A 58,870-nucleotide genomic window follows, 5' to 3' on the forward strand; every position below is an offset into this window, starting at 1 on the left:
CACAGGTGGCCGGAACGGACAATTCCTTCGGTGGGTGTGGATCCCACAGAGGAAGAAAAAATCACCACACATTTTTTCCGGTTAAATTTATGTAAAAAGACCTGGGAAAAATAAACTACCGTTTTCATCCCTACTATTTCATCCATAAGTTGCATACACTTCAAAGAAAGACAAGTTTCAAAGCGGTTTATTCAAATGGCATGATAATAGCGGAAGTGGTCCCATACTCCCATTACTTGCTGGAGTTGCAGAGGCAGCGAAAGCACCAGAAATTTTGGTCATTTCTCTCTGGTTTTATGGTCCCAAATATGATTAGCTCACATACCTCATCCCCTCCTTATTGCACACCTTTTTGTCATATCCCCAATAATATGTTCTCACATAAAATCTCTCCACTGTCTCACACTCCTGACGATACCCAATCCAATCTGTACCATAAACCATATAATATGACAAAGATACCCCTGTACCAAATCCCATACGTCCCTTTCCCTGTTCTCTAATGTATATGTATGCATGACTGACTGTATATATGTCTCCCCTGCTAATACTGAAGGGCGGCTATAGAGGAGTCACTTTCTGGTAGATTTGGGAGGATATATACCCTATAACAGCTGGTATTTTTCTCTCATATATCTTTCACATTTATTAGCACAATTGGTTGTATATGAGCATCATATAATAATCTAAGTCATATATATCGATAACAAAAATAATCTAAGTCTATTTTAGCAAGCAAGTCTCATTGCTTGTGCGACAGTGAATCACTAATTCCTCATCCTCAAATCATTCCTTCCCATGGGTTATGTTCCCAACGAATAAAAGTAATTGTAGTAGTTAACTCTTGATATTAATTCATAAATTGTTAAAACTTCCTTAAAAGCATACTAAGCAATAGTCCCTCGAGATGAGGTTTATTATTTATAAATTTATGATAAGGTAATAATAATTTTTTAATAACTAACTTTTTTTTGGAAAAGATAAACAAAGACTCCGTTTGATAGAGCATTCTAAAGTAACATTTGTAGCATATATACTACATTTCAACCGCATACAATAGTTGCAATAGCATTTAAACAAACATTTTTGGGATCATTTTAAAATACTACTTGAATGTAGCATTTTGATAGCATTTCATGATTTTAATCCTCAAATACTCATAATATCCAACCCTTTTTTTATGATATTCCAAATATACCCATCCCTCACTCTTCACTATCTCCAATTTTTATGATTCGAAATATGTCCACATATCATATTTAGAACATTGGAGATCAATTTTTTTTTTATTGTTACAGAGAAGGGATGGAGAGACTCGAACTCGAGACCTATATGAGATACCACACACATGAGTGTCATGTGATCAGCTATTCAAAGTTTTCAAGGAGACCAAAAATTTGGGATGCGTATATTTTTTATGCCAATGCTATAAGGACAAAACTGTTAATGTGTCTTTGTATTAGTACTTTAGGAGTGCTAGTCATGTGGAATACGTGATTTTAAGTAGGTTTTAAATGCACTCCTCCGCCTCCTATCATGCTCTCCCCTCTCAATTTTAGTTGTGTTCAAACTTCAAAGATGACGTATTTTCATCAATAGTGGGGGATTCACATTCACATACCAATTACCAACCCTATGTTATCACACACGTCTCGAGTTCGAGTCTCTTCTATCTCCTTCCCCTATAATTTTTTTAAAAAAAAGCCTATGTTGCTATTCACTCACAGTAATTGGTCTTGTATATTCGAGATTTTTATCATCCAACATGTAACTTATACCAAGATTTGTGGCATAACTAATATATATAGGTTTTAAATTTCTACTAAAATTCATAACATTTATAATTTTCTATACAACTAAGCCTAAGTAATCCATCATACTAATTAAATTCAATCATAGAAGTTATACTTCACTCTTAGAGGGACGAAATCTATTATATTGTCACACTAATTAAACGCTCATATTGAGGTAGACCAATCTATAAAAAATGTCTAATTTAATTTTTTTTCATATATTTTTACAAGATGTAAGGTTCAATTCTTTATCTTTCCAAGACTACAATTATAATCATATTAAATTATAAAGAAAAACGAGTCAAATTTACTTTACAATGCTCTCACCACCATTTTAATCATGATTATTAGTTTATACGTATTGTGGATGCAAAAACTTGATGATCCACACGTCAGCTGTTGAGAGGGCATAACGTCATGGTGAGCCTCCATGAATTCTACAAAAATAAAGGGACAAGGCGGCCTTGGAGGCGTATTTGTGCTCCGACACTCAACTCAGTATCAAACTCAAGGAGTTTAGTAATCAAGTGAATCGGAAATGTGTTGCATATCTTAGGTCGACCTCAACCTTTATATAAGGATCGACAAGCGATGAGATGAGGCCTTTCCTTGCCTATTGATATTATCATTCCTAGGGTGTCGTTGTAATATCAAATGTCTTGATCATGATTCCCCGGTGTCCTTGGACGACTAAGAATTATTTCTCCTAACTCTTTATTCTCTCTAGTGTCACTTGTCATGCTTACTTGGCATGACTCATTTTATTTATCCACACACACATATATATATATATATATATATATATATATATATATATATTAATGTATTAATGGGTAAGCCATAATATTTTAACATTAGGAAGTCATATTTTGTTCCGATTACATTAACACTTGGATTTTTAATGTAATTAATACTTGCAAAAAACTTTGCCTATTTTTTTTTCAAAAAGCGTAGAGAAAAGAATATTTGATTGGCATTTGCCTTAATTTTGCTCCACAAAAATCAGAATCAAAATGCATATTCATTTTAAGGGACGTGGCAAAAGAGTCCAAAGACCCTACAAATCAGTTAGAAAAGAACACCCAACACACACCCCAGAAGATCGTCTTTGCAATTCTCTCCAGCAATACAATCAATCATGGCCGTACATGTCATCATCTCAGAAATCGTAAATTAACGATTTCTTCGTCCATCACTTCGCTCAGTACGAGTGTGCCGTTTGGTCCCCGCAAAGATCCAGCTCGGCGATCACTGTTTCCTGGGTACGGTTCTGATTTGTGGTCCCCAGTGTTGATTTTTACTTACTGAGCTGATTTGGATTTTGGACCCTCCATTTTGGATAAGGGTCGAACGTAAACAGTAATGGCCCATTCGAAGGTGGGCTTTTTCTTCGTTGTTCTTATGTGGCCGAAATTGATAGCAACCTAACAAACACAAACATGATTGCTCCGGTGGATGATTAACGATCAGTGTCAGCCTTTTGTTGTGGCACAAACGGGGATTACTTCATTGACGTTGAAATCAAACGTCATTTGACGACTTGTTATTAAAATTGCTGATTGATAATACTAAAATCACCTCTCCACTAAAATGGTGACACGTAATGATAGGGTGCAACATGAAGTGCCGACTTGGCAAATGGACCAAGGTCTCGAGGTGGCATCCACCAAGCTATCAACCTAGGAACAACCGAAGAGTCAAGCCGAGCAAATGGTATCTGAAGTGCCACCAGTCAATACAACTAAAATAATGTGACTAACAAGGAGCATCTCTACAAGACCGAGATGCCATCTCGGGACGATCAAGTAAAGCCACCTCAAAAATCCTAGATGACTGAACACCAAAGGGGACCGGGACTGAGAGGCAAGAGGGAATTAGGAGAAGATTAACCCTCTAGAAAATCATATTGATACTTGTCTAAAAAGATTTCAGTCATCGCGTATCAAAAGGGAACCTCCACCACCATGTAAAGTATTTCGAATTCTGCACTTTGATTGCTAATCTAGAGAGAGCTTTGAGTACTCCCAATTAATAGTATCACTCATTTAAATGTCAGAGCATTCCCCTGAGGATTCAACTCAGGGACCCTATAACTCATGTTTTCTACTGTGTGCAATGACTCTTAGCTTATCCGAGTAAACACTTCTTGACTAGTTCAACCAATTGATAAGTCAACAAAAACAAGCCAGTTTTGTACGTTATCACATTTTTTTTTAATTTTTTTTTATTGAAAATCCTTACTGATTGTTTTTTTTAAAATAATACTGATTTAGAAAGAGAAAAAATTAAAGTAAATACTGATATTGTATTCAATAGATGAGTGATCTGGTGACATTTGACCAGAACGTCGTCGTAGACAAACCCCACGCAAACTAAATTGAATTAAAGTTTAATTTCTATCAAACTAGTAATGTACTAATTTGTGTGAGTGAGGCGGTCACGTGAAAAGTGTGTGGCAGATTATTTGCATAGAAACAAACCTAATGTTCCCTTTATGCATCCAAGCTTACTAGTTTGGGAATATATCACTCTTGATGAGGCTGAACAGTGAACAGTATTGGGGCTCAATACTAAGCAAGTAGGGCCCAATATTAGGGGTCAAGTTCATGCATCGACAGCCAGATTTACTGCCCACACATGTTTACAGATGCTAGTGATTATATATATATATATACATATCTCTGTAGGGTAAAGTAACCAGACAAGAACACAAGAACAATCAACAATCAACACAAGCTATCTAACAAGGTCAATGATAGACAGCAAGCTAGGGTTTTTACTTGATTTCTCTCAAAAGGATTTCTATTCTTCTTGGACTCTTCTTTGAGAGTCCAGATACCAAATACAGATAAGATAACACAAAGACCAGAATACCCTTGGTCATTAGGACATAACAATAGGTACATAAAGATGATAATGAAAAACATAATCATACTTAATTAAATACAATGCAAGTCATTCAACACTCCTCCTGGCTTGCATTTTTGGATCACCCCAATAAGAGATCTTAGATAACAGAATTTGACCCTTGGCAAAGCTTTAGTAAATAAGTCTGCCCACTGCTCTTCACTTCTGTAGAACACCAAGCTGATAACTCCTTCAACCGCATCTTTAACAAACTGATATCTGAGAGCAATGTGCTTGGTCAAATTATGATCAACTAGATTATAGGCAATAGCAATGACAGATTTACTATCACTTGAGCTGTTGCTTTAGAGGCAGCAACATACTCTGCTTCAATTGAAGACAGAGCAATACTTTTCTGTTTCTTAGATGCTCAAGTGCAAACCCCTGAGCCCAAATCAAACACCATTCCAGAAGTGCTCCTGAAATCCTCCTAGCTTCCACCCCAGTCACTGTCATAGAAACCCCTCAATTTAATTTTCCTTCCCCCTTCATATTAGATGCCATAATCCAAAGTTCCATGAAGATACCTTAGGACCCTCTTTGTTATGCGAAGGTGAATCTGACTGGGTTTTTGCATGAATCTAGAAAGAAAACTAGCAGCGTACATTATATCAGGCTTGGTGGTAGTCAAATGCAGTAAACTTCCCACCAAGCTTCTATATGCACTGGCAGCGGCAGCATAAACTTCTTCCACACCATCTTCCTTTTCATCTTCTGCACAATCTGAGTAGTATTTTCCATTTACAATCAGTGGAATAACCACTAAATTACAGTCAAGCATGTTATGCCTTTTCAGAACAGACTTTGCATAACTAGTTTGGGATATAAAAATGCCATCTGAACATTGATCCACCTCAATTCCTAGAAAATATTTCAGCATCCCCAAATCGTTCATCTCATATGCCTCCATCATGCCCCTTTTAAAATTCAGAATCAGCTTCTCATTGTTTCCTATAATGATCAAGTCATTAACATATATGTACACAATTAAAATAGACTTGCCCTCCTTCAAAGTGTACAATGTCCCCTTATTTTTGCTTTTCTGAAGACCTTTGGACTAAAAAAAACCCATCCACCTCTGAATACCTGGCTCTTGGTGATTGTCTTAGCCCATAAAGTGCCTTCTTGAGCCTATACACTTTGTCTTCCTCCCCAGCCACAAGAAAACCTTCAGGTTGAGCTACATATACCTTTTCCTCCAAGGTGTCATTCATAAAGGTAGATTTTACATCTAATTGATGAACTTTCCACTTGTTTTGAGTTGCAATAGACAGAATGAGCCTCACTGTTTCTAATCTTGCTACAGGAGCAAAGGCCTCGTGAAAATCCACACTAGGCCTTTTAGAAAAACCCCTTGCAACAAGCCTAGCCTTGTATTTTTTAATACGACTACCATCTGCATTCAACTTTACTTTGTATATCTATTTAACCCCAACTATGGCCCTGTCAGCAGGTCTAGCTACCAGATCCCATGTGTTATTCTTGACAATCATCTTGATCTCTTCCTACATAGCTTTACACCACAAAGGGTCAGTCTTTGCTACATTGAAATTCTCAGGCTCAACCACAACTAGGTTGCAGCTTTCATACACATATGATAAGTTTCTTATTCTTCTAGGAGCAGAATCAGGATCACCCTCCTCCCCGCTATCAACTTCAATATTTACAAAATCAGTGATATTGTTAGTATCTGGAACTTCAGCTTGCTGAATAGTTTCTTTTGTAGGTGCCAAAAAATCTCCCTCCATTCTAAAAGAAATACTACTGGAGTTTGATATCAAGTCATTGAAATTGGACTTAGATTCTTCATCAAATACCACATCCCTATTAATGATCAGCTTCAATGTCTCAACCTCAAGAACTCTGTAAGCTTTGGAACAACTACTATAGCCAACAAAAATACATTTTCTACTCTTTCTATCAAGCTTAGATCTCTTCTCAGTAGGTATATGAGCATAAGACAAACTACCAAAAACTCTAAGATGACTTACAGAAGTTTTCTTACTAGACCAAGCTTTTGAGGGAGTCATATCCTTAACTGCCTTGGTTGGACACAAGTTCAAGATATACACAACTGTATTTACAGCCTCTGCCTAGTATTCTTTTGGTATATTTTTCTCAGCTAATATAGCCCTTGCCATCTCCATTATTTTTCTGTTCTTCCTCTCCGCAACTCTATTTTGTTGGTGACTAAAACCTGCAGTAAGCTGTTTTGCTATCCCTTCATCAAGACAAAACTACTCAAATTTGTCAGAGGTGTACTCTCCTCCCCTATCAGTTCTGATATTCTTTTTCTACTTACCACTCTCCTTCTCCACAAGAGTTTTAAGTCTCTGAAATACAGAAAATGTCTCAGATTTTTCTCTTAGAAAATAAACTCAGATCATCCTTAAAAAATCATTTATGAAAGTCAGAAAATATCTACAATGATTTGTTGTGAGGACTTGCATTGGTCCACATAAATCTCTGTGGATCAGTTCCAGGACAGTTGCTGCTCTCCAAGTTCCTAGTTTTGGGAAAGAATTTCTATGCTGCTTTCCCATAAGACAGCTCTCACACACTCCTTCCAAATCTACAATAACTGAAAGATCACTAACCAACCCTTTTTGATACAACAATTTTATATCAGCACTATTTAGATGACAAAATCTTTTATGCCACAGCTGAGTTTTATTCTCCTTTTCAGTTTCTGTCTTAAAAGCAACCAACTCATCAAGTTTGAGATCCACCATGAAATTTCTGTGATTTTTCATTGGCACAAACATCAATTCCTTTTATGGATTCTCCTTGTCAAAGATCATACATCCTCCATTTTCAAACAACAACCTATACCCATTTTCCATCATTTGCCCCACACTGAGCAAATTACTACGCATATCTGGAACGCACAGAACATCATTGATAAATTTTACTCCCCCATTAGTTGTTATCTTCACTCTCCCTTTTCCCTTAGACATCACAACCTGACCATTCCCTAAGGTTATTTTAACTGGTGCACGGGACAAAATGTAGTCAAATAATTCTTCATTACATGACATGTGGTTGCTACAATCACTGTTTAAGTACCAGGCAGTGGCTTTAGACACCACTGTAGATTGAGTAGCATAAAATAAGTATTCTTCTTGAGCAGAACTCACATAAGCAAAATTAGCCTTGTTTTATGTTTTAAAATGATAATGTTTTTGAATATGGCGAAACCTCTTACAGTGATGACACTGTGGTTTGCCTTTGTGCCAACATTCATCAGCTATATGGCCCACCCTCTTACAGATATCATATACTTTTCCACTACTAGAATAATGTGGCTCATTTGTAGAATTTGAACTACTTGAACAAGTACCTTTTTCAGTGCCCTTCCAGTGAGGTGGCTTTCCCCTTTTTGAATCATCTCTGAAAGTAAGTTTTGCTTGGAAAGCTGACTCCACAGATTGATTATGGTCTCCATGCCTCTGTCTCCTTTGTTGATGAGTTTCCAAGGAACCCACTAGTTCCTCAGGCTTCAACGTAGTCAAATCCTTAGATTCCTCAAGTGCAACTACCATAATGTCATACCTCTCAGGTAGACTGATAAGCATCTTCTAAACGACCTTCTCATTTGTGACCTCCTCTCCCAAGGTCCGCATCTAATTCACTGTATCTATCACTTTGTCATAAAAATCCTTCACCACCTCTTTCTCTTGCATTTGCAGATTTTCAAATTCTCGTCTCAAGTTTTGTAGCTTGATAACAATGGTGCGATTGTCCTCTTCAAATTCCTTAGCAAGGATATCCCAAGCCTCTTTAGCTTTTAAAGCCCTAATAATACGAGAGAAGATCGTGCCTCCTACACCATTCTGAAGCCTAGTCAAGGCCTTGGCATGAGCCATTATGGTATTGTCAACTTCTTTCTTTTCATCAGTCTTCAATGCGCTCTGATCAGTGGGTTTTGTATACCCATTCGTCACAATGTGCCACAAACCTTCCGACATGAGAAACGTTTTCATCTTTACCTTCCATGAGGTGTAGTCGACGCTGGTGAAGACATGAATCAACGATCGGTCACTCGAAGATGCCATTTTTTCACACTGAATCACAGTCCATGCTTATGTCCCGCTCGAATACCACTGTAGGATAAAGTAACCGGACAAGAACACAAGAACAATAAACCCAAGCTGTCTAACAAGATCAATGATAGATAGCAAGCTAGGGTTTGTACTTGATTTCTCTCAAAAAGATTTCTATTCTTCTTGAACTCTTATTTTGAGAGTCCAAATACCAAATACAAATAAGATAACACAAAGACTAGAATACCCTTGGTCATAAGGACATAACAATAAGTACACAAAGATGATAATGCAAAAATAACCATACTTAATTAAATACAATGCAAGTCATTCAATAATCTCATGGATTGTGCTCTTGACATTAATGCACTGTCCACGCACTTCTTGTGCCTTTTAACACCTTCAAGAACCCATAACCTGAAATTGACCATCACTTAATTTTTCAGCCAAAAAAAATGTTTGAAAAAGGCTTGAAATGGGCGCAGAAGCAAAGTGGGCTTATGATAGTCTAGAACTTGGTTGGTCGTTAAACCAATGTAGTGGGCCGATTTGCGCAGTTTAAGAATGAGGAGCTTTAGTCACACTCCACTTTTTACTAAACACACCCCTTGTTAATAGCAATCCAAATTTTTTAAAATTTGACTAATGAGACCAAAAGTATATAAAATATCAAACATTTTAGAAATGCACCCCATGCCCAAAAAAAGGGAGAATTTAGTAGCAGATAAATACCAAAAACAAAGCACAACATCCACATCAATAATCACCAAAACAAAGCAACATGCCCAACATCACAAACATATATAGCCCGACCTTTCCTTAATCAATGATCTCAATATTAGTCGTGATTGTCATCCCCGTAGCCATTAGAAACAAGAACTCCAACTGCTACCCGCACTCACCAACACCACCTATCATGTACACAATTGTCCCTTCCATTTACGAGTACAAAAACAAGGAAAAGAGCTAGAGGGGAGGCACTAGTGGTAGCTCTAATGCTAGAGGGGAGGCACAATTGGCATTGATAGAAAGAGATTGGATGGCTTAAGTTCAACAAGTGAGAGCAATATGACTTTCTTACTCTTACCGATATCCCTATGTCTGTCTTTCCTACCCTATCTTACTAAGGTCACTCATGATTAGCCTCAATTCTTGGCCTCTTAACACTTTATGTTGCAATTAACTCCAAATCAAATGTTTCTGGGCTTCAAACTCTCATGTGCGATGCCAGCTGACGGCAAAAATTTTAACAAAAAGAACTCAAGGTGGGGTTCTTGGTGAACACGGATTAAGAGGCCGTCCGATCCTCTATTTACCATACTAATGTCCGGTATTAAATATACACCATTGGATTGGTTTTTAGCCAATCTAAGGGTCCATGTTTTTGTCACAATTTTCTCTTTTTCGTTTCTCTCTCTTCAACCAAATGAAGTCTCAAAAATTATTCACACTCTCCCTCCTCTCTTCCCCTCAATGTTGAGTCGCCAAAGACGTCTATCTTTATTCTTGCTACTCACCACCATTGGATCTGGCACACCGACCATGGAAACACCGCCATCCCCTTCGGGGTCCTCACCCTCCCCCTTCGTCAGAGAATTTGCCATATTATATGCCAAAACCTCTTGAGCCAATCTTGCGCTACTTCCAGTTTATGGCCATTATGCCTCTTGCTGCTCTTTTGACAACTTCTTCTTTTCATGGCCGTTGAAGAACTGGTTTAATCTAAGATTTAATGTTAATTTTATTTATATTAAATTATTCTGTAGCTAATTAATTGAGTAGAAGACATTAATAAGATCAAGAGCTTTCTTTTATTGTCACTGTGGTATTAGAGAAGGATCCCTTCGGATTGAGGAGGTCGTCGGGGTGCCGGATCCGATGCAAGGGTAGAAGTGGTGAACCTGACAATTGAGGGGAGAGGAAGAAGAAGAGGGCAGAGAATAGTTTTGGGGATGTACGTTTGGGTGAAGAGAGGGGAGCGAAGTAAGAAATTGGGTGTAAAAGGTGGACCATTGGATTTGCTTTTAGCCAATCCAATGGTGTATATTTAATACCGGATATTAGTAAGGTAAACAGAGGACTGGACGACCCCTCGATCTGGTGAACATAACCCAAATGACAAGAAGCTGAAAGCTCGAGAGGACCAATAGTACAACCAGTAGAGGCAAAGATCGACACAACAACGTTAGGGCAAAGATTGGCACAACTGTATGAACGAACAAGTTTTGTAGGCCCACTTTAGCAACGGCCGACCACCAAAAATTATTCTGATCATGAATAGCTGCAAACCAACCATACCTAGATCTAAAACACCCAAGTCGACTCTTTTATGAAGGTTCAAGAGACAAACCCATCTAAAAACTTGCCAATAGACTAAAAGGGAGCTTCAAAGTGGAGAGGTTTCATACTACCAGAGGCGTTCTACACTTCGCCCTCTCTACCGTTGCAATCCTCTAGATCGTCGCAATGCGTTGTTTTGTTCTTTGAATGGTTGTAGTGGCTGGAGTGCTATAAGTGTTGCCCTAAAAAATGACACAGTCAATACAAAGTCAAAGGAAGTCGGGGTATAGTTAGTAAAAACTGGGGTGTGACTAAAGCTTCCCTTAAGAATGGGCCCAAAAATTTGCATTTTATTATGGGAGCCGATATTTGCTCATGGATTTGGAGTTTGGACTCAATGCACACATATTTTTTAAAAAAATATTTTAGTTTACCAAATTATCCTTAAATAAGATTACTTTAAAACCTATTTACTTTTTGCACTCATATTTTTTTCCCAATACAATTAAATTAAATTTAACTTTGTAACGCTAATTCTTTTAATTAAATTTATATAAAGGATCGTTCTCAAAAAAATTTCTTCCTTGATTGGTAAATAGGAATTGATTTTCAAATAAATATTAAAAATATTTTTATTATAGGCAATAGATCACGATCTATATATATATATATATATATATATATATATGAATTCTCTTATGAGATTTTGAAGTGAGGTCCTAACTTTTAGGGATCAAATTTTTTTTTTAAATTTGGAAAAAATATATTTATATTTTGATTAATCTTATGAACCCAACGATGTATTTTTATTCGAAACAAAAATCAAATTCAATATGAAAAGTGCATCCAAAGATAGCCTAGGAACAGTACAAATGAAGGCAAGAAAGCTAACAAGAACAAAACCTAGCAAAATGAAATTGAGGAAAAAAGAGAATGAAACAATAGCAGATCTTGAAATCATGAAAATTGATTTCGATGTTGTTCCATTGTTTTAGTAGAAACTATTCCTACTCTTGAGATCATAATTGGTACTGATGATGTGTAGTAGATGACTCCACGAGATGACATTTGATAATGATGAATGAACAGAGACGCCTTTGTCAATCAACCTTGCAAAATTGTTCTTCCCCTTGTATTCAGTAATGTTACTGGTGATAAGTTATATGAGTAGGGGAAATGGTTGTTTAGGATATTTAATATCTATATAACTAGTATGTATGAAAGGGTTTTTTTAGGAAACTTAATGTGTGTATTAAAAAATAATTATGAGTTTATTAAGTAATTATGTGCATTGACCTCAAACTCGTGTGCAAATATCGACTCCCTTTTATTATTTGTGATTGTCCAATTTATTTCCCCCCCTAAAAGAATCAATGAATACAGAAAGAAATCATATCCAAAAAAAAATTTTTTTTGAAAAAGGCCTGAAATGGGCCCATGAAGCAAAGTGAGCGCAGTTCAAGAATGAACTAAATGGGCCCAGAAATTTGCAGTTCAAGAATGAACTAAATGGGCCCAGAAATTTGCATTTCATTATTTGTGATGGTACATGATCAAACTGGTTATGTTTCCCTCCCATTATTTTCCCCACAAAAAAATCCATGAATACATAAAGAAATCATATCCAACAAAACAGTTAATAGATAAATTTGGGTATTTTAATCTCAATTAGTGACAGTAATGTGGAGCTTTTGGCCAACCTCACAGTGCAACCCAATGCTACTATAGAAGTAGTAATCCCCAGGAGCTTTCAGATCAATAAGGGCTGGGCCGTCAGCGTGCATACGGATGGTTGCGCCTTGGGAGCATTTCTCGTATTCGCTCTTGCTAACCTCTGCCACATTGTTCGCACCCGTCTTGTGTGGGAATCCTACACGTGGTTCCTTATTTGTTACATTTTCAATTCAACCCAATAAACTAATTTTAGAGCAAATTACGTGCTAATCCCATGTCACACATGATCATAAAAAAATGTAACCAAGAAATGAAATTCATGCAGGCTCTAGGACCCAAAGCGTACAATACTTTCGTTAGACAAAATGTAAGAGGAGAAAGAGGACATGGAACTCACTGAGTTTATCACCAACTTTGAAGGTTCTATTCTTCGCCCAATCCTCATAAAAAGTCTTGTTTGGGGGCACAAACCAACCAAAATCTCCTCCAACAACGTGAGTTTCTGCTACTGCTATTCCAACCATGAAGCAAGCAATTGTTGCCAGGGCTAACAAGGTTATAAGGTGCACCTTGGCCATTTATCTGACTGTTTGTCTCTATTTGTTCTTCTTCAAACCTGGAGAGCCACAAAGAAAAGAATATGGTTTTGGTTCATTTTGCTTAGAAAATTGAAGGCTTTTTGTATTGGTTTGGTATTGGAGGGGCTTGACTAAGTCAAGCCAACCGTTTTTGTTATTAATGGAATGACTTTGTAGCTTCCTTTTATATTTAGGTGCGTAAAATCCGGTCTCTACAAATATAGAATGTATGTATAGGTCTTGTGGTTGTTGGCACTTGGCTTGGCATGGTAAGATAAGCTATATTCGGAATCTAATTCGGCATGGCACATTTGTGAAAACAACAACCACAATATAATAAAATAGAGTCATAAATATAACAACAAAGAAATTTTTTGCAAAATTGTAGAAAAAAGCTAAATAAGAAAATTATAGATAGGTTACGGCGCGGGTGGATCTAGAAAATGTTATGATAGGGGGCTTGGTCTGTAGGTGAGGACAAAAAGGTTGGCGGGGCTTCGTTGCCCCGAATTTTTTTAGAGTTATTTACAAATATCCAACAAAAAGTAGTCAATATATATCCATATATTAATACGATGATGAAGAGCCACAAAGCTAAATAAATTTTTTTAGAGCTATTTACAGATATCCAACAAAAAATAGTCAATATATATCCATATATTAATACGATGATGAAGTCTTACAATTTTAATTTTCAACTCCAAGAGGCCAAGTTTCTAAGACCAACTATACATACAAAAAAAGGGCTTAATAAAGTCTTTACAATCGACCCCGTCGAATTTTCATCTTTTGAAAATTTTCTATGATAGTTTCACTGTCAATTTCATTAAAAATTCCTCTCTCAATAAAGATAACCAAGCTATCACTCCATCATTCATCACTTATTCGATTGCGCAATCTATTCTTGATAATATTCATAGCTGAAAATGCTCTCTCAACAAAAGCAATAGCAACTGACAAAATCAATGCCATTGTCAAAAGCCGTTTAGAGGAAAGAAATGGGCTTATTAAAGCTTGTGGAGAGTTGGTCTTATTATGACTTGTGGAGAGTTGGGCTTAAAAGATATGGACTTATATTAATATTTAAGTATATTTAACAATTTTTTTCAAAAATTGAGGTTGGGCTTGAGCCCACCCTGGGCTCAAGTTGCATCCGCCCCTGGGTTACGAAAAACATAAGAATAAATACAAATATGGTTAGAGCATCCACAGTGGGCACATTTATGCCCACACTCCAAACACCTCAATTCTCATGTAACTATCCATTTAACAAGTGTTACATTCCAATACATCCACAGTAGGCACATTTGAGCCAACACTTAATACTCTTTTTCGCCCTCTTCTCTCTCTTATTTTCCATCGTCTCTCACTTCACTATTCATCAATTAATAGCTACTTCAAATGTGGAGTGACTCTAAGTTTTGCTTGATTTTTGGAGTGTCCAAAACTTGCCATTGTAGAAATATAGCACTAGATACATGGAGAAAGTGAGTTTTGCAGCACTTGAAACAAGTCTCATTGTGGATGCTTTAATGAGGTGTTGTGTAGGGCTCACCATTTGGCCCGCGGGTCTAGGCCCGGCCCCAGCCCGCGGGCCAAAGCCCGGCCCGGCCCGAAAGTAGACCGGGCCTGGGCAGCCCGGCCCGACCCCTTGGGAGGGCCTGGGCTCTGTTTTTTGGGCCGGGCCCGCCCCAAGCCCGACACCTCGGGCCAATTTTGGCCAGGCCCGAGCCCGACCCAAACCCGACATTATTTATTTATATATATATATATATATATATATATATATATATATATATATATATATATATACACATACACACACATACATATATATATACATACACAGACAGTGCACACTGTCTGTGTATGTATATATATATACATATGCAGACAGTGCATGCACTGTCTGCATATATATATATATACATACATATATATATGTAATATATACATACATACATATATAGATATAGATATGTATATATAATATATAATATATATGTGTATATATATATTATTGCAATGTATGTGTGTGTGTGTATATATATATATATAGATATATGTATGTATATATAATATATAATATATATGTGTGTATATATATATTATTGTAATGTATGTGTATATATATATACACATAATACGTATATATTTCACCCTCTATAAAATATTGTTCAATTGTATAAAAATTAAAGTACAATTATGTCATTAATCAATTGTAAGCAGGGCTGACAATTTGTCTCCGATCCGATCCGACCCGACCTGTGCGGATTTAATCTCCAAAACCCTAAAGGCCCTAAACTCTAAACCCCAAAACCCTAAACCCCTAAACCCTAAAGGCCCTAAACCCTAAACCCTAAACCCTTAACCCTAAAGACCCTAAACCCTAAATGCCCTAAACCTAAAGATCTTAAATCCTAAAGGACCTAAACCCCAAACCTAAGCACTAACCCTAAAGCCATAATATGACCATTTACTCATAAATGTTGATAAAATCTTAAGACCATAAGATTTAATAAAATAAGTATAAAATTAAACTATTTAAAACTATAGATGTGTATATTATAAAATTTAAAATCAATACTGATTAAGTAAAACTAAAATTATTTAATTGTGTTAAAAATATAACAGGTGGTATGTAAAGATAATAATTTAATTAGTTGACAGGTATAACATGAAAGTAGTTTTGGCTTGGTGGTCAGTTCATTACTCTCCTATTTAAAAGTCTCAAGTTTGAATCCTATGATGAACAACTTAATTTTATAATTTTCAAAGAGGATGAATAGTGACGGGCCGTGGGAGCCCGGCCAGAGGCCCGAGCCCGAAGCCCGAGCTCTATGGGCCCGGCCCGGGCCTGGGCCTCATGTTCTTAGTTGGCCCGGCCCGAGGCCCGAAGCCCGAGCCCTAGTGTTGTGCTTGCATAATCATAAAAGACTATTAGGAGTATTACATAATTATCATATATTTTATTGTCACATTCAAAAACTCAACTAATATTAGGATTTCACTTGAATTAAGGAACAATCCATCCCAAGTCTACATGGCTTCTATGTGACATGTCCATGTCAACAAGTCAAGCTGAAAAAATTTTAAATTTGAAAACTTCACACTAGCTCTCAAATTTAGGGTTTTGTGCGACATATACTGCACGTAGATCGTATCTTCTCTCAAATGTTGAATTGACATTCTTAGTTACGTGCCACTATTAATTGCAAGGAAGTTGTTTGAAGTCGGTTGTTGTCGTCCATATACTTTTCTCACAATCGGACGCTAATAGAGAGGTTAGTGTGAAAATTTGTATGGATTATAATTTTTTTATCTTGATTTTGTTTGTTTGGGTTCTGGAATGGGTAAATCGATTTGTTGAGGTTTATGATTTGAGTTATGTTCATTTCGTTGTTGTTTTTACTCGAATGAGTTAGTTTTGTAATTGCATTGAAAGTTTGAACATGTTAAACACAAGGAAAAGCCTGAATTCAATGACATTATGGAATGCCAAGTTTATTTGTGAAGTCCATTTTTTAAAAAACAATGGAATTATTGATTATTCCATTTATATAAAACAATGTTTATGTTATTAATTTGTTTTTAATGTCATTGATTTTAGTGTCAGACAAATAGTTATTCCATTAATTTTAATGTCATTTCAATGATTTTGGTGTCAGACCTCTGGTTATTTCATTGATTTTGGTTTCATACTTCTGGTTATTCCATTGGTTTAAACAATACTTTAGTTTTTTCTTTATTTTTTAATTTTGTTCCATATATTTTGGTGTTAGACATTTCGTTATTCCATTGATTTTAAATTCAAACAATTTTGATATTCCATTTAATTTAAACTAAATCCATTTATTTAGAAACAACGGTTTTTATAATGATTACATAGAATAATAAATTTCATACTATAGGTATAATGACAACACCAACACTAGGAATTGATGATCTAATAGTGTATAAATCTATAAACTATATAATTCAACTTTTTTTCTTAAATATATTATCATAAATGTCATTCGACTTGTTGATTTTGTAAATTTCTTTAGTTCTTGAAGGAATCAAGTCAATTTAGCTAAAAGGATGCATAACATGTAGTTAATTGATATATTTTGGATGTTATATCAGTGTTATTAATATTTTGGTGGATGACATTTAATTGTTTTTTGATAGGATTCCATTGTTTTCGAATGAAATTTCATTGTTTTATATTGGTATTCCATTGTTATTGATCAGACAGATTATGATTCCACTGATTTACTGGAGCGGCCCCTCGGTTGAATATATATAAATATGAGGGGCTCTTGCCTCAAAAAATAGGTTAAAAAATGGGAGGTACTAAGTCAATATCATTATTCTCTCTCAAAAGTCCTCAATTTCCCTCTCCGTACATATTCTTCGAAATCCTAATTTAATCATCAAAGGTTCATCACCCGGCACCACAATGGTGTAACCAACATCATGATCTCTCTTATGCTTGATTTTATAGGTTATCGGTGGTCGTCTTTGTAATTTTCGTGCATAAGAATTTTATCGTCTAAGGTCATTAGAGAGTTCCAGTTATTCCGTACCTCTACGATCATCCTTCAAGGGAGCCAATTTGAAGGGGGATGCGCGACTATGGATTACAGTTGTCAATGGTCTGGAACACCGTCACCACCACGACAAACTTCATGAATCCTCCAGAAAGGTGATGTTACATAATGTCATTGATGAAACTCCCAATTCAGAATTCGTGCACATATTAGCAGAAATGGAGGCCAAGATAGGCAGGATCTCAGAAGTACTAACCCTAATAAAAAACCCTTCCTAGAAGCTTTGTCGACTTGCCATTTGTTGACTCTATCGCCCTAGTGGACATGCCAAATAAGGTCACTTGTCTAAAGTGGAAACTGTTCGACGGTACCATTGATTTGGAAGATCATGTTGCTAAGTGCAAACTGGGAAGTTCTTGATATCGATCTTGCACAAACTCCATGAGGCATGTATGTGCAAGGGATTTGAGTGTAGCCTAGTCAATCATGTGTTACAATGGTTCATTAGGTTGCCAAACAATTTTGTCACCTCGTTCACATAGTTTATAGATATATTCATAGAACATTTGTTAGTCGCTGAAAATTATAAAAAAAATGTCACATGACCTCTACAACTTTCATCACAATACAAATCAAATCTACAATTAGTAATACGAGAGATCAAAAGAATAAAATACCGAGAATAGCATATGATCCTTCTAAAGAAAAATCCTTTCTTGAATCATATGAAAAGCATCATGAAAGACAATCTAGATAGCAAAATAATACAGAAAGTTTGATGACATCATTCCTGATATGATATTTTTATTCAATGTCAAATCAGGAGAATTTTATATCAATAGGAAGAAGTTGCAATTGAGTCACAATGACATCATGTTGATATTTACAATTACTGATGGATGGAGAAGAAGAAATTGCTTTTAGGAAAAGGGAGAGGAAGATGACAACAAAATTTGTTGAACAAAGGAACAAATGCAATCGCATTATTAAGACAAAAATATTTGTAGCTTTGAATAATGCAATCAGAGGAAGAAAAAATGTTGACATTGAAGATATAACTAGGTTAGTTACTCTTTTCTTCCTTGTATCACTTTGCGTTCCAATAAAAGCAGTCACTTGGATGGGCATACATTTAATATGTTGATGATATAAGCCGAATGACTACATATGATTGGTCTTCCCAAATTCTTGATGGCCTGTACAAGACTATATGCGCACAATGGACACTCCATTAAATGTCGCCACCTATGTTATGGCCTTACTAGTAAGTTATTGCTTTATAAATCATCATGCGTCTATATCTTGCACAAATAATAAATATATAGTTGTACAAAATTTTATTGACATTTATTTTTCTTCCATGTGTGATAACAATATTTGTTGTGTGAACATGTTGAAATCATTGGTCTTGAAGATTGAAGGGAAGAAAGTAAGTTAATCTAGTTGTTTGTCTTACAAGTATTTTTTATAATACATTGTTAATGCTCCAAAACAATAACAATGATAAAATGATATTGTTTCTAAATGGTAATAATAGGTCTAATGATATTGCTTATGTTTTTTATGTTCATTGACATTGTGTCGATACAGATAAATACAAGTGAATTAATAGCAACAAAATCAAAAGAAAAGAAGATGATGATAGATGCGATTGATGAGGAAGACGTACAATAAACAAAATCAGAAGAAGATGAAGAAATTGAAGAAGATTCAGAACGGGAAGAAAATAGAGATTCAAAAAAAGAGATAGATTTAGAAGTAGAAAGCATATGAGAAGATATAGAAGAATAATAAAATGTTGAGGGAGAAAATAGGGAAGAGGAGCCATCACAAGAAGAAGATTTAGTTTTTGAAGAATTAAAAAATAGGAGAAGAACAAGAAGAGGACTCATCACAAATAGAGGGGGAGAAAGTAGAAGGTGGAGAAGTGGAATTATCAGAAAAAGAAGAAGGAAGAAAAAACAAGAAACAGGAGGAAGGAGAATGGAAGAACTAAGAAAGATGAGTCGTCACAAAAAGATATTGTAGTTTATAAAGAAAATGATGTCCCACCTAAGACTGAGGTAAAAACTAAAATTGAAGATTTGGAAAGACAAATAAAAGACTCAAAATCTAGAGAGCAATAACTATATGAATAACTAAATGAAGCCTTACGAAAATTGGCCACGATAAAACTTAATTTGGAGAAGCTTGAATCTGAAAATGAATCTCTTGCTAAACAAGTGATTATGCTGCAAGTACACAACATTACACAACAAAATGCATTGACACAATAGGTACACTAGCTAGTCCAAAATGTGCAAACATCAATGGTACGTGGACTAAAGGGCAAATAGAGGAAAACAAAGACTGATCTAGAGTTCACATACCCAGGTTTAAAAAAGAAGACAAAAGTTCCTTCTCAGAAAAATGTTGGGATTATTGATCTTGAGGAATATCCAAATATTCCTCAAAAGAAAAGAACAAGGAAGGAGATAGTGAGAATGGCAATGAGTTGGCCAATGGTTAAACTAGTTGCTAACATATGGAATCGATTTGTCATATTTGACAATCTTTTTAATGTGAAATATTTCTTAATGTTATTGATGTAAGTGATATAAAAGTATTGTTTCCATTTAAATGATGTTATAGTTTCTTTGAATGTTCCTAATGAACCCCAAAACAAAACCGATAACATAAAGATAAGACACCCATAAAAGCCATAATGAAATTAGTGTCAAAAAGTTTAGAGCTTAAACTAAAAGAAAATTGCCCCAACCAAAAATGACACCCCATAACCATCACATAAAGAACTTTAGAGAGGATGAGATCAGAACCCTTCACAGCCACAACCATAAGAAACACACAAAACCTATAGCATAAAGATAAGACACCCATAAAAGCCAAAATGAAACCAGTGTCAAAAAGTTTAGAGCTTAAACTAAAAGAAAATTGCCCCACCCAAAAAGGACACCCCACAACCATCACATAAAGAACTTTAGAGAGGATGAGATCAGACCCCCCCACATCCACAACCAGAAGAAACACCGAGCTGGAAAAAAAAAGAAACCATAACTTAGGCTTCCAAGTATTGGTAGTAACCTTAAAAATTGGTAAAAAGTGCATGTAATCACTAATCTCCAAGTGGCTTAGTTAGATATAGTGGTGAGGTGGTAGTAATTGAGAAAATTTAAGCAGGAGATGGTTAAAAGATATTAGGTGACAAAAATATATTTCACTTTTTTAGATTTTAGCTGCTAATGATAATATAAATTTTGTCATTTAAAAATGACTCAACTGTGTACATGAGGAAAAGCAGAAAATATGAATTATTTATCAAAATAAAGGGAACCCCATTTTAAAATGACACCTTAAGACCCTAATGCCTCCTTACATGTTTTCTAGTTATGACTACCTAGTTTGTCATATTGACAAGGATCAAGGTCGCAGACTCAAGAATGCTTACAACCAGGCTTGTCGCTATAAGATAAAGATGGATTGAGCCCAGTCGAGTCGGTCTGGTCAGGGGCCAGTTAGCCAACAAGCTAGGAAGAACGAAGACTTAGGCAGCACAACAGATGATGAAGTATTGCAAAGTGGCTAGTATTGTGATAGTGGGAATTCTATTACTAATATAGTCAGAATAGTTAGTTAGTTTCCTATTTGATATTAATAGCTGAGTATAATGCTGATTATTAGAAAGTAGTTGTTTCAATTATGTAAGTATTAGGAGTTGCTTATGACTATATATACCAGTTTTATTGTCAATAGTAGGTTACGAAATTATTAATAACAAAATTGAGAATTCTTTCTCAACTCTTTCATGTGTTTTACGCAAGTTTGGTTTGGAAAACCCTTTTGGTTTCTTAGGTTTCATCACACACCTAGAACATCGTATCCTCTTAACAAGCTCCCACTTGATATGAATATTCTCTTTTTAGGCCTCCCAGATTGTCTTTTCGTAAGCGATGCAAGAATATCATTCTCATAAGATATTCCTAATCTTGGTCTTGAAAATGTTGGAATGTGATATATACTTTATTCATACCATCTTCGATATGTACCAACATGAAAATAGTGTTCCATAATATCATTCATAGGTAAACCAGACCTAGTTTTAACAATAGTTGCATGAGAACAGGGGAATCCAACTAGTTACCAATTGTGATAGAAACATTTGTATTCTCTTATGTTAACATTAACAGGATCATAAAAGACTTCAAAGACCATTGATGCAGACATCCTAACATTCCACGTCTTTCCCTCAAACACATGTAGATTCTATTTTTTAGTCATCTTTGAACCTCACTATCCCATTCCATTGTTGCTTCTTTCTTCCTCTCTGAAAACCAATTCATAAGCTTTATTCTTATGGCATCTATCATAGGTGTGATGGGCAATCTTCTAGCATCAATTATTCATGCATTGAAAGACTCTGCAGTGTTCGATGACATCTCACCATAACGACTTCTTCTACTATACGCGTTGGTCCAATTTTCGAAGGGGTAACCTTTGTAGAAAAGTATCCACAATAAAACCTCATTTCCATCTTAATTCATTGAGCTTCTTGCTAAACAACGCTTTTGTTGGAGCATGTGCACATTCCCAAAATAAAAACATCATTTGCTCCCTAAAAATATTTGTAAATGCACCACGATTGAATTTATCCCTAAAGTTGTTCTTCAAATATTGTAGACATAAAAAATGGTTGGTTGCAGGGAAAACTCTATGCAAAGCATCCAATAAACCAGCATTTTGATCTTTAACAAATGTAAGTTGACATTCAGACACAACAACAAAAAAAATTGTAACATTATAGACATCAATACAATTAATTATAAAAATAGTAAGATTATAAATATAAACAATAAAACAATGACATTATAAAAGAGTAACATGAATACACTAACATTTAAAATATTAATATTAAATTATTTAAAATATCAATTACCTTGGTCATCGTCCTTTCCAGTGGTGGATAATATGGCACCCTTAAACCTTTCCTTCACGAATGTCCCATCCATGAACAATATCGGCCTACAAAATTTGGAAACATGAATGCAAGCATGAAATGCAATGAAAATACGATGTAATCTCTTTGATTCGCCATCCACTTCTAAAATAATGTGACTATCAGAATTATAAGTCATCGCAGCTTCCACATACCACCTTAGCTATTTAAAGGACTCATATAGTTCACCAAAATACCTGGACCTAGCCTTATTAACAACTCTCCATGCCTTTTTATATGATACAGTCAATCCATAAATTGTTTGCATAAGATTTGCCACAGTGACACTAGACAATGCTGGATTAACTTTAATCTGGTCCTTAATCGTCTATGCTATGTGGTTAGAACTCAACCTACTAGAATCACCATTAGATAAAAACAATTGACAATTGTGCTCTTTTATAAATTTCTTCACATAACAAAATACATTCACCTTCGAATTCAATACAAATACATACCAACTACATCCCTGTGAATATTTCTCACTATACACTTGGTTGAGACCTTGTCCTTATTATTCTTCACATAATTGAACTTAAAAACCTGTCTCAATGAATACCTACAAAGTGCAGACCTAAATCCCTCTACACCTCCCTCAAATATCTGCCCAACGTGAGTAATAGCATGAGACCAATGAGATGAAAAGAATAATCTCTTACTAGTTGAAGAACATTGATTATCTAGAAGATTATCTTTATTTGCACAAACAACAACATTAACTGATGTTTCCGTTTTTGCAATAATATATTCTAATCCCTTTTGATATAAATTATCTGAATCAACAACTTTTGAAGACATGGAGAATACATTTGGGTTCCTAATTATTATTATTTCTCGATCAACTGTTTTAGCAGTAACATTAATATCAACAAACTTCAAACTAAATGCACAAGCTAAACATATCATACTCTTTAATTCATTTTGATTTCTCAATAAACAACGAGGATGTCCAGGCAAAGAATAAGAAATAGAAATATTGTCACTAACACAATAGCTCCAACTATCAGACAACTTACATACTAGAAAATTAATGTCAAAACCACTACCAATATTCAAAACCATAGTTTCGAATCAAATGTACAAAGTAACAATAACTCTTCATCCATCATAAATGATCAACACAGTAAACAAATCTCAAGTGGAAGCACACATATTGGGTACCTTAAATTTAATTGACTCTTTCAAAAATTCAATCTCTCCTATACTCCAGAACATGCAATCCTTTGCTAATCTAAAAACGGTAGCTGACAAATGCAGATCATAGAAGCATTGATCATGTAATCAACTTTAGCAAGGGAGGCGACGACAGAGGCGGGACTGAGATCGTTTTCTACATTCTCGAGTTGATCATATTTTTCCTTTTATTTTTTGTATGAAGGTCAAATTTGGAATTATGAAAATTTTAAACGTTTTTATATATGAAACAAAAAAATAGACTTACATAAAGTTTTTTAAAATAGACCTAGATGTCTAACAGTTTTAAAAGTAACATTAATATTTCATTTTTCATTAAATTTTTATTTTAACGATGTGAAACTTTTTCTAACAAATTCATAGTTATAGGTGGGCCTAATAAAGGGTTTCAAATTGGCCCGCGAATTTCAAACCAGCGGACTGGCCCTGTCCTCGAGATTCGCTAGGTGCTTGTGGATCATTCATATATTGAACAAGTAGCTCCTGTATTGCTTCCCCTGAATGGCTAGCGATTTCCTAAAAACCCTTTTTTCCTCTCTTTCAAAAATCACAATCACAGGTTTTAGTATCTGGGAACCTTAAACCCTAGCTCTAGATAATCAGGATGGACGAGGCACGCGCACAGCCGGTATGTGCACAGGAGGCGCTGGATCTGCTCACTTGCGTTACTCAATCTCCTTTCGATCACGCTAAGTGCGTCCAGCTCTTGAATTCTTCGAGAGAGTGCGTGCTCAACAAGGCAAATCGTAGCTCATCATATTTAACTGCTAACATTTCAATTTCGTTGCTTGCTGTTTTGTTTTCGTGTGTTTGATCGATTTAACATTTGAACTACGCACTGTGTGATTTTTTTTTTTTCGTATTCTGTGGGAGTTCTTTGAATTGTTGAATGTTGTTAGACTATGAAGTTAGAAAATTTATCAGACGTCATAATTGAAGTTTTCTTTTTTGTTGGTTTATAGTTTCGTCCGTCCTTAATCGAATGAGAATCACTGTGGCTACTATTGCTCTAGTGATTCTGTTTCTTATTGCATGAGGAAAGTGAATTTACTGGTTATTATTTCTTTTTTGATTATTCCTGCATACGGTACTCCTGAGAGGTCCTTTAAAACGTGTATGTGATGGATCGTACTTAACACAAGAGGGGGGTGAATTGTGTCCCCAAATTCCGATAGGAATCTCTTTTTATAATTTAAAAGGAAATCAATGTCAATTAACAATTAGCACACAAATTTGGACTCTAATGATTATCTTAATCAATATTCATTTCAATGCAAGATGTGATACAATATGGTGAATGATCAATTATCAAATAATCAAGGAATTGCAAAAACAGATTTTTTAAACAACACACTGCGCACAGATTTTACAACTCAAATTTCACCTAGCAAATCAAGTCAGAATTCAATGAAATTTGGTATGCAGTATCACAACACCCTAATGAATACTATATCGAAAATTCAGATTAAAATTCAAAGTTTAGCTATGTGAACAGTGCACGGACAGACTAGTGGTTCAGAAAATTCTGCAATCAAAACACTTAATCAATCAACAAGCAAGCAATGCAATCAAGAAAGTCCACACAGCAATTTATAGTAGTTCGGAGACTCTTCTCCTACATCTACTACCTAGGTTCACCAACCTAGGATTTTCCAACCTCCACTAAGGATGTGGTTTTCTCAAGAGCTCCACAAAACTCACAAGGGTTTTTAGGTCACCCTTAAAACTGAAGATTTCAAGATAATCTTCAAACTTTACAACCAAGGGTTTCAAGCACTCCCTTAAACTCAACCTCAACAAGGTTTTTGCCCAATGAAGGGACTTTTACAAGTGTTCGGTATAAATGGTTCACTCAAGGTTTGCACTAAGCAAATGGGGTTGAGGAACACTCTAGAATCACAATATCACCTCACGGGTTGGATAGAAAATGAAGAATAATGAGGATTTTCGAATCTGAAAATAAGAAGCCAAATGAAAAGCACTCCCTCTTTGCAAAAGCAAAATAGTGAGGAAGCCTTTAGAGTGGCTTGGGTAGAAGCTTGGATTCAATGGCACAAACTAGCTTGGAAGCTTTGAGAACAAGAATTTCTTCAATGTAATTTTGGCTTCTCCAAGTTGGAATGAGGAAGAACCCCTCTTTATAATTTACCAAGCTCTTGTGATTTCCACCATTGGATCTTTTTCCATCTTCAAATCTCGACCTTCAATTACATGTGCAAATCTTGGCCATTTAATGAATAGATCATTAAATCTTGACCTTACAATATGTAGCCGTTGCACTTGCATTATTTTCCAAGTCTAGCTTTCCAAGATTTGAGTTGTCATGTGCACTTGCAGCCATCTTTGACAATTTGATCAAACTTGCACCAAATCTTGACCTTGGTATCTCCAACAATTTTGTCTTCTTTGACCATTTGATCAAACTTACACCAAATCTTGGCCTTGGTATCTCCAATGATTTCCTACAAAATGTGTAGCAACTTGCAACCATCTTTGACTCCAAAAATCAAGTAAGATCTTCTTTTAAGTCAAAAATTGCAAGCAAGAATATGGTCTTATGCACAACCATTGGATTCACCTTTTAAATGGTCATCTTAACCCTTCAAGTCTTGTTGTAATCTGATCCATTCATAATTCAAAACAATTCAATCTCAGCCATAGATTAGTGTACCATTGGAGCTTGTAGTCTTCAAGAATATATTCATAATCTAAGTCTTGTCTAGTTGCAAAATATACTTTCTCATCTCTTACAAATTTCAACCATTGCATTTGTCATTTAGCTTCATCAATTGTCTTCTCACAAAAATCTGATCATTGACCTCAATAAAGGAAGCATGTGCAAGATCTTGTTTGATGAAGACAAGAGATCCTTCACGTGACCAAACATGTCCCTCCAATCTTGACTTCAAACTCTGAATTTGGCAGCACCAATATATCCATATTATACAGCCCTAAGGCTAGTTCCAATCATCAATCAAAATGCCTTAGTGGAAGGTTGATGAACATAGGTTTTTCTTGGTTTTCTAGAGATCCAAACTCATACTCGAAAACCTGACTTCAATTCACTTGAGCAAACTGAATTCTGAGTGATATAACATCCTCATGATGATTAACCTACAAAGAAATAGGAAGTAGAACTCTCTAATTGCATGTAAGCTCAAAGAGCTTCATATAGAGCGCATAGGTTAATTACATTAGAAAAACAACCCAGAAAATTCATATTACTGCATGATAAATCATTTTATATATATTAGAATGTCCATATAAAATTTCATAACAATCGGAAATCGTTTGGTCACTCAACCAAGCAAATAAGTCACTAATAGTGAAACCGATAAATTCTAAGTGTAAATTCAATGTTATTTTGAAAACTCAGTGTAAATGACCTTTTCTCTTGAACTTTACTAAGTCAAATATGTTCATAGTGATGAAACTAAGATGCACACGAAATTTCATTTAAATCGGAGTTCATTTGGTTCACCACGTTCACAAAGAACACATATGCACAAAATTAGGTAAAACCTAGTTTTGGCGGAATTTAAGCATATGACCAAATATATATGTGATGCACTTAATTTATCATGATTATAGTCCTAGAACATATATTAGACCTTTATGTGCATGTGGTTCAAGTTTCAAGTCATTTGGACCTAAGTTGGTTCAGATAAATTATGATCATTAGCAGATTAATGCCCTAACTTAGTCCATGTATGTTTGTTTTCAAAACTGAATTTCCAGCACTATCTCAAAAATATATAGATATCAAATTCACATAGAGATATGCATAAGCTTTCATTTAAGTGTATATGCACAATTAAGATATTAAACAATTAATCAAATAACCATTTAAGCATGTTTTCTAGCATTTTAGGATATGTTCAAATCAAGCATGCTCACACACATTTTAGTATACAATCATACACAATCATCAAAACACAATGTTGACTCGACACTAAGTCTTGGTCCAACAATCTCCCCCTTTTTGATGATTCCAAAATGTGCAATGTAGTTTTCTAAAGATGTACCATTTTTTCAAGAACTACAATCTTTATCCAAAAACTATATTCTTTCTCCCCCCTTTTTGTAATTATCAAAAAGATCTTAAGGTTTAATTTAAAATACTCAAATTCTTAATTGTTTCCAATCATGCAAATGAAGTGAGCTATAGATCGAGTACAAAGTAATGTTCATATTAGCTCCCCCTCACTTCAAGCATAGTAGCATACATACTTCTCACCAAAACATGGCAAATGCACTCCCCCTTAAACTTTGGTCTATAAACCATTTCATATGTCAGTTCAAGAACTAGTTTAAGGATGCACCATGCTTGATACAAGATAAGTATGTTTCGTCAATAAAAGCTCAAATACTAAATATCACATGAAAGTATACCAATTTAGAATATGTCATTTTAATGCATCTTTTCTAATCATTATCTCTTCCCCATAATGTAATCAATCAAGAGGGAATAGGGAGAGGAGTTCACACCAACCAAATACATGCGTTCATGAATAGTAATAAAAGCACACTAGAAGTCATGTATTCCACATATTGCTTCCAAATTATAGAGATGCAACAAGTTCACTTAAGAAACTTAACATACGTTCTATCTTTTTCAATTAATGATAAAACATGAATTTCTAGACTTAGGGCATGCTCCCCCTTCAATCATGCATACCAATGAATATTTGAGAAAATATGCATACCACATATCATCAATGTATTCCAATCCAATTAAAAACAACAAGAGATACCAATTAAGCAAATATGCACCCATGATGCTTCATTCAAACTTAATGCACGTATCATCATCATTTAATCATGTCTAAAGCATATATCATCCAAAATCAAACATTCCAAATGCAATTGAGTTAAAGTTAAGCATCTAACAAAAATAATGCAAAGGAGTTTAAAGGTTTAAGAAATGACCGTCGAAACCCTCCTAGCTTTTTGTTTGAGCATCTTGATGATATTCCTTTAATATTTGTTCCTTCCTTAGAGTGTTTGTGCTTGTCCATGTTTTGAATATATTTTCCTTGATTTAAAGTTGCTCCCCCAAGGGTTGCACACTTTCCTCACCAATTGGTGTTGCTTCATCATTTGAGATCTTCATCTTCTTTTGAGCTCTTCACCAATGGTGCATCCTCATCCAAGATAAGTACCCCACGGGTACCATTTTAGATTAACTCCTTGGGATGTCCAAGGTCCTTCAAATCTGAAAATTATTTCTCTACAAGCACATTGACCTCAAGTGTGGTTATATCATAAAAATTAACACAAACACTTTCCTTAACCATTCTAGGCTTAACATCAAAAGCATTGTGTGCACTAGAAAGAGATAAGTAATCAAGAAGAATACAAATATCACTTTTATCATCAAACTTCTCCAGATTTTCTTTTGTATTCAAGAAAAAAACATCTTTAAATTGAAACTCCTAAAGTGGATAACTTTAGGTTTTCTCTTCATATAAAAATTACAAAAATAATTTGTTCAATGATTTCCTCATATTCAACCTTTGTCATACATATCATGCATTTCATGCTTAATTTGCAATCTTTTTCAATAAAGATTAAAAATAGTATAAATGCATAACTCTCATACAACATCCAAGCATCATATAACCTAATAAAATCGTTTTCAATGACAATCATTAAAAATCATATTTGGGCAGCCCCTTCATTTAGGTTCTAGCATTCAAATTTTTTTTTTTTTTAATTTATTTTAATTTATTTTTAAAAGAGAAACAAATCAATAATGCCTAGTATCCCAAACTAATGCATAGCACATCTAAATAAAGTGTGATCAAGACGTTTTAGGTATCCAAACCTTGGATCCTTTAGGGTTAGTGGCCATAATTGCATATACATTAATATTAAAAGAATTCTTCACATATTCTTTCACATCAATATCACACAAACCCTTTGGCACCCACAACCTCCTTAGGTGAACTCTCCTTAGTCTAGGATGAGTTTCCCTAGAGGTACTAGTCTCACCCATGGGATGAGCTAACTTGGCCTTGCCTTTTGAAGGCTTGGCTATGGTACTAACACTACTCAAGGTTTCTTTGAGTTTCGTAGGATCAAATCCAAGTCCACTCTTATCAAGGTAGTGTCTTTGAGAGGCAAGCAACTCATCAAGCTTTGATGAACTCATAGAGAATTTAGAAAATTGAATTTCTAACATCTTATACTTTTCTTTCACATCATCAAGCTCAAGTTGCAAAGAAGTAGAGTTGTTCAAAATTATACATTCATGCTCATCCCATGTTCTCAACTCTTGTTCTAACTCATTCACTCTAGCATGCAAGGCATCCAAATCATGAATCTTTGAAGTATTACAATTTGCCATGTTACTACTAGAAGCATGCATAGATAATTCATTTCTAAGATTTTCATTTTCTTTCATCAAAGCATCAAGAGATAAATATATATTATCATGCTTTGCATTTAGATCAACATACTTATCATTCAAGTCATTAATCTCATCCACATGTGATTTCTCAATTTTCACAAGCCTAGATATTTCTTTTGTAGCATGCTTGTATTTAGAAATTAAGTCACCATGAGCATCACATAATTCATCATACACATTACTCAATTCATCATAAGTGGGTAGTGTAGAATCATTTACCATATCATCCGGAATGGATGATAACTCTTCTTCCTTTGCCACCAAGCAAAGGTTGGCCTTGATTTCTTCCTCTTTATCACTAGAGGTCTCCTCCACTTTGGTCACTAGGCACACATCGCCATTTGACCTTTCATACTTTCTTTCCATCATTTCCCAAACTTGCTTTGCATTTGTACATCCGGAAATATGGTCAAGTCCACACCTACTAAGAGAGATATGAAAGAGATTAATAGCATAAACATTTAAGCACATTAATTCAATGTCCTTATTTGTCCATTCATCTCTTCTACTCCTACTAGGACAATGAGGACCATCCTTTACTACCCTCCATACGTCTATGCCTCTAGATTTAATAAATATTCTCATTCTATTCTTCCAAAATGGATAGTCACCATCAAAGATAGGTGGAATATCCATAGAAAGGCTTTCGGCCTCAACATGCAAATTTGTGTAAGTCATAAAAATGCTAATAAGAGTGTTAATCCTATGTTTTAGCAAACCTGCTCCGATACCAATTGATGGATCGTACTTAACACAAGAGGGGGGTGAATTGTGTCCCCAAATTCCGATAGGAATCTCTTTTTATAATTTAAAAGGAAATCAATGTCAATTAACAATTAGCACACAAATTTGGACTCTAATGATTATCTTAATCAATATTCATTTCAATGCAAGATGTGATACAATATGGTGAATGATCAATTATCAAATAATCAAGGAATTGCAAAAACAAATTTTTTAAACAACACACTGCGCACAGATTTTACAACTCAAATTTCACCTAGCAAATCAAGTCAGAATTCAATGAAATTTGGTATGCCGTATCACAACACCCTAATGAATACTATATCGAAAATTCAGATTAAAATTCAAAGTTTAGCTATGTGAACAGTGCACGGACAGACTAGTGGTTCAGAAAATTCTGCAATCAAAACACTTAATCAATCAACAAGCAAGCAATGCAATCAAGAAAGTCCACACAGCAATTTATAGTAGTTCGGAGACTCTTCTCCTACATCTACTACCTAGGTTCACCAACCTAGGATTTTCCAACCTCCACTAAGGATGTGGTTTTCTCAAGAGCTCCACAAAACTCACAAGGGTTTTTAGGTCACCCTTAAAACTGAAGATTTCAAGATAATCTTCAAACTTTACAACCAAGGGTTTCAAGCACTCCCTTAAACTCAACCTCAACAAGGTTTTTGCCCAATGAAGGGACTTTTACAAGTGTTCGGTATAAATGGTTCACTCAAGGTTTGCACTAAGCAAATGGGGTTGAGGAACACTCTAGAATCACAATATCACCTCACGGGTTGGATAGAAAATGAAGAATAATGAGGATTTTCGAATCTGAAAATAAGAAGCCAAATGAAAAGCACTCCCTCTTTGCAAAAGCAAAATAGTGAGGAAGCCTTTAGAGTGGCTTGGGTAGAAGCTTGGATTCAATGGCACAAACTAGCTTGGAAGCTTTGAGAACAAGAATTTCTTCAATGTAATTTTGGCTTCTCCAAGTTGGAATGAGGAAGAACCCCTCTTTATAATTTACCAAGCTCTTGTGATTTCCACCATTGGATCTTTTTCCATCTTCAAATCTCGACCTTCAATTACATGTGCAAATCTTGGCCATTTAATGAATAGATCATTAAATCTTGACCTTACAATATGTAGCCGTTGCACTTGCATTATTTTCCAAGTCTAGCTTTCCAAGATTTGAGTTGTCATGTGCACTTGCAGCCATCTTTGACAATTTGATCAAACTTGCACCAAATCTTGACCTTGGTATCTCCAACAATTTTGTCTTCTTTGACCATTTGATCAAACTTACACCAAATCTTGGCCTTGGTATCTCCAATGATTTCCTACAAAATGTGTAGCAACTTGCAACCATCTTTGACTCCAAAAATCAAGTAAGATCTTCTTTTAAGTCAAAAATTGCAAGCAAGAATATGGTCTTATGCACAACCATTGGATTCACCTTTTAAATGGTCATCTTAACCCTTCAAGTCTTGTTGTAATCTGATCCATTCATAATTCAAAACAATTCAATCTCAGCCATAGATTAGTGTACCATTGGAGCTTGTAGTCTTCAAGAATATATTCATAATCTAAGTCTTGTCTAGTTGCAAAATATACTTTCTCATCTCTTACAAATTTCAACCATTGCATTTGTCATTTAGCTTCATCAATTGTCTTCTCACAAAAATCTGATCATTGACCTCAATAAAGGAAGCATGTGCAAGATCTTGTTTGATGAAGACAAGAGATCCTTCACGTGACCAAACATGTCCCTCCAATCTTGACTTCAAACTCTGAATTTGGCAGCACCAATATATCCATATTATACAGCCCTAAGGCTAGTTCCAATCATCAATCAAAATGCCTTAGTGGAAGGTTGATGAACATAGGTTTTTCTTGGTTTTCTAGAGATCCAAACTCATACTCGAAAACCTGACTTCAATTCACTTGAGCAAACTGAATTCTGAGTGATATAACATCCTCATGATGATTAACCTACAAAGAAATAGGAAGTAGAACTCTCTAATTGCATGTAAGCTCAAAGAGCTTCATATAGAGCGCATAGGTTAATTACATTAGAAAAACAACCCAGAAAATTCATATTACTGCATGATAAATCATTTTATATATATTAGAATGTCCATATAAAATTTCATAACAATCGGAAATCGTTTGGTCACTCAACCAAGCAAATAAGTCACTAATAGTGAAACCGATAAATTCTAAGTGTAAATTCAATGTTATTTTGAAAACTCAGTGTAAATGACCTTTTCTCTTGAACTTTACTAAGTCAAATATGTTCATAGTGATGAAACTAAGATGCACACGAAATTTCATTTAAATCGGAGTTCATTTGGTTCACCACGTTCACAAAGAACACATATGCACAAAATTAGGTAAAACCTAGTTTTGGCGGAATTTAAGCATATGACCAAATATATATGTGATGCACTTAATTTATCATGATTATAGTCCTAGAACATATATTAGACCTTTATGTGCATGTGGTTCAAGTTTCAAGTCATTTGGACCTAAGTTGGTTCAGATAAATTATGATCATTAGAAGATTAATGCCCTAACTTAGTCCATGTATGTTTGTTTTCAAAACTGAATTTCCAGCACTATCTCAAAAATATATAGATATCAAATTCACATAGAGATATGCATAAGCTTTCATTTAAGTGTATATGCACAATTAAGATATTAAACAATTAATCAAATAACCATTTAAGCATGTTTTCTAGCATTTTAGGATATGTTCAAATCAAGCATGCTCACACACATTTTAGTATACAATCATACACAATCATCAAAAACACAATGTTGACTCGACACTAAGTCTTGGTCCAACAGTATGCAGTGATGAGTAATTTATCTCTATTACTAAAAATTTATCTCTTGTTCGAAAGTTTTGTTCATCTCCTAAAATTTTAGGCTGAGGGTAAAGATTTCTATTTCTTTGTATTTAGAATTTGGGGTGTAACTGATACCATACCTTGCATCATGATGTTATTGATCATTATTTCTTTTTTGATTATTCCTGCATACGGTAGTCCTGAGAGGTCCTTTAAAACGTGTATGCAGTGATGAGTAATTTATCTCTATTACTAAAAATTTATCTCTTGTTCGAAAGTTTTGTTCATCTCCTAAAATTTTAGGCTGAGGGTAAAGATTTCTATTTCTTTGTATTTAGAATTTGGGGTGTAACTGATACCATACCTTGCATCATGATGTTATTGATCATGTATTTTGTAGCACCTTTCTGAGAATCTGATCATGAGTCACTATTCTTGTGTTATGCAATATTTAGACCAAGACAGGAAATGTGCATTGCCAGTTTTTGACTTTTTTGGGATTTTATTAAGGATTACTTATATTTTCTGGCATAAACCCAAAACCAGTTCCTTTTTTTTGTTAGTGCTTTATGTACTGTCTGAATGTAAACTTTAATAATCATTTGGTTGCCTTTGCCTGGTCCTTTTTCATATTTTCGTGCCATGAAATTATGCTGGATTTGCATGGTCCACACTAGAATTCTTTGCCTACCTATCACCATCTGAACACTGTGTAACACAGCTATCCCTTTTCATTCACATAGAGGTATACACATAGGATCCTTTTTCTTTACATTTGTAAGAAAGCACCTCTGATTTTGGTTAAGGAGAATGTGGTTCTTTGTAACCAACTATTTGCTTTGTCCATCTCTGAGGGGACTTTACACATGGCATCCTGATGGCCCCCTTTTGTGAAGAGCAGTTGCTTTCTGAACCAAACCAACCACCTTAGTTCTGAAAGCCTGAAAGTTCTTCCTATTGGGAGCTAGTAGACAGATTGGATGGCAAATTCATATTCATAAATGAGAGATTTTGGATATCATCAAAATTATAAGAGTCAAGATGGGTCCCCTTTTTTTATTTAAATTGAAATTCTAAGTATGTTTTGGCATAGGTAACAGGATGTGGAGAATATTTACCTTGTCTGGTGACTGATCTTCCAACAATCTTAAATTGATTAATCTTTACTTCCTGTGTGTTTCGATTCTCATAGAAGCTGGTACTACTAATCTTTGTTTTCTCACACAATCTGGTACATTTATATTGTTTGATTAATTTGCTCAGTTACCCGGTTAGCACCTCAACACTGCCTTGCCTTTGCTCTTTGATATGCTCTAGTAGTTTGTCGGTCGGGTATTCTATTTCCAAGCAGTTGAAAATTATGTGTTCAACTTTGATTTATCCGTGAATCATTTTTGTAAAGTTGCATCCGTGAATCATTTTTGTAAATTGGAAAATATTTTGGAAAACAATAATTGGTCATTCATTCTATTAGTTGGCACCTACTTTATGCATGTATACTTAATTTTGCAATCAATATCTTTTATTGAAGTGGGAAACACCTATATAGCTATTACATTGGTTTACAATCAATGATCTACGTAATTACAATCTCTATCAAAGTCACTATCAAAGTCAACAATTGAGGCATCAATTAGTCAACAATTGAGGCATCAATTATGAACTTAGACAAATCAATATTGATTGCCGAATCTTCAATTAAGGAAAGTCTTCAATCAATATTGAGTTTGTCAATAAAGTCTTCAATCAATAAAGTAAATCTTGGGTAAATCTTTGACTCTATTCAACACTCCCCCTCAAGGTGGTGCATAGACATCGTATATGCCCAGCTTGACAAGTGAATCAGCAAACACTGAATTTGACACTCCCTTGGTTAACACATCAGCCAACTGATCTTCGGTCTTCATATACGGAACTTCAATTATTTTTTCTTCTAGCTTTTCATACACGAAATTCCTATCAATTTCCACATGTTTAGTCCGATCATGTTGCACTGGGTTCTCAGCAATTTTAATTGCTGACTGATTATCACAATACAATTTCATTGGTTTTTTAATTGACAAACTCAGCTCCCCCATAAGCCGTTTGAGCCATAACAACTCACAAATACCTTTCACCATTGCTCTGTATTCGGCTTCTGCACTAGACAATGAGACAACTTTTTGCTTTTTACTTCTCCAAGTAACCAGATTTCCTCCAACAAAAGTTAAATACCCAGTGGTTGATCTTCTTCGGTCTCCTTTACCTGCCCAATCTGAGTCGGTATAGCCCCATACGTCTGCATGCCCATTCTTAGAAAAAAGTAAGCCTTTTCCCGGTGCAGATTTTAAATATCTCAGAATTCTAATAACTGCATCCATATGTTGTTTACCAGGATTGTGCATAAATCTACTCACAACACTGACCGCATATGCAATATCTGGCCTCGTATGAGACAAATAGATTAAACGCCCAACTAACCTTTGATATCGTAATTTGTCTATTGAAGTTTGATTCGAAGACTCTTCCAATCCATGATTTTGTTCCATAGGAGATCCAATTGGCTGACATCCAAGCATACCAGTTTCTGTTAATAAGTCAAGCACATACTTTCGTTGGGATAAAAATATGCCTTGCTCAGAACGAACAACTTCAATGCCCAAAAAATATTTTAATCCTCCCAAATCCTTCATATCAAATTCAGTTGACAAATAGTCTCTCAGTTTACGCATTTCTTCAGAATCGTTGCCTGTCACTACCATGTCGTCAACATAAATAATGAGAGCCGTTAATTTATCACCAACTCTTTTCAAAAATAAAGTGTGATCTGCATTACTTTGCTTATAGCCGAATCTTCTCATAGCAAGTCGGAATCGACCAAACCAAGCTCGAGGAGATTGTTTCAACCCGTATAAGGCTTTCTTCAGTTTACACACGACACTTTGATCACCTGGAGCTTCATATCCTGGGGGCAGAGACATATAAACTTCTTCTTGTAGCTCACCATGTAAAAAAGCATTTTTTACATCATATTGTTGTAGAGGCCAATCAAAATTTGCAGCTAGGGATATTAGGACTCGAACCGTATTAATTTTTGCAACAGGAGCAAACGTTTCCTGATAATCAACCCCATACGTCTGGGTGAATCCTTTAGCCACAAGCCTAGCTTTATACCTATCAACCGAACCATCAGGCTTGCACTTGACGGTGTACACCCACCTACAACCAACAGCTTTTTTTCCTTTCGGCAACTCCACCAATTCCCAAGTTTGATTTTTCTCAAGTGCTGTCATCTCCTCAGTCATTGCAGTTGCCCATTTTGGATCCAACAACGCCTCTTGCACTTTAGTAGGAATATCTATGACAGTCATATTACTGACAAAGCTTCGGCATTCCTTTGACAGTCGGTGAGTGGATGCATACTGAGCAATAGGATATTTCACTTTTCGCACAACCTCTGGTGAAAATCTATCTGGTGGAACACCACGAGTACTTCTTGGTGGGAGTACGTATCTGTCAGCTTCAATCGAGACACAAGTATTATCACAAATATTGTTAGTATTAACATCAGACTCAATGCTTACCTCAGGAGGATCTGTACGAGGAGTATCGGGAGTGGGTACTAGCGAAGATGAGAGAGAGGGAGCTTCAGCAACAGTATCGGCAACACACAGTGGATCAGGAAACAACTCCATCCAATTTGGAGCTTCAACAACAGTATCATCACTCGGGCCCGGAAGCGTGGAATTGGGTGAAGAAAAAAACATTTCATGTTCAGAAAAGGTGACATCCATAGTAACATAGAACTTACTTGTAGGAGGATGAAAACAACGGTAACCCTTTTGTGAAGGATGATAACCGACAAATACACACTTGAGGGCACAAGGATCAAGTTTCGTGCGGAGATGTTTCTGTAAATGTACAAACACAACACAACCAAACACCCGGGGAGGAAGTGTGAGGTGCGATGGCAGTGTTACATAGGATGCCAATTTATCAAGTGGTGTCTGAAATTGTAGAACACGAGTGGGTACCCTATTCAAAAGATATACAGCTGTGGTAACAGCTTCTTCCCAAAAACGTGGTGCCATGTGGGCTCCAATAAGGGCAGCACGTGTAATCTCCAAAATTTGTCTGTTTCGGCGCTCAGCAACACCATTCTGTTGTGGTGTATAAGGACAAGTGGTTTCATGCAAAATTCCATGAGTCTGAAAATAAGCTTGTAACTCCTGATTTACAAATTCACCACCATTATCAGATCGAAGAACTTGTAAATTAGCAGAGAATTGTGTTTTGATCATGGTATGAAACGTGCGGAAGCAAGCAGCCACATCACTCTTATGACGCATAAGGTAAAGCCAAGTCATACGAGTGCAATCATCAATAAATAATACAAACCATCTAAAGCCAGTAGAAGTAGTAACAGGGGCAGGTCCCCAAACATCCGAATGAACCAACGCAAAAGGCACAACTCTTTTATTAGAACTATCAGAATAAGTAGCACGATGACTCTTGGCCAAAACACATGTATCACACTGAAAATTGGAAGGTTCACATGTAGAAAATAAAGTAGGAAATAAATATTTCAAGTAACCAAAGGAGACATGACCCAAACGATGATGCCATAACCGAATCTGATCTTCTGATGCCCTAGATGACCCTTTTGCTGATAGAGATCGTCCCATACTAACATCTTCCACATAATATAATCCCTCTCTCTTAGTACCACGCCCAATTATCTCCCCGCTGCAGAGATCCTGAAGGAAACAAAAAGTAGGATATATTAATACTAAACAATTTAGTTGTGTAGTAACTTGTGGCACAGATAAAAGATTATTGGAAAGAGCAGGAATCAATAAAGTGTGCTCCAAGGATAATGAAGGAGTTAAGTTAACCCTTCCAGCGCCCGTAACCGGATATGAAACACCATTGGCATTGGTGACAGTAGAGCAATTTGGTAAACAAGCATCATGTAATAAGGACGCATCAAAGGTCATATGATTAGTCGCACCAGAGTCAAGAATCCAACCGGGATCTTTTTCAGAATTTGTTGCAAGAAGGGCTAGACCAACACTACCTGACTGTTGGAGAAGAGTAGGATCTACCACAGAGTGAGTGATATCAACTGGAGTAGTGGAAGCCATGGTATCCATTGAAGAAGGAGTCGGTGCCATTGGGACTGTAGGTGAGGTGCATAGCGCAACTTTACCACCTTTTCGAGCTTGTAATCGCTCTTTGTGAGCCTGCCACCACTCGGGATATCCATGCTTTTTGAAGCAAGTATCTACAATATGTTTGGTGCTGCCGCAATGAGTACATTTACCACCAGTAGGTACTGACAGTGACAAAGAACTTGTTGGAGTTCCATATTTTCGAACTGCCATAGCCATCTGAGGAACTTCTGAAGACATCATTGTATTCCGGCGAAGTTCTTCACGTCTCACAGTTGAGAAAGCATTATCAGGTCCAGGTAGAGGATTAGTACGAAGAATATCTCCCCGAACAGAATCATATATATCATCAAGCCCAGCCAAAAAAGAATAGACTCGATCTTCATCAATTTCAGCCATTCGAGTCTTAATCACATCTGGCTGAGTAAAGGTAATTGGACGACGATGATCAAGCTCCTGCCAAATAACCTTAAGATCGGAATAGTATGCAGCCACAGGTCGCCCTGCCTGCTTAGTTGTCATAGCTTTTCGAGACAGATCATACAAAATAGATTTATCAGCACCCTCAAAATATGTTTGAGACACAGCATCCCAAACATCATTTGCAGTGGGTAAACGAATAAAAAGATTCATTATATCGGCCTCCATAGAGCCAATAAGCCAGCCTTTTACAGTAGCATCCTCCATCATCCACTTGTTATATGTAGAGTCACTAACAGTAGGTTTCGAGGTCGTACCTTTGAGATATTCCATCTTTCCTCGTCCAGCAACGAACATAGTAACCACCTGAGACCAAAGAGTGAAATTTGAGCCATTCAGTTTGATCCCATAAGGAATAGAGGTTGGTTCTTGAGTTGGCGTCACCACAGGTGGAACTATAAGAGCACCGGATTCAGCCATGAGTTGTTTGTAATTTCTGGATGAGATTCTGGTTCAATGGTGCAATCGGCACCTGTTATGGACGAAGCAATCGGCTTCTGTCGGATGGTTGGAGCAGTCGGCCCCTAGTAGCTACGGTGATGGAGAGGTAGTATGTTAAGAGAACCTTGCTCCGATACCAACTTAATTTTGCAATCAATATCTTTTATTGAAGTGGGAAACACCTATATAGCTATTACATTGGTTTACAATCAATGATCTACGTAATTACAATCTCTATCAAAGTCACTATCAAAGTCAACAATTGAGGCATCAATTAGTCAACAATTGAGGCATCAATTATGAACTTAGACAAATCAATATTGATTGCCGAATCTTCAATTAAGGAAAGTCTTCAATCAATATTGAGTTTGTCAATAAAGTCTTCAATCAATAAAGTAAATCTTGGGTAAATCTTTGACTCTATTCAACATGTATTACCCGGTTTTGCTAATAGTACTATTTAATTATAAAATACCAGTTCTGTGTATATGATTGAAGTTGTTGTTTTAATTTTTTGAAAGAATTGAGTGCATCCAAATTTTAACTCTACCCGGTTCTTAAGAAGTTGTCTTTAAAGTCTTTCCACTGACTTCTGCTAAACTTGTTACCGTAACCGGTTTTGACAAGGAGATGTTATTTTGAAAACCAAGGATTTAATCATTAGTGTCATTGAAAAGTTAAAAACTTTGTACACTCATTTCGTTGAATAAGGGTCACTGGAAAAGTGTGCAAAATTTTTAATTATTGTCAAAGTTAAATTTTACAATTAATGATTGCATATTTCTTATAAACTAAAAGGCTATCTATATAATTTGAAAACTCAGATTGTTAAATGACCGGTCAATGATTGCTTTAAATTCACAAGTGGTTTAATGTTTCAATCATTGTTAGACAATTAATCGATTTTGAGTTTCTCATTACTGGATATCATTATTAGTGCTTATTACTACTACTGATTGCTTCATTATTGCAAAAGCTAAGAAAAAGCATGTTAACTATCAATTTCTTGACTTGTTTGTAACTGAGAAAGACACTGCTATTGACGAGTAGTGCATCTGTTAGTTAATTTGTTAACACCCGAATTTATGATGGCAATTCTACATTTGTTTGATATAAGGAAGGTGTTATTTCTGGTTGATAATGCATATCAATTCTGCATACAAATTATGTATTGAATGACAATAAAAGCACAATAGCCATTGAAATTTATAGAAGCTGGGAAATTGTGTCAGCATTGAGTAAACGTATATGTAAAAGTATACGTAAATGTATATGTCACTGATGTAGACTTCCAAACGTGGCAGCAAAAGATGTTCTACCTGACCACCATCAACCTTGCACGGTTCCTATGGGAGGAGGCCTGATGCTAAAGGAAAAAGAGACAGATGCGACTGTTGTTGCTGCTGTGGAAGCATGGAAACATGCAGATTTGGTGTGGGAGTTCTTTGAATTGTTGAATGTTGTTAGATTTTGAAGTTAGATGAAGATTTTTGGTTGGATTATAGTTTCGTCCATCGTTAATTGAATGAGAATCACTATGTGGCTAGTGCATGAGGAAATTGAATTACTAGTTTTTTTTTTTAATTCCTGCATATGGTACCCCTGAGAGGTCCTTTAAAACACGTGCAGTGATGAGTAATTTATCTCTTGGACTAAAATATGTCTTGGCTGTTTTTGTTCGTTCTCCTAAAATTTTTAGGCTGAGCGTAAAGATTTACAGATTTATATTTCTTTGTATTTAGAATTAGGGGTGGAACTGATACCTTGCATCATGATGTTATTGATCATATATTTTGTTGCAACTTTCTGAGAATCTGATCATGAGTCACTATTCTTGTATTATGAAATATTTAGACCAAGACAGGAAGTGTGCATTGTCAGTTTTGACTTTTTTGGGAGTTTTTTGTTTAAGGATTGCTAATATTTTCTGGTATAAACCCGAAACCAGTTATTTGTTTTTGTTAGTGCTTTATGGGCTGTCTGAATTTAAACTTTAATAATCATTTTGTTGCCTTTGCCTGGTCCTTTTTCGTAATTTCACCATGAAATTATGTTGGATTTGCATGTTCCACACTAGAATTCTTCGCCTATCCTATCACCATCGAAACACTATGTAACATAGCTAATCCCTTTTCATTCACATGTACGTATACACATAGGATCCTTTTTCTTTACAGTCGTAAGAAAGCACCTCTGATTTTAGTTAAGGAGAATGTGGTTCTTTGCAACCAAATATTAGCCTTGTCCATCTCTGAAAGGACTTTACACATGGTACCCTGATGGCCCCCTTCTGTGAAGAGCAGTTGCTTTCTGAACCAAACCAACCACCTTAGCTCTGAAAGCCTTGAAGTTCTTCCTATAGAGAGCTAAGTTAATAGATTGGATGGCAAATTCATATTCATAGATGAGAGATTTTGGATATTGTCAAAATTAGAACGGTCAAGATGGGTCCCATTTTTTATTTAAACTGAGCTACCCAAGTATGTTTTGACATAAGTAACAGGATATGGAGAATATTTACCTTGTCCGGTGACACTGGTCTTGATTTCTGAGTGTATATTTTTAGTTCGATGCAAAATGCTGATATTATCCTTTTCTTAGCTTGCCCTTAGGGTGGCCTTTTTCTCGACCAACATAAGAGTTTGAAGTTTGTACTGGCCTTCTCCCTTTTACAGAGGAAGATAACCCACCTCTTTCATATTCGTAAATGCATTAGTATCATATCATTTGACGAAGTTTATGAGGGTGCTTGCCATTCATTGAAGGCACTAGATGTTATTTGTCCTGTTCGTGGAATTCACCCTTATTGGTTAATTTTCACTTGGCTATGAGCTTATAAGGGAATAGATGCTTGCATAGTGTAGGGTATTCACAGGTCAAGGTTTTGCTAGCTCTAACAGTCTTTGACTCTTCGTCTTTGGATTTCTACACTGTAGAGGGTTCAGCGTTTAAGCCTTTTAAGATTCCCTTTCTAAGGCTAAATTGACATTGGTGGTTTGCATGGGAGTGCCATTTTATATGGGGTTGCTACATTCAACAGCCTTGGTATTCGGATTTTTGTTTGTGTAGAGGTTTAAATCTAGAGGATTGCTAGATAAACAGTCAATGTTTTTGGATTTTCCCTGCGTAGAGGGGTGAAGCCTTTTAAATTTTCCTTTCTTTCGCTCAATTGAAGTTGCAGGAAGGGAGTATCATTATATGGGGTTTACTCTATAAGGCAGTCCACTATGAACCTTCGTTGGGGAGATTTCTTGTTGCAGGGGAATACATGAAAAATCTGTCTTCCTCTTTTGAACTAATTAGGAAGGTCTACAAATCACCTTTGGAATTTATGTAGTCATTCTGATCGAACCCTCCAACCGTTAAGTGAAACTGTGGTGCTGTGCGTTTGGCAGTGTGTTTGCACTGCGTTCAGGTGCACCTCACCTTGCAACTCACCTCACAGCACCACAGCTTTTTATCTCGCAGCACCTCACCTCAGAGCACTCCCAAACAGCTTAATATATGTTGAATTGTCTCAAGTAATCAAATTAGGTCAATTATTTTATTTTAGATTAATGTATAATGTAAACGTTAAGTGATTTTATATTAATATTATTACATATAATATAACCGTAATTTAGATACGCCAAACGCACCGCACCATAGTTTTAAAAGTGATGCGCCAAATATCTTCGCGTTTGAACTAACCTCACAGCACCACAGTTTTAGACCTCACAACAGTTTACAGCACGCCCAAATGGACACATTATCATTTGTAACATGATATGCTTTGGCACAATCCCTGTCTAGTCGATTGCCTAAACATATTGAGAGATTTATTATGCATGTACACCTTCATATTTGCATGGATGTACACTTGAGTCTTGCTTCACTTTCATATTTGCGCGGATGTACACTTGAGTCTTGCTTCTGTAATCTCATCGTTACATTCAACTGTACTGGGAAGGCATCTTGATCTGTTTTCCCTTTTCATCTTTAACAGAAAGTGAAGAAGTTCTCACTAGCTGATCAGGAGCACAGCAAGGAGATTTAACTGGCAAAAAAAGCTTGATTAAATTTGCCGAAATTAGGTTGTGTGTTTAACGAATGTTGTTTAAACTTCAACTGTTGAGAAATCTGTACTTCCTTTTCCATATCGATGATTACCGCTAATGGCTGTTAAAAATCAAACTATTATAAGTTGCTAAATTGTATCACAATTTACAGATCAGCAATGAATTCAAAATTTTGACGTTTTTCGCGCCGCTTATTTTTGGATGTCATTTCATTTAATCCTGGGATTGGTTTTTTCCCAAACAAGAAAGACTACTCCATCTCCATGATTGCCAATAGTGTTTTTCCTCGTACTATTTTCTTTCATTCTGCATATTTTTCTGGATTTATAGTATTATTGATCACAAGATTTGCCTCATACCAAGTTATCATTTGCTTACGCTCAATCATATGATATGACAACATATTCGTGCATCTCCATTTCAATTCTGTCATCACTATTCACTTCTTTCGTTGAATATAGGACGAAGATGATGATAATTTAGCGATCTACAAGAAAATGTATCATGAGCTAATGCAATTATCAATAGTGAAATTTTAAAACCAAAATTCCACGTAGGTCTGGCACCATATTGAATGGTTTATAAGTGAAATTTCAATTCCTCTCACACAACTAAGACATTTTCTAAAGTGTAAGTACTAAATGCAGTGGCGTAGAAAAACAAAACCATGCAACTTTGGGATTAAAGTGCACAATATTGATTTGTATTGAGAGAATGAAATGAAAAGAATATATTTCATTAGCCAGCATCCATAGTGACAGAGCCCAACAACTAATAGCTCCATCCAAGTAAGTGCACCAAATACAACACAAAATCCCCATCACCAGCAGACAAAACAAAACAAAACAAAACAATAGCCAATCAACAATGCATTGCATTACAGAAAGCCCTAAACAGAACGATCTCCTCACAAATTTAGAAATGGCACAAGTCAGATGCGTGGATTAGGTAAGTGAGCACCAGCGCCACTAACATCAACACGTATGCAATGCCTTGGTCGATTGATGCCCCTGCAACAACAAACAAACATGAATTATGAGAGACTAATCCCCAATTGAAAGTTGAAACCTCAGTTTGAAGCAGAGCAGAAAAAACAAATTGTTCGAGAAGATCTTACCATCGCTGGTGGGGGAAGGAGCGGGAGCGAAGGACTGATCCTGGGCGTGGGCTGCAGGCAATACAATGGCGAGAAATAGAGTTGCAAAGGCCACAACTCCGACTGAAACCTTAGAAATTGCCATTTTTCACCTAAAAAAAATATTGAAAATGCTCAGCTGGATCTCTCTCTGCGACGTCTCTCGGAGTTGAAGATTTCTCCAAAAAGTTTCCGGAGAGCGGCGCAGAGAGAGAGGGGTGTAGTCTTCTCCGGGGAGAATAAGAACAGGAGTCCACCAAATCAGAAGACAGAGAGGTTCAACAATAATACGATGCGGAAGACCAGTTACGGGCCACAAGGGTCTGATTTATACATCTTTTTGTGTGGGAGGGGGAAGGGGGGGGGGGGGGGGAAGAGAGAAAACCGGTAGAGTCGGTAACAGAAAAAAATAAGGAGCATGTGTGGGGGTCAAGGCGCATGTTTCATTGTTTCGCAGGGTGCAGACACCATGTCACCATGTGACCGTCCAGTTCTTGCCTTTTTTGGATTCCCAAATCCTCCGCCTTCGTAAGGAGACAGTCTGTGCACCTCCCCATCCCCCATCCCCACCCCCACCCCCACCCCCACCCCCTGGTTGGCGCCATATGCTGCGGTTCTGATTCGTCCACGTGTACACTTATTCTAATAAAAAGGGCTGTAATTAGGGGGCTGATTAGCTGTAATTACCCCAAAATCCCCCCACACACCCAATCATTTTTTTTAGTCTTTCTTTTTTTTTGTGTTATTATGATTTAGTAGTTATAATTTAATGTCTAGGATTTTTAGTGTGGGGTTTAGATTTAAAGGATTGAGGATTTGTGTTGAGAGGTCCCTATTCATGCGTAAGTGCCTCTCTAAAGCAAAGACACAGACAATCGACATCTGCATACTTTAATTTGGAAATGAAGTTTTATCTCTTGTTAGGGCTAATCTGAATACACTGGACCTGTAGTGGTCGCCGACCCAATCCTTTGTAGATCAATGTTACACAACCCAGTGTACACAAACAACTACAATAATAATAATCACCAGGACAACAGTAGCTACGAGACTGGAAGGAGATATATATAGATATATGGCTTCACTATCCACTAGATACAGCAGATTACAAGAGAACAAGATAACGTCTGTTTGAGAGAGGTGGCTCTCCAACCTAACCAAGATAACAACAAAACATTACTCAACTACCAACCCTAGTTTACAATTGTAATATATAACTAATCACAAAAGCGAGTCCCAGCCTTCAGATCTTTCTTCACATCAACGGCTGTAATAAAACTACAAAACGACGTCGCCTAACAAAGCTCGTGACAATACCTTCCCCATCAAAAGACCTTGCCCACAAGGTCTGGGAATTGCTCTGCCAAATGAGGATAAGGGACCCAGGTGGCCTCGGATGCATCCTGTCCCTGCCACTTTATCAACAGCTCGGCCGCAGGAGAAGTACCGAGACGTACAAGGCGTCTGTCTAGGACCATGTCTGGAACAGGTAAGGGTTGGCCCTCCACATTAGTGGGTGGAAGAGTGGCCGAGAGGACGGAGGTACTGCCCAAATGCTTCTTCAACTGGGAAACATGGAAAACAGGATGGACAAGAGATGTAGTAGGAAGGTCAAGCTTGTAAGCAACTGTGCCAACTTTCTGCAATATAGCAAAGGGCCCATAATATCGTGGAGCCAACTTCAGATTCTGGCATTGGGCTACGGTCACTTGTCTGTATGGTTGCAAATTTAAGTACACCATATCGCCTACGTCAAAGGTAATAGCGTTAAGCTTCGCATCCGCAAATCGTTTTATAGTATTTTGGCTCTTAGCAAGGTTGGATTTCAAAGTGTCCATTATTTCCTCTCGGGACCGGAGGTAGGAGTCAACTGCCGCCACCGTGGTGGTACCGGGCACATAATCACACAAACGAGGGGGTGGGCGCCCATACACAGCCTCAAAGGGGGTAATTTTAGAGCTAGAATGGACCGTGGTGTTATAACAATATTCAGCTAGGGGCAGCCACTGGAGCCATTTTTTTGGCTGAGTCCCCGTGAAGCACCGCAAATACTGTTCCAGGGCCTTATTCACTGCCTCAGTTTGGCCATTGCTCTGCGGATGATAGCTAGTAGTAAAGTTTAGCCAAGTCCCTTGTAAATCAAAGAATTTAGTCCAGAATGTGCTAGTGAAAACTGTGTCACGATCAGTTACCATGGACTCAGGGACGCTATCAAGCCGAAAAATATTGTCCAAGAACACTTGCGAGATAGAAGCTGCTGTATAAGGATGAGAAAGTGCCAAAAAATGAGCATACTTAGAAAGCCGGTCAACTACTACCAACAAAACCGACTTGCTCGAGGAAAGGGGAAGTCCTTCCACAAAATCCAAACTAATGTCGGCCCATATTTTCGTAGGAATAGGAAGGGGCTGGAGTAACCCATAAGGTTGAGTGTTGAGATATTTAGTAGTTTGGCAAACTGCACAGTGTTTAACAAAAGTCTTGATGTCAGCTTTGATTCCTGGCCAAAAGAAGTCTTTCTGAGATCGTTGGAGAGTCTTATCGTAGCCCGAATGACCTTCCAAAGGAGAGCTATGAACCTGATCAAGAACCTTCTCACGTACCCCCCCATGGTTGCCTACCACCAATCGGTTCTTGTAAATTAAAGCGCCACTACGCAAACTGAACTTGGGGCAGGCAGTAGGATCTACTGTGAGCTGCACAATCATTTGTTGGGCCCAATTGTCACCTTCATAAGAAAACCTGATATCAGTCAAAAGATTCAACGTGGGGACTGTGATGGCACACAACACCGGCGTGGTCTGAACAATATCCTTGTGTTGGCGGGATAAAGCATCAGCAACTTGGTTATCAATGCCCTGCTTGTATTCAACAGAAAAATCAAAGCCAAAGAGTTTACTAAGCCACTTCTGCTAAGCCGGGGTGCCAATTTGTTGTTCCAAGAGAAATTTCAAGCTGCAATGATCAGTTTTGATAGTGAACTGGTGACCCAACAGGTATGCTCTCCAACGTTTGACAGTCGAAACCAAAGCAAACAATTCTCATTCATACGTAGACAGATTCAAGGCTCGGTTCTTGAGGGTGGCACTGAAATAAGCGATGGGTCTTCCTTGCTGGAGAAGCACAGCGCCAACTCCACTGCCCGAGGCATCACATTCAATCACAAAGGGCTGAGTAAAATCGGGTAAGGCAAGCACGGGTGGTCTGTCACGGCCTCCCGCAAGGCATTAAACGCGGCAGTAGCTGTCTTAGTCCAGACAAATGCATTTTTTTTAAAAGCTGATAGTGGGGGTAGCGATAGAGCCATATCCTTTGATGAACTTACGATAGTAGCCGGTGAATCCTAAGAACCCACGCAACCCCTTAACTGATTTTGGAAGTGGCCAATCTTGCATAGCCTGAGTTTTGGCCTGGTCTGTCCGCACCCCATTGATGTCAATAATGTGCCCAAGATAACTGACTTCAGTAACACCAAAATTGCACTTCGAAGCTTTGACAAATAACTGATGTTGAAGTAGGAGGTCCAAGACGAGAGACAAGTGCTCCAGATGCTCACCACGGGGCCTACTATAAACCAAGATATCGTAAAAAAAAACCAGCACAAACCGCCGAAGATAAGGTTTAAATACCTCGTTCATAAGGCTTTGGAAAGTGGAGGGAGCATTAGTCAAGCCAAACGGCATGACAAGAAACTCGTAGTGGCCTTCGTGCGTCCGAAAGGCAGTCTTGGGGATGTCCTCCTCCACCACACGGATTTGATAATAACCGGAATGTAAATCCAATTTAGAAAAAATGACGACTCCATTAAGCTCATCCAGGAGTTCATCAATAAGGGGCATGGGGAATCGATCCTTGATAGTGGCTTTATCTAAAGCTCTATAGTCGACGCACATCCGCCAAGTGCCATCTGTCTTGCGCACCAACAGAACAGGAGAAGAAAAAGGGCTCACACTATTACGGATAACTCCGGTTCGGAGCAGCTCCTGAATAAGTTTTTCGATTTCCGTCTTTTGGAAATGAGGATATCGATAAGGACGCACATTAATAGGAGAAGTGCCTTCCTGCAATAATATTCTGTGATCATGAGTCCTCGTGGGAGGAAGTCCGATCAGTTTAGAGAAAATAGCCCCGTAAGCTGCCAGAAGTTGCTCAATATCCTCATCCTTGGGAATAGCTGTAGAACACTGCTGACCTCCTACCATTTGAAGTAGAACACCATGCCATTCCGGATCATGAAATGTGTCAGGTCTCATGGGTGAAATAATTTCGGTCGAAGAAGGTTGGATCCCCACTAATTTGCAGTGCTTCCCTTGATACACAAATTCTATGGTGAGGCTACGAAAATTCCATTGGACCACCTCAAAAGCTCTAAGCCATTGTATTCCCAAAACCATGTCACACCCTCCTAACGGCAGAATCAAGAAATCAGCCAGAAACTCCTGTTTTTGCAAACTGAAAACCACATCATCATGTCTCCCCTGGCTATGCACTACATCACCATTGGCAATATTGATGGCGAGAGGGTCACTCTGTTGGCGCACCAACTGGTTCTTTGAGAAATTGCAGGGTCTACGAAATTATGAGTCGAACCAGTATCAATCAACACTATAAACTGGTATTTCCCAATCTTACCAATCACCCTCATCGTGCGCGGGGCCGGTGAGCCCGACAAAGCATGTAAAGATATTTCAGGGTTTGGGCCAGAAAGCCCTACAACCGTACTGGTCTGAAACTTCCTGTCTCTATTATTAAGAGAAAGGCCTGACTGGGAATCCCCATCCTCCACTGTGGGAGCCTTCTCTTGGACAGCCAGATAAAAAAGTTTGGGATTAGGGCACTGGTGGTTTGGAGACCACTTTGAGTCGCAACTGTAACACAACCCTTTACGTCTTTTGTCCCTCATTTGCTGGTCCGTGATACGTTGTATAAAAACCCCTTTAGGAGCGAGACTCGATTTTTGTGGTTCAAACGAACTCGAATACGAGGGTGCCACAGAAGACGTCATCGATGAGGCCGCCGACATTCCATACCACGGGTATGGGAGAGACAGTACCGTAGTTGGTGCAGGTAAAGCATGAGTAACCAACGAAATTGGTGGCGGTAGCCCCACAGTGGGTTCCCGATGATGATGTGGCAGATTGCCTAGCTGGGGTCCACAGAATTGGTGTTTAGTTGCTTGCAAAGTCTCCTCTTGCATCTTTGCCAATGCTTGGGCCCCCAGAATCGACTGTGACATCAACATTTTAACGGGCAACTGAATCTCTTCTTTCAGACCACCCAGGAAACAACTCAATTTATGGGCCTCAGTTAGCCCCTGAATCTTCACCACCAGCTCTTCAAACTTCAAAATATACTCTTCCATAGTACCCGTCTGTCGAAGACGCATCAATTCCTCCATTTGATCCTCAAATAAACCCGGACCGAAACGGGTCTGTAAGGCGCTAACCAAGTCAGTCCAGGATGGAATTACACCAGAGTTCTGAAACTCTTGGGCCAAGACTGCCGCTCTGCCCTCCATGTAATAGGAGGCAATAAGAACCTTCTGTTCTCGAGGAGTCTGATAATAAGCAAAGAACTGATTGGCCCGTTGAAGCCAAACTGCGGGATCAGTATCGAAAAACTTAGGAAAATCAAGACGAGGATTTCGATGGTTCCCTCCGACATTACCGGCCTATTCAACTCTACCACGATCAAAATTAGGGGGTGCTAGAACGGGAGCTGGAGGCGGCGGCGGGGCTGGGGCTTGAGCCATATGTTCATTCAGTGCCTGAATCGCCAAATTCTGAGCGTCCAAGCGAGTCGTGAGGGTTGTCATTGCCGCAAGAACAGCGGACGGAGAGTCATCATCTGTCATAGCTCTTGTCTTAACCATGGGCAAGAACGGTCCTCTGATACCAATTTGTTACACAACCCAGTGTACACAAACAACTACAATAATAATAATCACCAAGACAACAGTAGCTATGAGACTGGAAGGAGATATATATAGATATATGGCTTCACTATCCACTGGATATATAACTAATCACAAAAGCGAGTCCCAGCCTTCAGATCTTTCTTCACATCAAGGGCTGTAATAAAACTACAAAACGACTTCGCCTAACAAAGCTCTGACAATCAAAGAAGGGATGTCCAAAATCGACTCGATTAGGACGCTCCAGATATAAGTGCAGCAGTTCAATAATTTTCTGGACGAAGTGAGTATATATACCTTATTAAATTACATTTCAATAATTTTTCCCCAAATTTGTAAAAAAATTTATTGGTTGCAGGTTCAAGACGTTGACCGAAGGAGAGGATGATATCTGTATATTTATGGACAATGGTAGAGACCCTCAAAAGTTCTCAAAATCTATGTGACATTAAAATAGTCATTGATTAAAAGCATACATGTAGGATTCATTTCACATTCAACCCTCCACATTAAATGGGGGTCTTTTGGGGGTCACCTTTTAAGAGTCTCAAGCATTATCCTATAGTTATTTGTTTGAGAGTTTTGGTGTAATGTTGATTTATATGACATATGTCCAATTGTCTCCCTAGACTAGCCGGTATGGAGTTGGTTTGTAATATATAAGTCCAGTCCAACACTGATAGCCAAAAATAATTTCAACATCCATCAAATCATGATACCCAATCTAGGGATGACAATGGATGGGATATCCTTCCAATTAGGGAGTACCAATATCATTTCCATTTAAGATATCCTATACCAAAACCGTTCTTAAACGCTTTAAAAAATTATTTTAATTTTTTGATCATTTCATAACCTCTTACCACTTGGTTCCCGTTAATTATTTAATTTTTTATTTTCATAAATTGCCGAGTATCTATTCCAAACTTGCAAATCCGAACCCTAATCCGTCCAAACTCAAACATGAACCCCAAACCATGCACTAAAAATATAATAAAATAACTTTATCAATAACTAAGTATGATTATATTAGTACTAAGCATGATTATCTTATAACGTTATATCACCAATACAATTGAAATTGTTATAATTTAAAGTGTTATTAGTATATATGATTCTATAAATGTATAATTCAATTTCTTTTTTTAATATAATTTGACTTATCGTGTTATTATAGTGTGAAAGAATGATTTATCATTATATTATGTTATTTTATTTAATATGATTTATCATGTTTTAATTTAGCATTCTTGTATTATACCGTTATGTAGATGATTTATAATTTATTACAATAATTTTTTTTATTAAATAGTTCGGGTACTCTAAACCTGGCATCAAAAGCCAAACCTGACCCGAAATTGTGATGGGTTTGAAAATCAAAATCAAAATCAAAATCGTTTTCAAATCCTATAGGATCGGTTTTTTTATTTTAAACAGATTGGGTACCTTGTTGATAGTGACTGGATCACTTTTTCTTTTTTTTTTTTCATTCCTAACCCAGTCCCTTTGCATTTAACACATTACAGATAATTGTAAGATCCCAGGAAAAAATATAAGGTCACAATTGTAAATAAAAAGTCATGCTTAGTCATCATGACATGTGGCACTAAAAAGGGAAGACGTTGCAGGAGAAGGAAGGAAGAAGTTCATTGAGATGAAGCAAATTCCAAGGAAAAGGAAACAACACGAAATTTGTTGGAATCCCAACAACCATGTGATCCCAATGATTATGTAATCTCGCAAGTATAGCAGAGAGTTCTCTGAAATCCTAACATCATACCTTGAGCATTATAAATAGAATGCTTCGACTCATTTCATATACGCACTCTAAAATAAGAAGGATCCACTCCTGAATGATTGTTAAGGGGTTAAGAATATTGGCTTGAGCGTGGAGTACTCTAGCTGGGCCGCTAAGGACCGCTCTTCCTCCAATGCCTATTTGTTGCTGCATGTTTCAAAATTCATCGTCAGCGTTGTAGTCTAGAACCCCAATTATTAACGTGTGGGTCAGTCAGATTTTTGCATCGAGAATTTGGCATTGTAATCAGTGGCAAAAGAATGTTTTCTGGTGAACTTCTAAGCAAGTGTCATGGAAGGAACACATGAAAAACATTCAAGGTGGAGAGATGGCCGAAACTAAGGGTGAAACAGTCAGCTTGAGAAGGATGGGTACGGAAAACAAATTAACAAATTACAAAATATTTGTCATTAGAAACTACATTATATATAATTAACTAGTAAATACAAAATCAACTATAACTAACACGAAATACAACTCATGATGATATCTTAATGTGGCAAAGTGGGCAAAAGAATGCCTGGTCTCCTACCATCTACTAATACGTCCAACACGAAATGCTCATCCTTTTAGACTCGGATTTCCTAGTAAGGATACTACTATCCATTAAAATCCTCATAGAAGTGGTCTTTGAGTTTGGTATAGTAACCAATTTTGTATGGTGATTGATGTGATTTTTAATGTACCAACTATACAAGCAGATCAATGGGTTTTGTTGGGCCCACATAATATGGTGATGTGGTTTTTAATGTGACAAATTTTAAGAATTCCCCAAACCCTAAGAAATTAGAAGAGTTAGTTAATTGTACAAAGTTAATTGATGTAACATGATTTATAAAATTAAAGCTGCAAGTACCAATTAAAACAACAAATTGAATACAATTTACTAATTATTTTCAAACTGATTACAAGAATAATAACATTCCACCGTCTCTTAACAGGGCAACTCATAGCGACACATTGGACAACGATGGCTAGTCATCAACCACCTAACTATACACTCATCATGAAATCCATGAGAGCAAGGCATCCGAGTCAGGCTTGAACCACAACCCAATTCCTCCAAACAAATGGGACATGAATAATCTTCATCATCAACTACTACACCTTTCTCCAAACCAGCTATGGATTCCATTGTCGCCGGAATCATACCATTATTACCAGAATTACTGGATAATAACGATAATATTTCATCTCTTATCAAACTTTCTTCTATCCAATCCATCATGTCTTCCTCCTCCTCCTCTTCTTCTTCTTCTTCTTCAACCTCTATAGGCAAAGCAATAAAGTCTTGGTTACTACCAACCGCATCATCATCATCAGGAACCCTAACCACATGATCATCAGAAACCGTAGGGGCCAGATCATCGAAAACCCAGTCCAGATCGTTAAATTCTATAAAAACCCCTCTATAATCAGATTCCCAACCATTATGAGAAGTAGTAGAATATCCCGCTGTCATCGAACTTTCTTGCATCCAATCCGGCGCCGTATCAGAATTTGCTAGTACTAGTCTGCCCGGTTCATCGGCATAATTCTGCTCCTCCGCAAGAAAACTGGCCTCACCGAATTCCATAAAAACCCCATCACCGTCGTGTTGCGCTTGCAGTGAACTCATGTTTGTGCAAAATTGATACGAGAGAGTAGTGAGAATAGGTAACAGTTTGCAAGCTAACTATTATATATTTAGAAGTTTAAAAAACAACTCCCAAGACCTTTTAGGATTCCTAATTCTTTTAGGACGTGGTAAGGTTGTGAATAATATTCTTTAGTGAAACGCAATTAGGTTCCTTGAACAAAACATTAAAAAACAGCGGGCTTTGGAAATTCCATATTCAATCTGGCCCAAATCCAAAACCCACTTATGGATGTGGATGCTACAAGACATGTTTAGACGAGTTTAATTTTACGTATTTAAGTAATACATAGGATTCATACAACTTAATTTTATGCCAAGTAAATGAAAATTTCATGCATATGTATCATTTTTCCCCACAAAATAATAACAATTCTACAGAGCACAAGGAAAAACTATATAGTAAAAGACTTGGAGTTGAGAGTTTGTGAATTGAGAACTTTCATTCAATTCAATCAAAGGATACAATCAGACATGAGTTATATACATAATACAGAGATATAAAATAGTACCGTTGAGTAAACGGTAATAAGCATGATAAAGACAAGACATAAAGCAAAAGATATAGCTGTCCTCAACGGTAATAAGCATGATAAAGACAAGACATAAAGCAATAGATATAGCTGTTGTATATAGACTTTGTTAGGAGGCTGCAGTAGACTTTTGTAGATCAGTAGACTTTCGTAGATTACTAACAGTCTTTTGTACAATGGATTTACCACTGGTCTCTATACGCCCCCGCAAGATTAGGGTGCCATCACGCAGACTTATCTTGTCCCGCAGACTAAGAAAACGCGACCGGGGAAGTGGTTTAGTAAGAAGATCGGCTAGTTGATGTTCAGTGAAGATATGCCGAACTGTGAATACTTGTTTTTGTACAAGATCACGTAAGAAATGGACATCAATAGCAATATGCTTCATACCTGATTGTTGAACTGGATTCATATTGAGATGAGTGGCCCCAAGGTTATCACACAAAAGCAGAGGTGGATGAGTTAAAGAGACATGAAGTTCACGAAGAAGCTGAGTGATCCAGACAACTTCGGAGGCTGTGGCTGCAAGAGAACGATATTCCGCCTCGGTGGAGGAGCGAGCTATGGCCCTTTGTTTCTTGGAGCGCCATGAAATGGGATTGGAACCCAGAAAAATAATGTAAGAAGTGATTGAGGACCTATCGTCGGGGTTCCCTGCCCAATCGGAATCAGAGTAGGCACGTAATATCGGAGGGCTGTTACTTCGAAATATGAGACCGTGATGAAGAGTTCCTTTGAGATAGCGAAGTATGCGTTTCAATGTGGCCCAGTGATCCGTGGTGGGATGAGCAAGATACTGAGCAAGTCTGTTGACAGCATAACTTATGTCCGGCCGTGTAAGTGAGAGATATTGTAGACAACCAACCAATTGGCGGTATGAGATTGCATCTGAAAGGGATGTGCCACTGTGTTGAGAGATACTGAGTGATGACAAAAGTGGAGTTTCAGTGGATTTGGAACCAAGCATATTGGCTCGAGCAAGGAGGTCATGAATGTACTTGTGTTGGCACAAAAACAGCTGGTTAGTGGTGCGAACCGCTTCAATTCCGAGAAAGTAGGACAGATCGCCAAGTTCTTTGAGAGAAAATTTAGACCCCAAAGCTCGAGTGACATTATGAAGAAAATCCACATTAGAGCCAGTTAGAATAAGATCATCTACATAGACTAAAATGTAAGCAATAAGAGAGCCAGAATGATAAATAAACAAGGATGTGTCAGCTTTTGAATTTGCAAACCCCAAGTGAAGAAGTGCCTTGCGGAGGGCAGTGAACCAGGCCCTAGGGGCTTGTTTGAGGCCGTAGATAGACCTGTTTAGTAGACATAAATGTTTAGGCTTCTGAGGATCTATAAATCCTGGAGGTTGTTTCATGAACACCGTTTCAGTCAAGTTGCCATGCAAGAAGGCATTGTTGACATCTAATTGCTTGAGCGGCCATCTATACATGACAGCCAACGATAGAACCAAGCGAATGGTAGTGGATTTTATCACAGGGCTGAACGTCTGACTGTAGTCAAGACCCGGCCTTTGACGGAATCCCTGAGCAACAAGGCGTGCTTTGTAGCGTTGAATGGTACCATCGGGGTTGCGTTTTATGCGAAAAATCCATTTTGAGCCAATTGGTTGATAACTTGGATCAGGAGGAACCAAAGTCCAAGTTGAGTGACTACGAAGAGCTGTAAGTTCTTCTTCCATTGCCTTGAGCCAGTGAGGAGACTTTAGAGCTTGATAAACAGTGTGAGGTTCTGAGGTCTCTGGAATAGGATGAAGTGTACTGTGGTCAAGAGATTTGGGTTTGTAAATATTATTCATTGACCTTGTAACCATAGAATGGGACCGTGTGATAGGAGTTGGGGAAGTAGGTTGTAGAGATAAGGCAGGAGAGGACACATTTGTAGGTGGGGACGTGGAGGGAGAGCAAGTGATTGGAGTTGACACTGAAGGTGGGAAAGGAGAGAGATTGTCAAAGTTAGTGGGTGGAGAGGTGGATATTGATGAATTATTGGAGGGAGGAGAGAGAGTGGATGTTGAAGGTAGAGTAAAGCATGTAAAGGGAGGAGTAGGTGAGGTGCCTTGAGACATAGGAATAAAGTCAGATTGTTCAGAGTTGAAATTGTTGGGAGAACTGCCAGGGCATATATGTTCTCTAAAGAGAACATGTCTGGACAAATAGAGTTTACCAGTAAGGGGGTCATAACACTTGAAAGAACTTTGATTGGTTGAATATCCTAGAAAAATACAAGGAGAGGACTTGGATTGGAGTTTGTTGGTTGTGTATGGTTTCAACCAAGGATAGCAAAGGCAACCAAAGATACGCAATTTGAGGTAGTTTGGAGTAGAGTGAAATAAGAGTTGATAAGGGGACAGAGGTTTAGTGGAGGCAAGTGGTAACCGGTTCATCAAATACACTGCTGTTTCAAATGCAAAGGTCCAGAAAGTAGATGGCAAGTTGGCTTGAGAGAGTAAGGTTTTGCCCGTTTCCACCACATGTCTATGCTTGCGTTCAGCCAGTCCCACATGCTGTGGTGTGTATGGAGGAGATTGCATCCAAGTGATGCCAAGTTGATTCAAGGTGGATTGCAGTTTGACATACTCCCCTCCATTGTCCGTGTATAGAGTCTTTATTTTTACACAAAGTTGGCGTTCAATGAGTCTCTGAAATTGCAAGAACACATTCAAGACATCAGACTTATGAAATAAAGGAAATATCCAAGTATATCTGGTGTAATGATCAACAAAAAGCACATAATATTTATGGCCTGAAATTGATGCCATGGGAGTTGGTCCCCAAACATCGGAATATAAAACCTGCAATGGAGCATTGCTAGTTACAGTAGAGATACGAAAAGGAAGTCTATGTATTTTATTAATGTCACAAGAGTTGCACGTCAACGATTGACTAGGCGAAGAAGAAACAACAGATGATAAGTTTGCATTTTTAATCAGATAAGAGAGAAGTAATGCATTTGGATGCCCCAAACGTTTATGCCAAACATCTAAACTTGACTTCTGAGCAACCAATGCTGTTTTGGGTTGAGCAGGTTGAGCAGGTTGAGCAGGTACAAACTGGTATACACCTTCAATGCATGGACCTCGAGCCAGCGAAGCTCCCGACCTCAAATCCTTAACAATAAAATAATCAGGATGAAATTCAAGCATGGCACGGTTAGATTTAGTGAATTGATGGACAGAGAGTAAGTTTTTTTTAAGCTTAGGCACACACAGTGTGTGATCAAGTGTGAAAATTATGTTTGGAGTGTGCATATGACAAGTGCCTGTATGAGTTACTTGCAAACCTGTTCCATCTCCGATTTTGACCTCATCAGTGCCATCATATTCGGAGTTGATTGTCATATTCCCCAGCTGTCCCGTCATGTGATGACTCGCCCCTGAGTCAACTAGCCAAGGTTGGACATTGTTGACAGCATGAGAACCATGGGAACTTGACGCATAAAGGCCTTAAGTTTCCTACAAGATTTTGCTGAGTGGCCTGGTTTGTCACAGATTTGACAAAAAATCCTTGGTCTTTGCCTCTGTCTATGTCCTCCATTGTTAGAAAACCCAGATTGCGACTGATTGGAAAAGTGGGAGGAAGTTTGCTGATTTTGATTGGTATAGTTGCTGGATCTGAAATTTCCTTGCCTCTGATGAAAATTTCTCTGGGAGAAATTATTTCCATAGTTGCGTGGGTCTTGATTGGATTGTTTTTGAGCAAAATTTGTAGCAGCTAGTAG

The 58,870-nt window shown here is 37.2% G+C and overlaps 4 protein-coding genes across 6 annotated transcripts; 1 reads left to right on the top strand and 3 right to left on the bottom strand.

Annotated features, from left to right (window-relative positions):
• Positions 1-4,665: 4,665 nt before the first annotated feature.
• Positions 4,666-8,899, bottom strand: LOC119987411. 2 transcript variants are annotated; one of them, XM_038832312.1, is made up of 2 exons: positions 8,041-8,899; positions 4,666-4,919 (listed from the first exon to the last, which is right to left on the bottom strand). In XM_038832312.1, exons 1-2 carry the CDS (start codon positions 8,273-8,275, stop codon positions 4,801-4,803), a joined length of 354 nt encoding a protein of 117 aa, XP_038688240.1. In that variant the 5' UTR covers positions 8,276-8,899; the 3' UTR covers positions 4,666-4,800. Both variants share the same exon structure in this region; 1 of them encodes a protein (XP_038688240.1).
• A 3,702-nt stretch (positions 8,900-12,601) lies between these two features.
• LOC119986650 (umecyanin-like) lies at positions 12,602-13,231 on the bottom strand. Its single transcript, XM_038831290.1, has 2 exons — positions 13,095-13,231; positions 12,602-12,893 (listed from the first exon to the last, which is right to left on the bottom strand). Exons 1-2 carry the CDS (start codon positions 13,219-13,221, stop codon positions 12,688-12,690), a joined length of 333 nt encoding a protein of 110 aa, XP_038687218.1. The 5' UTR covers positions 13,222-13,231; the 3' UTR covers positions 12,602-12,687.
• An 11,237-nt stretch (positions 13,232-24,468) lies between these two features.
• On the top strand, positions 24,469-41,877 carry LOC119986560. 2 transcript variants are annotated; one of them, XR_005465286.1, is made up of 2 exons: positions 24,469-24,714; positions 41,369-41,877. XR_005465286.1 is itself a non-coding variant. In XM_038831169.1 (2 exons), exons 1-2 carry the CDS (start codon positions 24,596-24,598, stop codon positions 41,536-41,538), a joined length of 312 nt encoding a protein of 103 aa, XP_038687097.1. In that variant the 5' UTR covers positions 24,469-24,595; the 3' UTR covers positions 41,539-41,877. The 2 variants fall into 2 exon arrangements, 1 of the variants encoding a protein (XP_038687097.1); XM_038831169.1 differs by having other exon boundaries at positions 24,469-24,737.
• A 2,919-nt stretch (positions 41,878-44,796) lies between these two features.
• On the bottom strand, positions 44,797-45,577 carry LOC119987361 (arabinogalactan protein 41-like). The gene is made up of 2 exons (XM_038832248.1): positions 45,240-45,577; positions 44,797-45,132 (listed from the first exon to the last, which is right to left on the bottom strand). The coding sequence occupies exons 1-2, from the start codon at positions 45,361-45,363 to the stop codon at positions 45,038-45,040; spliced, it is 219 nt and encodes a 72-aa protein (XP_038688176.1). The 5' UTR covers positions 45,364-45,577; the 3' UTR covers positions 44,797-45,037.
• Between the last annotated feature and the right edge of the window lie 13,293 nt (positions 45,578-58,870).

The sequence above is a fragment of the Tripterygium wilfordii genome, chromosome 20, assembly GCF_013401445.1.
Source record: "Tripterygium wilfordii isolate XIE 37 chromosome 20, ASM1340144v1, whole genome shotgun sequence".
In the NCBI taxonomy this organism is placed as follows: Eukaryota; Viridiplantae; Streptophyta; class Magnoliopsida; order Celastrales; family Celastraceae; genus Tripterygium; species Tripterygium wilfordii.

What these genes read in the sequence shown, in the direction of transcription:
- LOC119987411 (XM_038832312.1), bottom strand. Translation starts at nt 8,275, where the DNA reads ATGCTTATCAGTCTACCTGAGAGGTATGACATTATGGTAGTTGCACTT. An exon ending in CTGGAAGGGCACTGAAAAAG is followed by an intron (nt 4,920 to 8,040) that starts GTACTTGTTCAA and finishes CATTGCTCTCAG; the next exon opens with ATATCAGTTTGTTAAAGATG.
- LOC119986650 (XM_038831290.1), bottom strand. Translation starts at nt 13,221, where the DNA reads ATGGTTGGAATAGCAGTAGCAGAAACTCACGTTGTTGGAGGAGATTTT. An exon ending in CAAAGTTGGTGATAAACTCA is followed by an intron (nt 12,894 to 13,094) that starts GTGAGTTCCATG and finishes AACCACGTGTAG; the next exon opens with GATTCCCACACAAGACGGGT.
- LOC119986560 (XM_038831169.1), top strand. Translation starts at nt 24,596, where the DNA reads ATGGACGAGGCACGCGCACAGCCGGTATGTGCACAGGAGGCGCTGGAT. An exon ending in CGTGCTCAACAAGGCAAATC is followed by an intron (nt 24,738 to 41,368) that starts GTAGCTCATCAT and finishes CAAACGTGGCAG; the next exon opens with CAAAAGATGTTCTACCTGAC.
- LOC119987361 (XM_038832248.1), bottom strand. Translation starts at nt 45,363, where the DNA reads ATGGCAATTTCTAAGGTTTCAGTCGGAGTTGTGGCCTTTGCAACTCTA. An exon ending in TCCTTCCCCCACCAGCGATG is followed by an intron (nt 45,133 to 45,239) that starts GTAAGATCTTCT and finishes TTGTTGTTGCAG; the next exon opens with GGGCATCAATCGACCAAGGC.